The sequence below is a fragment of the Cetorhinus maximus genome, chromosome 12, assembly GCF_964194155.1.
Source record: "Cetorhinus maximus chromosome 12, sCetMax3.hap1.1, whole genome shotgun sequence".
Lineage (NCBI taxonomy): Eukaryota > Metazoa > Chordata > Chondrichthyes > Lamniformes > Cetorhinidae > Cetorhinus > Cetorhinus maximus.
The window spans coordinates 113,248,361-113,320,449 of record NC_135890.1 but is presented as its reverse complement, the minus strand read 5'-3'; the positions used below and the strand labels follow the sequence as shown (position 1 = coordinate 113,320,449).

The following is a 72,089-nucleotide window of genomic DNA, read 5'->3' as shown; positions in this document are numbered from 1 at the left end:
AGATTGCATTCATATTCTATTCTCTCTTTCTTCACCAGTTTCTTGGTCTTCCTTTGCTCTATTCTAAAAACCTCCCAATCCTCAGGTTTACTGCTACTTCTGGCAATTTTATAAGCCTTTTCTTTTAACCTTATACAATCCTCAACTTCCTTTGTCAGCCACGGTTGGCTGAATTTTTTGGGTTTTTGCACCTTGAATGAATGTATAGGTGCTGTAAACTATGTAATAGTCCTTTGAAGACCATCCATTGCCTATGTACAGTCATACCTTTTAATGTATTTTCCCAATCCACCTCAGCCAATTTGTACCTCAAGCCTTCATCATTTCCTTTATTCAATCTTAACACCCTTGCTTCAGAGTGAATTATCTCACTTTCAAACATAATGTAAAATTCTATCATCTTGTGGTCACTCATCCCAAAAGGTTCTTTTACAACAATATTAATTAATTAGCCCTTTTTCATTACATAATACTTCATCTAAAATAGCCTGTCCTCTAATCAGCTCCTCAACATACTGCTCTAGAAAACCATCCCTAATACACTCCAGAAACTCCTCTTACACAGCATTAGTACTTAATTGGTTTACCCAGTCTATACGCAGATTGGAGTGACCCATGAATAATGTATTGCCCATGCTACATGCTTCTCTCATCTCCTGATTAATCCCAGGCCCCACATTACCATTACTATTTGGTGGTCTATAAACAACTCCAGCCAATGTCTTCTGCCCTTTGCTGTTTCTTAGCTCCACCCAAACAGATTCCACACATTGTTCTTCAGATCTGAGATCCTCCCTCACTAATGCACTGATCCTATCCCTTATTATCAGCGCAAATCCACCTCCTTTCCCTTCTTGTCTGTCCTCCCTAAATGTTGAATATTCTTGACTATTGAGTTCCCAGTCTTGGTCACCATGCAGCCATGTTTCCATAATGGCAATTATATCATACGCATTTACCTCTATTTGTGCCTTTAGATCATTTACCTTATTGCGAATGCTGCGCACATTCAGGTAGAGTGCCCTTAACTTTGTCTTTTGACATCATTCCGCATTCGAAGCATACTCAATGCTCTGCACCAACTTTACAGTTACCAACTTTACTTTCTTCCCACTTGGGCCACCCCTCAGTATCCCACCTCCCCCACCCCCAGACAACTCACCCCAACAGCACTAGCAAATCTCCCTGCGAGTATATCAATCCCAGTCCTGTTAAGGTGGAACCCGTCCAGCTTGTATAGGCCCCACCTGCCCCTGAACTGGTTCCAATGCTTCAGAAATCTGATGCCCTCCCTCCTACACCAATTCTCCAGCCACGTATTTAATCGATCAATCCTCCTATCCCTATGCTCACTAGCACGTGGCAGTTATGTTCCAAGTTGAGGTTACCCATGGACAAGCCTAATCCCAGAATGGAATCCAGCTTGATAGATCCTAACTTACATTTTTGTTTGTTTAGATACTTGGAGAGTAGCTACTGAACAGAGGCACAGGAGTCAGCTGATGAACTTTTAACAAAAGAATAAAACACTTATTCAACAAGAAAAGATGAACTATATTACAATACGTCTTCACCCACAACTATACCTTTACAGGCATGTACGGATTAGTAAGGATAACACAAGTTACAAACGCTATCTCATACTCTAATGTTTACAGTCCATTACACCTATGGCACCCTGTGGTCAGACACACCACACTCTGAAACAAAGTGATAGATACTACCTCAAACAGATGCTATGGATCTCTCATCAACTCCCCCCAGATGCTTGTCACATTGTGAGCCGACCAGTCTCACTGAATTCCATCTTTCACACGGAGGTTTCCAATCTCCACTCTCCAGGACCTCACCTTGAAATCTTCTCCCAAACTGACGCTTTCTCTCATCTTCCACAAGGGTTCACCTCCAGGGTTTCGAACTCTCCCTCTGATGTTCCTCTTCGCTGGGTCACCACCTACACTCAAGCTGTCTTCCGTGCACTCTCTCTCACAAACTCAGCCTTAACAGTACACCACTGCTTCACATGCCCATAGCAAAGAGCTACAGACACTCAGTTGTCTCTTTGAACCTTCTTGCAAGCTTGTCTGAGTGAAAACATTGGTTTGGGAGAAGGTTTCAAGGTGAGGTCCCGGAGAGTGGAGATTGGAAACCTCCGTGTGAAAGACGGAATTCAGTGAGACCGGTCGGCTCACAATGTGACAAGCACCTGCGGGGAGTTGAGGGATCCATAGCATCTGTTTGAGGTAGCATCTGTCACTTGGTTTCAGAGTGTGGTGTGTCTGACCACAGGCTGCCATAGGTGTACATGGACTGTGTACTTACTGTGAACATTAAAGTATAAGAAAGCTTTTTTAACTTGTGTTATCCTTACTAATCCGTATACACCTTTAAAGGTATAATTGTGGGTGAAGACGTATTGTAATATAGTTCATCTTTCCTTGTTGAATAAATGTTTTATTCTTTTGTTAAAAGTTCATCAGCTGACTCCTGTGCCTCTGTTCAGTAGCTACTCTCCACGTACCTAAACAAACAAAAATAAAAGTTAGGATCTATTAAGCTTTAAATCTGAAGCTTGGAGTCTTTCTCTCTGCCCCTCACTCTGAACTTCGCTGAACAGCACCTTTTCCCAGGTTCCTGTCCTTCCTTTAACTAGAAGGTCTTCTTTGGACTCTCTCTTCTTCCACTCCCCTGGACTTTTGGGGTTTTTCTTTGCTTAGGACTTGCTATCTGTCCCCTTTTTAGCTTGCTTCTGCTTCACAGCTGCCTTCAAACCAACTGAACTCAAACAGCTTCCAAGACAAACTGATGTCTTTCTTCTTCTGTGTGTGTGTCTGTGGGAGGAACCTGCCTATCTGGCCCCCTGTTGCTAGGCAACAGCACTATTCTTCCTACTCTTGTGTTTACTTTCACATTATAGGGGTTGTAAATGTCTCATTAGAAATGCAAGCAGCCTTTTAAAGTGAAACTAAAACTCCATTTGACCTTAACACACATACGCATACAGAAATACAAATCAAATTTAAACTTTAAAGCTAAAACTCATTCCTAACACCCACAAATACAAGTATAACTTATTTAAGCTATTTCTATTTCCTAACAGTGGCACTGGGAGTAATCCTGAATTACTGCTTTTGAGGTCCTTCTTTTTAATTTCCTTCCTGACTCCCTGAAATCTGCTTTCAGGACCTCATCCCTCTTCCTATCTATGTCGTTGGTACCAATGTGGACCATGACTTCTGGCTGATCCCCTCCACCCGAGGGATGTCCTGGAGCTGCTTAGTGACATCATTGACCCTGGCACCAGGGAGGCAACACACCATCCTGGAGTCAAGTTTACTGCCGCAGAAACACCTGTTTGATCCCCTGACTATGGAATCCCCTATTACTATTGCCCTTCCATTCTACTTCCTCCCTTCCGCACAGCTGAGCCGCCTGTGGCGCCACAGGCTTGGATCTGGCTGCACTCCCCTGAGGAACCATCGCCCTCATCAGCATCCATTATGGAAAACCAATTAGCAAGCAGGATAGACTCAGGGGACTCCAGCACGACAGCCTGGTTCTCTTAGACTGCTCGGTGGTCACCCATTCCCTCTCCGGCTGTACGCTCCTGACCTGCGGTGTGACTACCTCCTTAAACGTGCTGTCCATGTAGTTCTCAGCCTTGTGGATTCACAACAGTGACTCCAGCCACCATTCAAGTTCTGAAATTCGGAGCTCAAGCTTGTGCAGCTGGTGACATTTCCTGCAGATGTGTTTGCCAGGGACACATGATGTGCCTATGACTTCACACATACTGCAGGATGTACACTTCATGTGGTCGAGCTGACCTGCCACTCCATAGCTTTAAGAACGATTTATTACACTTAGAGTAAGTAGAATGAGTAGAATAAATTACTAGTAACTTAACTTTACTACACTTACTCTAACTTTCTCTTACTTTGGTTTACTTTATTACTTTATTTCACTTTGACCTGATTTAACTTTACTTCCCTATTGCTAGTGTTCCTTACTGAAATCCCAGAAGCTACTTCTTTATAAATGACACGTTTTTCTAGTTTTAAGCTATTTAAACGCACTCCCTAATAGCAGCTTCTCACCAACTAATGAACTTACAGTTTTCCTGTGATGTCACCCCGGATGTTTTTTCAAACTTTTTCGAGCTGCCCGAGTAGAGGTGTCCCTCGTTGTCTCCACTCCCAAAAGGGGAGGGAAGGCCCCAAGCCTCACCCTCTATTTATCCGCTGCCCGAGTAGAGGTGTCCCTCGCAGGTCTGGCTGTTCCTGCTCCCAGAGGCACCAAGGGACTGCCATCCACGTAAAACACCTTAGCCTATATGCACCAGGAAAAGTTTGACATGAAATTTAAATATATATTTTAATTATGAACTATAATTTTAAGTGTAGTGAGGCACCTCAGGTACTGAATTGAAAGAAATTGAACTGTATTACACTTTATATCATGTCAAATATGAACTGTTGTAGATTGTACCTGAACAAATTTTATGAATGCAGTATATTTTTCAAAAGAGCATTGGTCATAAAGCAATTTGGGGTGTCCTAAGGTCATGAAAGCCTCTATATAAATAGAAGTGTTTTTCAAGCCTTGACTATGGACAAACCGCATGACGGAGTGGATTTTACCGATATCTATCCATGGTGAATCTCTGTATTTGATTTTACGGTACACAAGAAAATCAAAGCATGCCTGATAGTGACTTCAAACAGCTTACGACATAAACCTAAACCTCACTTAAAATTAAAACTTGGGCTGGGATTATCTGTGCCCGCTGGCGTCGGGCGTGATCGGTGGTGTGAGTGGACAATATGGCGTGATCGCTTTCACGACGGTGTGAAACCAGTCCGCGACCGCCTGCTCAGCCCGCTGACAGCAGGCCGCGTTTCCCGCCATTGGACATCGGGAACCTCATTACCATACATCAGCATATCATTATCAGGCCAGCCCGCCGGGATCGGCCCCTCCCCCGCTGGATCGTCCATCCACGTTGACGTGTTTCACAACAGCACATAAGCAACGTGCAGTTGGCAAGCTGCACTTTGATGGGACCTTGGAGGTCAGTGCACAGCAACGATGTGCAGCGCTCGCCAGGGTCACATGCTGGACATCAAGCTTGAGGAGCATTGGGGGTGGGGTGTAAAGGGTAGCCCTGCCTTTGAGGCAACTTGTTGGGGTGGGGGGGGGGGTGGTGGAGGAGGGGCAAGGGCAGCCCTGCCATTCAATATAGTGCACAAGCATTAGGGGGTGGGGGAGGGTAGGGTGGGCGAGGGAAATGGCCACACATTAGGGAAACCTCTGCAGTTCAGGCGCAGCCACATGGATATGATTGGAGCCGGGCTTCTAGCTTATCTGCCCATTCAAGTAATGTAGAGGCATCAAAGTGCCACCAAGTGCTCCAAAGCTTTTCACACCCCCCGCTCCCCCCACCCCAGCACAGACTGCAAATTCATCAGCATTTTAGTGGACTGCAGAACATCTGGATGACTGGGCACATTGTACAATCTCCTTGCCGGCTGTGGTGCAGTCACTGTTGGAGGCGCTCACAGCCCCTTGCAACGTCAATCATCCCGGTTTGGACCAGTCTCCCCCATGGTTCAGGCTAACAGTGCAGCCTTGCAGTGCGGGTTAGGAGAATGCCTGTGCCTGAGCTGAGAGCACAGCATGCGGTCCAGTGGGCAAAGCTGCTGCCAATCAGTTGGGTTGAATGGGGCGGAGGTGGGTGGGGTTTCAGGCAGCCATGCAGTGCACTAAACTCTGGCCATCCAAGTGGTGGCCAGCACTCTCAGGGAAGAATTAAGGGGCCTTCACACTTGACCAGGATAGGTTCTTAGTACACCCATGCTAACCACGTGTCTCTCTTTCACCCTGCAGGAGTACAACATCAGGCTCATGGAGCCTGGTGAACCAGCTGTCTGCCTGATGGCCTGCAGAGTGTAAAGATGAAGGAGGAGAGAGCGACTGAGGGCCCTGGCTGTGCAGAGGCAGGAGCAGCAACCTCAGGAAGAAGTGGCAGCTGGGGCTCCTGCACACGCTGCCCAAGAGCCACAGTGAGCCTAGTGATACCCAGAGTCTATAGACACTGCCTTTCAATCCTGAAGATGATTGAGAACCAGTGTCGCTGAAGACTGCGCATGTCTAGGGAACTGATCAGTCACATCTGCCAGCTACTGCAGGATTTGGCGCCATTGGGACATGAAGGGCATCCACTGCTGCGCTCAATTTCTATGCCTATGGCTCCTTTCAGGGCTCCACTAGTGGCCTCTGAGGGATATCACAAGCCTCCACCCATAAATGCATCCATGAGGTCACAGATGCCATCTTTGCGAGGGAACACAACTTTGTGCATTTCGCCTGGGACCGGGACAGTCAGGATGCAAAAGCGATTGGATTCACCCAGATCTCGGGTTTCCCAAAGGTGTAGGGTGCGATTGGCTGCACTCATGTGATGCTCAGTTCTCCATCACTACACTCAGTGACTTCATCAACCACAAGGGCTTCCACTCACTGAATGTGCAGCTGGTCTGCGACCACCAGGAACACATCCTGCAGGTGTGCGCACGGCTACATCCTGAGTCAATCGCAGATCCCTGGAGTCTTCCAGGGTCCACAGAGGCTGCAGGGATGGCTGTTTGGTGACAAGGACTACCCACAAAGGATGTGGCTGATGACACCCGTGCAGCAGCCTCAGACTGCAGCAGAGCGACACTATAATGAGGCTTATGCTGCAACCCGCAACTTGGTGGAGCAGACCATCGGGATGTTGAAGATGAGGTTCCGTTGCCTGGACCGGTCTGGTGGAGCCCTGCAATACTGTCCGCAGAGGGTGTCACGCATCGTCGTCGTCCGCTGCGCCCTTTACAACCTGGCACTGCAACGGCTGAGGAGGAGATGGAGGAGCTGGAGGTCTCCCCCGATGAGGGGGACTCCAACAGGGATGAGGGTGAGGAGGTCCTTGAAGGCGACAATGATGGGGATGAAGCCCTCGCACTGGCCAGATGAGGCAGGTACCCTTGGGAGGCCCTCATAGCTGCTAGATTTGTGGAGGATGATGATGACATGCAGCGAGGTGACCCCGTGGACCCTCACATCGCATCTGTGAACGTCTGGCTTATGGCAGCGCGAATACCCTCTTGTGAGAGTCCTCCTGTCATGGAGATGCAGTGGAGGCCCTAATAATTGCTCGATTGCAGGAGGATGATGATGACATACACTGAGGACACTCCATAAATCTTCACAAAGCCTCTGAGAATGTCTGACTCCTGTCTGTCTGAGGGCAGCTCACATGTCCTTGGTGATCAGGGTCATATAATAGAGATGCAACCGTGAAACTTTAGAAGCATCTGATCCTTTGTCCATCTTCAGCACTTGAGCCCTTCAGGAGCGCAGTGTCACTGTTCACAGATACTGGTGTGATGGGGGCCAGCCCCACTTTAAATGTCTTGAGAACACACAGAGAGAATGATGGAACTCTGTGGCACCTGCCCACTACATTCTGGCAGCAATGACCAGCACTGCCAAGGTGCAGGCATCAATAATGTGTCCAGGGAGTTTGAGGCCGGACCATCACTTTGGTCTGAAGGCTGCACAGAGCACAGGGAAGAGGCCCTGGACTGAGACACCTGCCTTTATCTTGTGCAGAAAGGTTTCACATCTGAGTGACAAGAACACTGCTCATCAGAACAAGGAGCCATAGACAGGGAGACATTCTTAGGAGTTTACTGACAATAGTGAACAGTGTGTACATGTTATTGACACCCGTACCCAGGCTGTGCAACTAATTCTCCTTAACTCTCCTAACACTGCCGCTACGTCTTGGTGTTCCCCGGACATCCACAGCCCTCAGCAGGAGGCAGCCTGCTGACTGCTACACCCTGTCTGTGATGACCTTGGCGGGCGTCCTCTGGAGGGCTGAAACTTGGAGGACCCGGGCCTGCTTTTGGGGTCCTGCTGTGTGGCAGTGACACCCTCCTCGGCCTGTGGAGATGGAGCTGCTGAGGTCACAGGAAGAGGGGAGTCGGATGGGCCGGACAGTCCTGAAGTTACCTGGATGGATGGGCCCAGAGTGTGCACCTGCTGATCCTCCTCCCTATGGGTGCCCGACAGCCCCTGGCTGACTCCTTGAGGAGAAGGTGTAGCTGAAGCGAGATCAAGCTGTCCTGCACCCCTCTCGCATACACAGTGTTGGAAGCCAAATATGGCATCAGCGATAGAGTTGAGTCCGCGCAGCAGTGCAGGACCACTGTCCTGGACCAAGTTCTCTTGACGGCTGCCATCCTGCCAGTGTTGACCTCGGTGCGTTGGCATGCCAGCGCTATCATCTTAGAGTGAAGGCAGACAGACATCTCCATTGTGCCTTGCAATCTGAGGAGTGCAGTGGACATCCCTCCCTGATGTTCCCGAGCTTTCCTTTGCAGCTCCAGCAACTGTGACATGACCGAGTCCAGAGGCTCATCATCTGACTCGGACTCAGCAACATTCTGGCCTCCAGCAGTCCTCCGAGTGCCGGGGACCTGGGAAGTCCCTGCTGTCACCTGCTGTGGATCAGACAGTGCAAAATGCTCACCAGATTGTGATCCTGAGACTATTCTAAAGCTAGGTCCCACCAAGTTGTGTGTCTCTGCGCTGGTGGAGGGTGTGGGTGAAGCTGTGATGGGACTTCAGGGAGGGTGCCTTCAGATTCCTCTTCAGAGGTTTCTTCGGGGTTTGATTGGAGGCCCTGGGTCATGGACTCCGTTGGCTGTTTCCCAGATGTGCCTGTGAAAACAAGGGGAGATAATCAGTGCATGGCAATGGCCTGTGAAACAGGACACATCACTCACTGTATGGTTATCTGATGGATGTTGCACTGCTGGATCCTCACTTGGTAGAGCAGCGCTGGCCTCACCGTCAGCACAGGACCGGTCCAGATCCTCGCCGGCCAGCTGGATGGCTCTGTTTTCAAAGTCCATGAGGACCTTGATTTCAGGTATTCTGCCACCCGTTTGTGGCCTCTCTCTCTTGTTGTGAGCCAGCTTGTCCTGCATGGATAGAGATGGAGAAAGTGTAATCAGGATGCCTGCCAGGCTAGATGATAAGTGTGCCTGGCCTGTGTGGGTGGTGAGTAGTCCCATGGACGGGATGAAGACAATGACGGTGAGTGTGAGAGAGTGAATGGTGATGTCCCTTGAACCGGCAGCGAGTGAGATCCCTGTGGATATGCGCTGGGGTTGAGAGTGTGTGAGTTGAGAGTGATGAGAAGAGTGACTTACCCTGGCAGAACGGAGGAGATCATTCATCCTCTTGTGGCACTGGGTAGCTGTCCTCTTTTGAAAGGCGTTGGCGCTGACCACCGCTGCCACCGACTCCCAAGCCTGGTTGGTAACACTGCTGCCCATCCTGCGGCCAGAGTGGAGGTAGAGGACATCCCGGCGGGTCTCCACGGCATCCAAAAGGTGCCCGAGGGTCGCGTCGCTGAACCTGGGGGGATGCAGTCTTTTTCCCTTTCTCGGACATCTTCCCTGCAGCAGTCGTGGGCTGGAAGCGCTGAGATGCGCGCGCGCGCAGCTGGACTTTAAATATGGTGCCCGGCAGGGTGATGGTGGGCGGCTGAATGAGATCCCGTCCGCCATCGAAACACCGTGTTTCCCGGGAGCGCATAAATAACATGGCGAGTTTGGGACGATACAGCGTGAAAACCCATCACCGCAGCCGGCGGGTAGAACGTCGCTTTACCCGCCCGCTACCGCACTTAGTGCAAAACTGGGACGATTCCACCCCTGTTCTTTCACCATAGCTCTGCCTCGGTACTCCATTTAAATCTCTGCCCTCATTAACTCAGCCCGTCCTTTTTTGGCGGACACTATTCTTAATAAATTGTAATGCGGTTCTGTCACCAGAATTCTGTATGAGCAATACTCCACAGGTAAGTGTTTTCAGCATTATGAGCCCCCTGTGGCACTTAAGCTTCAAAGGCAGAGTTATTGATGGGCGACTCAGCTGCACTTCTAAGGGGAAAACACAGCCACGTTTCAATAGTTTATCCCCAAGCAGACATCTTTGACCTGCCTTCTGAGCCATGTGGAAAAATCCAATTTATAACGTTACTGCTTCTCACCACAGGGGAGCTAACATTAAAGGTTTTTCTGCTGCTTGGTTTTTTTTTTTACGAGCACGTCTCATAGTGTAAATTGTCCCAGTTTGGGAACATCATTCAAAGTTTTCAACTGAAACGGTACAGCTGTTCTCCGCCCAATGTTTCTGTTCCCCTCCGACCACTTCGCACCCTGTAACCTAGTTATGGTCAAAAATTCGCGGCCAAGTGCGTCTGAGCGGCGTGCAGCACAAGAATTTGTGAACATTTGGGGAGGAATGTTACAGGCAGGGGCGGGGCCGTAGAATGCGGCGATCCGTTCGATAGTCCGTTCACTTCGGCGGGACCATAAAATCCCGCCAGCGTAAAATTCCGCCCTTGGTTTTGAAGACACCCAATCCCCCTCCTGGGTTATTTTCTTCTGGTTAAGTTTCATCTGTCATTGCCCAGGCAAGGGAGCAGCTAAATGGTCCAATATGAGACCTTAGCCAATCCTCAGCTGAATGTCATAGGTTGGTTTGTGCTACTTGGTGCTTCCCTCACTGGCCAGGATTTTCCCCTGGGTGATTTGGGGGCGGGGCCCGCTCGCCGAGGGGAAAATGATGTCGGGAGGAACCCCCGACGTCATCCCGGTCCCTTTAAGTCCCATTGAGGCCATTGACAGGCTAGCTAAGATAATTAAAGACCCTGTCCGTCCAACCTTAAGGCCGGTGGGCAGACCAGGAGCCCCAGCGGGCTCCAGATTATTGATAAAACTTCATCCACTGGCGGGATGAAGTTTCATGTCCATTTTTAAAAAAATGTAATAAATTTTAAGTGTTTACTATTAACGTGTCCCATCTCGTGTGACATTGTCACATGAGGGGGACATGTTAATAATTTTAATATTTTTCTATTTTTAGACTTTACTTACCTGTCACGAATCTCCCTGAGGCAGCACTTTGCCTCAGGGAGCAGTGCGGTCTTTCACGTGCATGCGCGAGAGAGCACACTTTGACAGATGGGGATTCCCTCCCTCCTCCCCCCCCCCCCTCCCCCACCAGAACAGGAAGTGCATAGCGCTTCCCGTCGGGCAGGCCTTAATTGGCCCGCCCACTCAAAATGGCGGCAGGCCCCGTTTCGGTGGCGGGGGTCGGCTGCCCGCCCGCCGCCGAGCCGGTGGGGCCCGCCCGCCATCCGAGGGCAAGATTCTGCCCACTGTGGGGAAGTGCCTACCCTCTACTTGTAGCTTTCATTTCAGAAAAGACAATGGAGAATAAGTACTTACCATGTGGGGAAGGTCAGGTACAAACAATTGAGAGTTTTCCAATGTCACTTTAACTTTACGCCTCAGCGATCATTGCTGCAAAACAGCTGCACAGTTTATTGAAAGAGTTGAGTTATGAAATGGCCTTTTCTAAGTCGATTGACTTTTCCCTGTTTCCCAGATTCTTCTGTTTCAATTTCAGAAAATCGATTATACATTCAAAAAGGGCTGAGTAATATGGTTAGTGGTTTCAGAGCCAGTAATTCCTAGCTCAATGAATGGCTGGCTTACTGTCTCTTATTACACCTGTATTAGCACAAGCAGAACTGGGAATCAATACACTGGGAGACAAGCCAACTGAAAGAGGCCTGATTGTTTTCAAGAATTCTTTGTTTTTAGTAAAATAAAATATTAATGGCATCAGATTACTAATGTATAATATATAGCATGTTACATACTAATAGTTCAACAAGGCCCAGCTAACCTTGCCTGAGGACAATTATCTAAAATACTCTGTGTCATGGAGTGATTAGATGAGGTCAGTGTGTACAATTCCTTCCACACTGTGTTCCCGGTACCAGTAATGCCACTGAGCAGTTGCCAAGGGCAGGCAAGGCACTTCAGTGCAGCTAAAGAAAGATAAGATAGCACTTGGGGACCAGGAGTTTCGTCTTCAAAGGCTCCATTCATTTGCTGCATGGAGGTTTCCTCCTAATAGCTTCCCTCTTGCCTTCTTTTGCTGGTGGCAAGAAAGAGGGAAAGGTGTTAAGTTCCACTTTAGTCAGCCCCCTGGAAGAAAAGGAAGGAGGCCCAGACACACGGATTGGAGAACAAAAGAGAAGGAAGAGTCACTGTGCCGGCTGTGTTACAGGTACAGGGAATTCCCTTTATGTTAGGCATGCTGGGAGATTAAAACCGGTATCACTCCAGTTTAAATCACATGGTAAATTAGCACTTCACCACAACTCTTGGCTAGTCCCTGAAGTATCAATTTGGCAGTGAGAGAAAAATTAACAACAGCCATGAAGGGTAGAAAATCCAACTGCAAAGTTTAATTTACTTTGTTAAAGGTGTCCTATAAATGGAAGTTATTATTGTTGCTATAGTAATGTATTGGGGATTAAAGGAGCTGAGAAGGTGGAGGGTATTTACTTTTGGAGATAACAGTAGTAGCCTCTGAGTTTACAATCAATAGACTCAGAGTCTCCCAAAGTTCCAGTAAGGTATTAAAGGTAGTGGGGTTTAAATAGGTATGTTGTAAACTGTCCATTTACTTCTAAGATGAAAGAAAGTTCAGATCAAAGATAGCTAATTAATAGTTCTACCTGAATGCAATGCTGATGTGTTTCACATCTGGGGAAAAGGGCAGAGGAAGGCATTATTGATATCAGGTTACAGGCTTCCCTACAAACCAATGATTATCACAGACTAACAGTAGAGGTTCTGTGTAGTCAGCAGAGAAAAGAGACTGTTTGGCTTTGTGAGCTACCACAGCCAGATGTGGAAGGGAGATGGTCTCTAGTTGAAGAAACGAGTCCTGCAGCTTTTTAAGGATTGCACGAGATATGTCCTGGCATAGCCCTGGGAGAGGAATCATTGGAACAGGCTTTACTCATGGTGGTGGATTTAAAGAACACTCCACGAATTGAGGAAAGTGCCTGGAGATGGTCCCTCAAAGTTACAACTTGGCGAGTCAGGGATCTGGAAACCCATTCGAAGCTGAGAGCAATAGTGGACTGTATGCTAAAAGAACTGTGATTCCATGGAGAGTGCGATGGGTGATAAGTATAAAAGTATAAGTTGCCTACTGAAAGAAAATAATGTTTAGTTCATGGTACTTTTTAGTAGTTTGTTACAGTAAAAGTTTTAAAACGTAAAATCTTATTTTTTTCTTTCAGCTGATAACTGGAAGTTCAAATCACTTTAAAAGTTCTCAATCTCTGTGGAGAACATAACATTCTATAATGTGTTTTTTATTTATTGATTCATTTAAAGGATGTGAGTGTCGCTGGCAAGGCCAACATTTATTGCCCATCCTTAATTGCCCTTGAGAAGCTGGTGGTGAGCCATCTTCTAGGGTAGGACTGGATGGCTTGCTGGGCCATATTAGAGTCAACCACATTGAGAGTCTGGAGTCACATATAGGCCAGACTGGGTAAGGGTGGCAGATTTCCAGAGGACATTCGTGAGCCAGGTGGGATGTTTTTTTTATGACAATCCGGTAGTTTCCTGGTCACCGTCACTGATAGTAGCTTTTTTTAATGACAAACTTATTTAATTAACTGAGGTTACATTCCCCAGCTGCCACATTTGGGTTGGAACTCATTTATTCATCTGGATTACTAGTCCAGTAACATAAACACTATGCTGGAAATACTGATTTGAATAGTCAGTATTAAAATTGGTGATTTATTTTTCCTTTTGATCTGTAATTTTATTTCTCTCCTTGGTGACCATGGAGATTTGGCTTTCCTCAGTCTCAGTTGGAAACCATCAAAAGGCATTAATCACCTTGAAGCGGTCGGCAAAATGGTTTCTGTCTTTCATGTTGTCGACATGTTTTTAATTCCAATGTATGGCAATAATTCCAAACGCCTGCAAGTGTACCTCTGTGGCCCTCTTCACACCCTGTGCATCTTTCTACCTCTCACTCCTTTATGCATGAGACAAGCTGAAAGCGAAATGACCTTGGACTGGAGGATAATACAAGCACAGCTCACATCCAACTTCACACAGTTTGTGACTCACCAACCTGGAGCTGTGACAGCGAGGCACATACCCATAGCAACCATCACCAGGAGCAGATTAGATTCAAATGAAAAAGTAGCACAACTGTAACGAGGCATCTGCCCCTGAGTCGAAGTGTTATTCGCAAATGATATTTATGGTGGTAATAGCAGTGTTTTTTTTTTAAAAGCGCGCAGAGTTCCAAAAGCAAACTCTCCCAGCAAGTTTTCAAACGGATCAGAACCGGTTCTGATAAAAGATCATCGACCCGAATTGTTGACTCTTGCTTGTCTCTCCGCAGACGCCGCCTGACCTACTGCGCGCTTTTCCAGTATTTTGCTTTCTGTATCGATTTTTTTTATAAAGAGAGCTCATCTGCCAGTTTGACTCCGTTATCTTGAAGTCCACTTCTATCTTTTTACGGCAAAATTGAATGTTTTTCTTTCCCCCCCCTCCCCCGACCGAAAATGCTGGTTCCTGCTGAAATGCAGTTCCATCGGCACCAGAGGCCCTTCCGCTACTTGCTCACGTGGTCGTTCTGCACATGCAGCCCTGACGACAGTTTGCACATACATGGTACCTTGAACGCGGCAAAGCATTTTATAGCTGAAGGGTGTAATCCAAAAAGATTTGCATTTACACCAGACATCCCAAAGTTCTTTACAGTCAATGAGGCAATCTTGACGGGCAGTCACTGTTGTAATGTAGGAAACTTGGCAGCCAACTCACACACAGCAATGAGATAATGACCAGTTAATCTGTGTTTTATTTATGGTAGCTGAGGGATAACTATTAGCCAGGACAAGAAGGGGAACTCTCCTTCTCGTCTTCAAAATAAGTGCCATGGAATCTTTTACATCTGCCTGAGACGCCAGACTGGGCCTCGCTTTAAGCTTTGAGAGCGCAGCGCTCCCTCAGTACCACACCGGGGTGCCCGTTTTAAGTTTATGCTGGAGTCTCTCGAGTGGGACTCCAGACGTTCAGACTCGGAGGCAGGAGCGCTACCCACTTGGCCACGGCTGACGCCCACGAGGATTAATAAGCAAACCAACATTGGCTAAAATGGTAAAGATTTGGGCAGTTCAATTCATCTAACAGTCCGTTAGACCAGAAGGGGCATCTTGGCGAGGTATCACCCTGTCCTCATCCAGCGTTCACTCACACGTGTCCAGAGATCACTGGGTGGCAATCAGAGTAAGAATTAGGATGGTTTTCCTATGTGCTAACCTTGAATGCTGAACTTTTCTTACTATTACCTAGCTGCAGACAGGCTGAGCCAGCGTGGGCTACGGAATGAAGGTGGTCCTGGTCTGTAGGCTACTTCAGCTGAGATGCAACTGGAGTGGGGGGGTGGGCATCCAAACTTAATGAGGTTTTTAAGCCTGGCGGAATGATGGATGAACGTTCCAAAGGGCCGGGAAAGGAGTTAATTATGCAATAGCTGTCTCCCAACTTAATGTTTTATAACAGTATCATCTGTTTAAACAGATTCTTTTATCTGTTACTCCAAGAGGAGAATACTCTGTGAAATAAACCTGCCGGAATGGGCTGGTTTTTTTTTTGCATTGCAACATCGCCTGGTCCCACGACATTTCAGTAACAATGGATTGAGGTCTGAGGAATGAGGGGGGGGAACATGTTTACTACGCATTTCAGTTTAACGTGGCATGAGTCGTGGCTTCTTCGCCACAGCCACACACCATTTTGTGGCGTGTGAGAGACATCTGGTGCCTGGCTGGTGAAGGCTGGACGAGACGCTGTAATTGCCTACACACCAAGAGAAAAATTAAAATGAATCAATGGCAGACAGAGAGAATAAAACTGTATTTGAACCCGGAGGATCAGACGGTAATCAGAAAGCACTCATGCTTTGCTGGGTTATATAATATTGGCCAAAGGCCGCAACTACATTATATCCATTTCTCTCCCTTCCGATGAGTCATAATTTCTAAATGTAAAGGAGATTGGGAGATGACAACGACTGGCTTTGTTTCAAAACGCTATCAGTTTTGATCCAATAAAACTGCTTCTCGTTTAGAATCACTGACAGGCCTGCAGGACCCGGGAGGTATAATGATCGCATCAGCTCATCCAGCATATGCTCACCGATTAATGAGCAACATGTACCTCTGTCTCAGGAGAGATGTTACCCTGAGCAACTGACCTATCCGCATCCAACTTTCCCAATGCTTAATTCATATTGAATTAACCCTCTGGCTGCAGAATTTTGTTCCCTTTCCATCAATTCTTGTGAATTCTTTCCCCACCACCCCCCCACTTTGTCTCTCTTTTATCAGGCGCCCCACCCCTTCTTCAGTTTTTAATCTCCGATGCTCTCCTGCGCATGATGAGTCACACTGAAGCAGATTTCCAGAACCATGGACTGTCCAGTGACACCTCTCCTAACAGGATTATTCCTCATCTGAGAGACTTGGCCGTGAGGGTTTATGGCTGTGGCAGGCTGTGTGGCTAGGGGATGGGAGGGTCAAGGGTGGGGAGGAGAGCACAAAACAGCTGAGCACAGTCCTGTCTTCAGAAGGAAAGAAAGTCTTGAATTCATATAGCACCTTTCACAACCTCAATGTCCAAAAGGATTTTGCAACCAAAGAAATACTTTGTTGAAGTGCAGTCACTGTCCTTGTATAAGAAGCATGGCATCTAAAGTTGCATACAGCAAAAGATCCCAAAAAAACAGCAATGCAATGCTGACCAGATAGTCTGATTTTAGTGGTGCAGGTTGAAGCATAAATACTGGCTGGAACACCAAGGAGAACTCCCTCCCCCACCCCTCCCTCACCCACCCGCCCTTCTTTGAACTCTGCAGTGGGACCTGTTACATCCATTTGAGACAGCAGGAGGGGCCTTGGTTAAACATTTCATCAGGAGGACTGCACCCGGTACAGTGTAGCAGTCCCACAGCATTGACAGTGCATGGTCAGCTTGAAACCACAACAATCTGACTCAAAAGCCCATTCCACATTGTACAGTGCACAGGTTTGAATGTCTCGGTAGAATTTAAACCGCAGGACAGGTACATTAATTTAACAAGTGCATCTTCAGTAACTTACATATACGATACATAAATAAAAATATGTGCTTTTGAATTCACTTCTTTTAAATTTTTCAAGAGCACACTGAATACATCATTACTCAGTAAAGAGATTTCTTTTCAGTAGGTCTGAAGGTTTTAATCCATGAGCTGCATTATTACTACTGAAATATTGATAATGAAGGAACAGCTGTCGAATGTGTTGTTGTGAGACTAGGAGATCAGTCAGCTCCTCATCCCTGCTACAAAGGTAAATAACAAAATGTTAAAAAACATCTGTAAGATTTTAGTTGACCTTGATGCCCCCACACTTCCCCTGAAGGAAAGGGATTTGCTTGACCAGGAACGAGCGGCAGTTACCCCTGTCACTACCTGGCCTGATGCCGACCTCACCACTTATTCCCAAGTCTGGACGTTCCAGCAGGGATCATTTTCCAGTGACCAGATGTGGGATCCCCTGCCAATCTTCCTCTCCCTTTTAAACCATTGCCCCTCTGGGCAAGAACAGCTACCCAGCACACAATGGAGAGCCCTCCAATAACCCAGGATCTTCCTCGTATAAATGCCTGGCGATGCGGGAAATATGAAATGCAAATAGAGGCTGCTGGAAACAGTCAGCCGGCCAGGCAGCATCTGTGGAGAGAGCAACAGAGTTAAGGGACAGTATTTTTGGGGTGAGCATGAAGGTGGGTGGGTACAAAAATTCACACCACTGACCAGTGCGCTGATTTGTCAGCATTGTCCCACCCCCCCAGGCCGTTTTCCCCAGAGGTGGGATTAGCAGCCAAAGGGCAGCCTTCCTGCAAGTGGTGTGTAGCCAATTAAGGACACCAACTATTCTATTAACGCCTATCATCAGAGACTCACTGGACTTTTCCAGTCTGCCTGTGGGATCCCCAAGATGTCAAGGACGAGGGCAGCTGCCTGGGGGCAGCCTCCCAGTAGCAGATCGAGGGACGCCATGCCCCGGGCAGGCTTTGAGGCCTTCCTCACCTGCCTGGCCATTACTCCCCCTCCACAGTGGTGGCCCGGCCACTGAAGCCATTCTTTTGATTTAGAAGTTTTAAAATGTGCAGAAAGGATGCCTCAAAATGGAGGCCCTTTCTCTCTCTCTCTCTCTCTCTCTCATACCTGCAACTGCAGCTTCTTCCTGATAATTCGATCCCAAGCCAGATGGTAAAGTACGAAGCTCAATTCAAATCCTTGCCTTGATCGTTCCCTTATTTACAGAACACAACATTACATTTTTTTGCCTCACATCTACAAAGTCACTCAGTATCTCAGCCGTCCCATTTTTATACTCTTTCGACTAGACAAACATGAAACAGACTATAATTAACCAATTACCAAGTTAAATGAAAGTGGTAGCCTCTTAAAGGGGCACTGCAACAAAAGATAAAATCTTAAAGGAAACTTCTCCAATTAAGATAAAATGTGATTCTGGGAGTTAATGATGCACCCCAGCCCCTGCAGTGCCCACCCGTCGTGGAAGGCCTCAGGCGTGCCAGTGGACACCGTGTGCCCCCAGGGACATCCAGCTGTGAACATAGCCACAGGAATTCCCCTTTATACTCTTTCAAAGAATAAATTAATGGGAGTGACAGTCCCTTAAAAGGGGCACTGTAACAAAAATAAATCTTACAAAAGGAAACTTATCTAATTAAACTAAAATGCCATTCCCAGGGCTGATGATGCAATCCATCCTTCATGGTGCCCACCAGTCATGGATGGCTTCAAGCATACCAGTGGACACTGCGTGCTCCCTCTCTGGGGACACCAGGCCACAAACGTAGCCATGGAAGTCCCCATTTATACTCTTTTGGGGATAAACTTAAAACGAATGCGCAAATTAACAAATCAAAATTAAAGTAATAGCCTTTTAAAAGGGCAGTGTAACAGAAACCAACTCCTAAGGAAATTTACCTAACTAAATCAAAGTGTCATTTGCGAGGATGATGGTGCATCCCAGCCCCTGCGGTACCCACTGATCGTGGAAAGCCTCTTGCGTACCAGTAGACACTGCGTCCTCCTTCTCCAGGACACCACGGCCTGAACATAGTCGCGGAAGTCCCCCTTTATATGCGCTCAAGATACTTAATCAATACCCGCCACCTGTTTATCCGTAATCTTGACAATACAATTAACATGATATGAACACTTCCACCCTGTAAGGCCTCCTATTGGCCCTCCAATGTTGAGAGCCTTCCCGCAGTCCTTAATTGATGGCCTGTCCACCCACCAGCCGCTAATTGGCCAATTCAGGGATAATCACTGCCAGGTGACTCTTTCCCACACAATGCAATGTTGTGACCTCATTCAACCTCGATGACGGGGTCCTGACACAAAAGGCAAAATCCTGCCCAATGTTTCAGGTCAGTGAACCTAGTTTATATGGCTCAGTGTCAAAATAAGCAGTGTGCACACCAACTGAGGCATCAGAGGGTGTCCCTCCCACACCCGCCCTATGAGAATTGGAACCATCCAGGTCCAACTGTTGAATTAAATAGCTTTGTGCTAATTAGGTCCTTTCACGCATGAAAGCTGAAGGAAGGTCACCTCCAAATAGAATTATCTCAGCTTTACTTTTACTGGTGGTGATCAAGGCAAGGGCAAAGATTAGGAATGAATGCCAGCTCAGTCAATCTGTCACAGACATGAGGCAATGATGGTTGGAACATCAAGTACTTAAGATTGTAGTTGAAAGAGGACCAGGCTTTACTTAGCCCTCGGGCCTGTCTAACTACATAACGGCTAAAAATCCTCTCCCTTCACATTTGCTTCACTCTTTCAATAAGAGACCGTTTAATCCGATAAACTCCAAGGACTCCCAGGAGCCAAATTAGCAGAAAGGACAGTTTTAACTCTTTCCATTCCGGGCTGTAAGCGCATTCTTGTTCGATTATTTTAAAAGCGAATCCTATTCTGGTTGGTTTTTTTGGGCCACAGAAATGTATTACAGTGATGCCACCATTAAGAGAAACCGTGGCTGGGATTTTACGTGCCCGCCCGTGTTGGGCATGTTCAGTGGCGTAAGCTGACAATATAGCGAGAAGGCCAAAAATCGGTGAAGTAACGCCATGAAACCAGTTTGCAATCATCTGCCCCCCCCCACCAATGGGGGGGACCACATTCTCCACCATCAGACGTCCGGAACCTCATTGTGATACATCAGCATATCATTATAAGGCCAGCCCGCCAGACTCATCCCTTCCCAGGGTCATCCATCCACATCGGTGGGAAAACACGCTGACGTGTTTCGCAGCAGTATATATAAGGCATGCACTCGGTGAGCTGCAAGGTTTGTTTGCCTACCTTGCTTCGGGCTTTTAGGGGAGCTCACGGGCAGGTCTCTACCTACCAGATCAGCCATATGTGGGTGGCTTTTCAATGGCTGCGGGGCTAGGTCTTGCTTGGGGAAGGGGGAGAAGTGGCCTCAGGCAAGGGAAGAGGCTGCAGGACGAGGGCTGTACTGGGGAAGGAGGGTATCCCAGGGTACCCAGGGCTGAGGAGGCAGTCTCCAAAGGAAATGAGGCCAGATGGTCATGTGAGGGTATGTGTGTGAGAATGGGTGGTGATATGCCTTGAGCTGGCAATGAGTGAGATGCCAGTGAATGTGTGATGGGCTTGAGTGTGTGAGTTTAGAGTGACGAGTTGGTTGCCTTACCCTGGCTGCACGGATGAGATCATTCATCCTCTATCTGCATTGGATCCTCTTCTGTGCAGCATTGGCATTGACCACGCTGTCATCGCCTACCAAGCCGGAGTGGTGATGTAGTTGCCCCTCCTGCGGCTGGGGTAGGGGACATCACAACGTCCTCCGTGGCATCCGAAAAGCGCTTGAGGGCTGCAGTCTTCTTGCCTTTCGGGGTCATGTCTTCTTTGCTGCAGTCCTGGGCTGGAAGCACTGAGTGCAGCTGTACTTTAAATGTGGTGCCCAGCGTGATGAAGCGGCGAGGTGACAGCGGGGCAGGCGAATTGGAGCCTGCCCACCATCGAAACGGTGTGTATCCCAGCGGGTTTGGGATGATACGGTGTGAAAAGCCGCCATTGTGGCCGGCGGGTAACCCCACCCACTACCGCACTTAGTGCAAATCTGGGACAATTCTGCCCGGTGATATCTCCGTGATACAATTGCACACTTAGGGCAAAATGTTTAGCTCAGCGAATGGGCGCGCGCCCAACCCACTCAAGCGTAAAATGACACATGTTGACGTCGGGCAAGCGTCCTGACGTCAACGCGCAGTCGCGCGATATTTTGTTCGGCAGGCGTGCACCAGAGCCTTACGGTTGGTGGGCGGGTGGGCGAAAAGGCCAAGTGGCCTTTGCACTTTGTGGGATGAGGTTTGCTAAAGCAAATAAAAATAAAATTTAAATTTAAAAATGTAATTAATAACATGCCCCTGCTCATGTGACAGAGAATCCAGATGCTGTAAATGACAGAATCACATGAGGGGACATGTTTCATTACATTTTTATTTCTTTATTCATTTTTTTTTAAAACTCTTCATTTCCCCGAGGTAGCTCTGTGCCTCAGGGAGGTTATCAAGCGCGCACTCGCACGAGTGCGTGAAGCTCGCACCCGTCCCGCTCGCACTCCTCCCCCCCCGTCCGCACAGGCAGCACTGAGCGCTGACACTCGCGTTTCACGCCTTAATTGAACCACCAGCGCGAAATCACCTTCCAGCCTCGATCGCGGGCGACGGTCGGCTTCCTGACCGCCCTCACCAGCCCCCACCGAGCCTGCCCGACAAAGGTGAAATTCTGCCCTTAGTTTACGCTGTCACACTGTGCACTGGGGCCCAACAAGCAATCCTGTCAATGTTTCAAGCAAACAGAGTGAATTACATTTCCCACTGAGTAGCTGAATCACACAGACCCAAAAGATTCCGAAATCAGTAGAATTTCTGCTAGACCAGCACATAAAACGATATGGAGCCAAGGCAGGTGGGTAGAGTTAAGATGCAGATCCCATCATCATCTCACAGAATATGGGGACAGGCTCAAGGGGCTGAATGGCCTCCTTTTGTTTCTATGTTCGATCCCCAGCCTGTACTAAGTCACTTTCCTTAAATTTAGGCTACCGATAAGAGATTGCAATTTGGCTTCAGTATCCTGTGCTTAAAGGGAAAGGTAAATCAGGGTTGCCCCTCCTGATTGCTATCCAATGATCCCCCCTTGTTCATATGTGTGGATGTCAGGAGGCAACAGGATCACACTCAGGTGCAATGCAGTTGAATCATTTGAATAACTTGCCAGCGCTGAGGCTCATGCATGAAGAATCATTAAAGGGATGAGGTGCCAAAGGCTAGCACCCACAGAACCACGTCCTGGAAGAGTCAACGCGGAAGGTTCCAGGCTGAATCAGGCAATCCAGCACAGCCTTGCAGTTCCGGCGGGAGAGAGGTGTTTATTCATTCGTGGGATGTGAGCAGCAGTCGTGAGGCCAGCAATTGCTGCCCATCCCTATACAACTGAGTGGCTCGCTGTGCCATTTCAGAGGACAGTTAAGAATCAACTGCATTGCAGTGGGTGTGCACGCCAGATGAGGACGGCAGATTTCCTTCCTTAAAGGATATTAATGAACCAGATGAGTTTTTCAACAATCTAGTTTCATGCTCACCATTGCTGTTTTTATCCTTTTATTCCAGATTTATTTAATTTACCTGAATTTAAGTTCCCCAGCTGGAGGAGTGGGATTTCAGTTCATGTCTTCAGAACGTGTCTCTGGATTACTGGTGCAATAATATAACCACTACGCTACCATACCCTCACAAACAAAGGCCAGACATCAGGGAGAACTCCCTGGCTCTTCTTTGAAAGTGTCATGGGATCTTTTACATCCGCCAGAGAGCTGAACTTGGTTTAAAATCTCATCTAAAAGACAACACAACCAACAATGTAGCACTGTTGTGGAATATCAGCCTAGATTTTGTGCTCAAGTCTCTGGAATGGGACTTCAACCCACAATCTCCTGACTCAGAGGTGAGAGTGCTACCTGTTGTATATTTTATATTTCCGGTCACTGCAGAGATAACACACCAGCTTATATGTGTGCAGGAACTTTATTCACAGTGCTTTAAAATGTCTGCTCCACCCTTCAGCTCTAGCTTCCAGCTCTTTCTACAGTTTGTTTACTTTTCCCTGAATCCACACCCAGGCTTAACCAATCAAGCACAGTGAGCATAGATCAGTTACCAGACTCACATAATCAAACCCAGAACAATTGAACACTATCAACTGAGTCACAGCTAGTATTAGTGGGACAGGAATCAGAGTCAGGCCCCATTGTGCTGGTCAGTATTGACTGGCTCACACATGGACAATAGCGCAGGGGCAAATTGCCTATAAAGGTGCATCAGTGACTTTAGGGGAAAAAAGGGAAGACAACTGGAAAATTAATAAACAGCCAATAAACACCGACACACAAAAAACATACCAGTCTGCTGCTTCAGAACATTTATTCACCAAATTAGAAATTTGTCCCCAAAATAAATACAACATTGACAAGAATTACGACAGAAATACAAATTACAATCCAAAGAGTAGCATCATTTTGACAATACTGCGGGACAAATAATTTCTTTTAAAAAAATCCTATTCTACAAAAATATAAATAGAAGATTGCCAGCACTTATAATTTAAGGAGGTACAGAAGCAAGGAGATAATTAGAAAGGATTCACCCATTTTTGGGGAGAGTTAAGGTATCAGGAGGTTTGGGAGTTAGGAAAAATTCCGTTCTAAAATTCAACTCAGATAGAATTAGGTACTCAGGATCTTTATGATAGTCTAGTCAGGCTCATAGGAAATGCTTTGGAAGTTAGATGGGCATGTTACAGAATATCTTGCTGAACTTTTTGCCTTCACCATTCCAAACTCCTTGTCCTCTCTCCAGTCTGAGATCCTGAGTAGCTTTTTTATCTTACATTCCACTTTGCCCTCATTTTTCTCTTTGTCTTTGTAACCTTTAATTCCTATCTAGTTTATTATTTTTTTTCAATTTAGCTCCCCCCTTCCCCCTGACGATTTGCACTGTACTCTGCTTGCCCATTATCTATACCGTGCCTCACCTCTAGTCCCTCGCCACCCCCACAACCACTTGCCCCACTCAGCATCTCCTCTTATAATTTTAAATTTCCCTACAGTTTGGGGCAGCCTATGCAAAAGTAAGGTGGCTCTGCGTCTCAACCTGGCATTTGAAACACGTATCTTCAGGCACTCTTAGAAGCCTGAAGCTCGGGGTGTTTTAGTTTAATGGGAGAAATCGCTGCTCTGTGCCTGGTTGAATTTGGGTTATGGCCAGTTTTAAGTCACTAAGACCAAGCTGGATCCTACAATTGACAGATGGATTGCCAGGCTGTTAGAATATGAGAAAGCGTTTATTTCCCTCCCCACTCTAGACAGTTTACACACTCACAGTTAATCTTTACACTTATAAGCTGCTGACAACTTATAGGCTGGAATTTTATGCCCCAACCCCCCTCCCTTCCTCCAGGGGCAGAATGGCAGGTGGTGGTGGGGGGGGGCATAAAATTGGATGCCAGGGTATTGGCGCCATGCCTGCCATCTAGCCACCCTCACCCAACCATGCTGCGATTTTACCAGCAGCGGGGGCAGGGGTTGGTGTCGGGTGGTCTGCTTGCCCATGAGCCAATTGAGGCACTTCAGTGGCCAAGTAATAGCCCCTGAAGGGCCTCATCCAACCACTGCCAGGTGAAACCTGGTGTGCTGGTGGCCAGACAAGGGAGGGGCTGGTGGCCTCCTTTTCAGGCCCCTTGTGTCTATCACAGGAACACCCCAAGGTAAATCTCCCCACCTCCTGGGTTTTCCCACCCCCCCCCCTCCCACCCTACCCCACACCACACCCCGACAATTTCAGCCCCCCCCAACCCCCTGACTGGGGCCTGCCAGCCTGGGACCCCAGACTCAGCTCACAATCTCGCTGAACCCTTTCCTTGGGGACTGTTGCAGTTCTAGCACGGGTCACCGCTCCCAATGGCGTTGCTGGAACAGGAGCGGACTGTCATCAGGTGAAATGAAGGAGCTCTTGATTCAACCATTCACAAAAAGGAAACAATTAAAGAGAATCCAGGTGTATATTGATCAACCTAGGAGAAGGGGGGGGTGGTGGCTAAAGGCCACAGTCCTCACAAGCACCAAGGTTTAGAAGACTAGAGACAATTCAGAAAAGGAATGTGTGGATTATACCAAGGTACAGTTCGTGCGGAAGGGAAGCTGCGGGAGATGATCTGCTGTTTTGAGGCACTGGGTAAGAATAGTTTAGAGTAGTAATTGTAAGAAGAAACAATACGAAGACTGGCTTCAACAGGGGAGAGGTGAGGAGCATACTGGAGAGAAATGGGTTCGCCAATTGATCTTAGGGCAAGAACCACGGAAACGTACAGCATAAAAGGAAACCATCTGACCCACATTTTATATGAGCATCCCCCTCAGTGCCAGAAAGCTAGCATGTGGTCACTTCAATGCTCAGTGCAGGCTGTGGAAAGTAACAGTGTCAATGTAGTGAGCTGAGCTCTAACTGCCCATCTCTAATCACCCTCGAGAAGGTAGCTGCGAGACATCTTCTAGAATAAAACTGAGTGACTTGCTAAACCATTTTGAAGGCAGTAGTTGAGAGTCGACAACATTGCTCTGGGTCTGGGGTCACACGTTGGCCAGACTGAGTGCAGACGTCAAATTTCCTCCCTACAGGACACGAGTAACCCCAGATGGGTTTTCACAACAATTCACTATTCCTAGTCCAGAGGTATATGTAATTAAATTTAAATTCCCCAGCTGATATGGTGAGATCTGAACTCATGAGAACTGATTAGCAGCCCAGGCTTCTAGGTTACTAGTCCAGTAACTTAACCACTATACTACCATCCCAAAATGTTTGTGGAATGGTTTATGAATAAAGAAATGAAAAAACAAATACCATTGCCATACTACTTACATTATAAAAGGCCAACAACTCAATGGTTCAATGGAGTTAAACCACAAACTTGGCAGAACTCAGCAAACTTTTAGATACAACTATTCACTTAAGTGGCCACTTCAACTCAGGCATTCATATAATAATCAGCAACTAAATTCCCTTTTCCAAGCATAAGGGTGAATTTGAACTTTGTACTGAACTGAGTGAATCTGATGGCAAACTGACAGCCTGCTTTACATCTATTGACTTTTTAAAAAAAAATTTCCATATAAGTCATCCAATTGGATCAGGAAGAGGCTTTTCGATTTTCAGTTAGAGGGTGAAGGTGGTGAAGAAATTAGCCAGCTGTTGCGCGATGGCGGAGTAAATCGAGGCAGGTGCTCGAGGTGTGAGAGCTCTAGGGACACCTTCAGCCAAAGTAGGCAACTCTAACACAAGACCTTCCGGCTCACTTGCAAGAAAAACCCAGACGTCTGACACTTACTCAGCAATCTGTGATCCCAGTCAGTCAGTCAGTCACAAGGGTTGCAGATTGGAGAGGGACTCAACTTCGGACTGGATTTTGTGCCCCCACAGAGCCAGAAACAGAGGCAGGAGGACAGTATAACAAGCCCTGCAGGCCCGTATGCTGGTTCCCTGGTTCTTTCCCTGCCTCCCGGCCATTTACCCTGAAGCCACGTTGGTGAGTGATTGCGAGGGAGGGCTATTTTCCTGTAAGTGGCGGGTAGATGATTAAAATTAAAGGCCACTTAAGGCCCGTTGAAGGGGAGCAACTGGGATTTTCCAGCCAGCCTCCAGGTCCCCAGAGGCAGCGGGGGCCACTTTAGCTGCCTGGATGTGGCCCCCCCCCCAACCAATGGCTGACCAGCGTTGGGGAAGGGATGGCAGCAGCGATCCAGGCAGGCCTTGAGGCCCTCCATGCCTGCCTGGGTGCAGCAGCAACCACAGGCCACCCTGTAGAGGGGTCTTCCCCCACCACTGCCCCATCACACCCCACAGCGATAGCTTGCTGCAAAGGCCATTATTTATTTTAAATTTTAAAAAGTTGGAGAGAGGGTGCCTCCATTTTGAAGCGCTATCTCGCTCACTTATGCACCATAGCATTCTGATGCTGCTCTCAAGCCTGGAGGGCACCTGATTGGCCTTCCAGCATTGAGAGCCTTCCTGCTGCCCCTAATTGGACAGTAAGTCCACCCTTTGGCCACTGATTGGCTGCTCCAAAGAGTGACTGTTCCCCACACAACGTCGGCTTCTGATCCACATTGTGCCTTACGGTGGGATTTGGAAGCCCGCAGGGAAAATCCAGCCCTTCCCGTCCCTGCGATTAGGTTATCCATTTATGCATCATCCATGGAGCGTCAAAGTTGGGAGTGGGGCGGGCAATTAACTTATAAACTGGAGAGGGAATTACAACTGTTTTGACGACAGTTTGAGCTGAAGTTTCCTGACTTAAGATTGAGCAGGGTTTTACTAGAATGAAGTCTTGCCTATTTTGCCCTTATTCTGTCTGCAAACAGTGAGAAGCTAGCAGCAGTGAGTTAATATTAGGTGCTCTCTAGAAGATGCTGTATTGGGATCCTGTGCCAAAAAATAAAGAAGGGAAGATCTTGCATTTATGTGGTGCCTTGTCACAATGCCCCAAAAGTGCCCACAACCAGTGAATTATATTTGAAGTGTAGTCACTGTTGGTATGGAGGCAAACACCTCAGATGGGTAGCAAATAGCAACAGTAATATGTACAGCCAACAAAGGGTGGTAGTCGAGGGAGGATTATCTGCCAGCAGAGTGAGACCGGAAATTTCTACAAGGGTTCTTCTCATTTTCTGCCCTAACTTCAGTGTAAGTCAGTGGAAATGCTGAGGAGAAAAGGTTTATCCAACTAAAAACAGTGGTTTCACTTTCAACTTAGCTACCTGGGCAGCAACCTAGTGGAATGTTCACACACTCCATGCAGAATCCGCCCAGCTTTTATCTCACCTTGCGCAATGGGATGAAAGCCGGACATGTTCCACAAAGGGTGCATGGTCCTCTTGACCTCCAGGCAACCAACTTGAAAATGATCCCCCCACTTCCCACCATTTCTGCAGGGCTTTTGGTGGGAGATTGGGTGAACCCTGCAGAAATCCAAACACTTCCTCCAACCCCCCACCAGCTCTTTATATTCAGATGAATAGATGGTTGAGGCATTGGTTTAACACCTCATCAAAAAGGCAGCAACTCCAACATTGTGACACTGATTGTACAAGCAAGCCTATGAATATGAACATACGAGCTCGGAGCAAGAGTAGGCCACTTGGCCCTTCAAGCCTGCTCCACCATTCAATAAAATCATGCCTGATCTGATTGTAAACTCCCGCCTACCACCCCCCCTCTCCCCCACCCCGATAACCTTTCATCCTCTTGTTAATCAAGAATCTATCCAGCTCTGCCTTAAAAATATTCAAAGACGCTGTGTCCACTGCCTTTTGAGGAAGAGAGTTCCAAAGACTCATGATCCTCTGAGAGAAAAATTTCTCTTCATCTCTGTCTTAAATGAGTGACCCCTTATTTTTAATCCCTGACCCCGAGTTCTAGATTCTCCCACAAGAGGAAACATCCTCTCCATATCCACTCCGTCAAGATCCCTCAGGATCTTAAAGGTTTCAATCAAGTCACCTCTTATTCTTCTAAACTCCAGTGGATACAAGCTCAACCTATTCAACCTTTCCTCATAAGTCAACCTGCCCATTCCTGGTGTTAGTCTAGTAAACCTTCTCTGAACTGCTTCCAATGGATTTACATCTTTCCTGAAATAAGGAGACGAATATTGTACAGATGTGATCTCACTAATGCCCCGTATAACTGAAGCTTAACCTCCCGATTTTTGTATTCAATTCCCCTCACAATAAATGATAACATTCTATTAGCTTTCCTAATTTCTTGCTGTGCCTGCATACTAGCCTTTTGTGATTCATGCACTAGGACACCCAGATCCCTCTGAATCTTAGAGCTCTGCAATCTCGCACCATCTAGATAATATGCTTCTTTTTTATTCTTCCTGTCAAAATAGACAATTTCAGATTTGCCCACATTATACTTCATTTGCCAGGTCTTTCCCCACTCACTTAACCTATCTAAGTCACTTTCTAGCCTCCTTAGGTCCTCCTTGCTTCTTACTTTCCTACCTATCTTTGTGTCGTCAGCAACTTTAGCAGCCATTCCTTCGGTCCCTTCATCTAAGTCATTTATATGAATTGTAAAAAGTTGAGGCCCCAGCACTGATCCTTGTGGCACTTCACTTGTCACATCCCACCAACCAGAAAAAGACCCATTTATGGCTATCCTCTGTTTCCTGTTAGCCAGCCAATCTTCTTTCCATACCAATATATTACTCCCTACACCATGAGCTTTTATTTTCTGCAATAGCCTTTGATGTAGACCTCAAAAAACTTACCATCCTGACTCGGAGGAGCAGTCCTATTAGCTGAGTTGGCCAATTCAGAAGTACATCCGAAATGCCTCGTGTGACTCCATCCTGATCTCTTTGAGGGGGAACAGCAAAGCTCCTCTGGTTTTGCCTCTTAAAGCACATAGGTTTAGTTGGCACAACAGGCAAGCAGGCGACAGTGCACCCCCTCGGTCAAGGATTAGCACAGAATGCATGGAACCTTTGCAAAGGAACGAGCAAAGTGTTCAGAGGGGAAAAATGTGTTTTTTGAAGAAGAAGAACGGTTTGCACAGCTTGAAGGAGATTTGAGTGAAACAGTATTTTTGACTCATGTGTACGGGAGACATGGATAGCAAGGAGTTAATGTGAGGCAGCTCGGTGTGGAGCGTATCCACTTCTGGGTGTGAAGGGCAATTTAAAGGAGAACTCAAGCCCGTCACGAGATGTAGCTCATTCCTCAGGCATTGCTATAATCTGCTCATTGAAAAGAGGGTTAGTTGCACTGAATTGCATGTAGGGCAGTATCTATCCATCTGTTACGCTAAATATGTTAGATAGCTAAAGGTTTCAGAGTGTATGCTAGGTTAAGTCTGACTCACAGACTGTACTGAGCGACTCCTGATCTTGCCGGCAGCCAGCTGGATAAAGAGTGCAGCTGATGTGAAATGTGGTGTGCGTTTCGGATGTGCTTCTGAGTTGGCCACTCAGCTCATAGGACTGTTCCTCCAAATCAGGATGGTATGTGTTTTGAGTTCCACATCAAAGGCTATTGCAGAAAATAAAGCAGCATGTGAGGGCAGGGAAAGTTAGCGATGGAAATTGATTTAGTTGTTTTCCATGTCTGATAATTGTGGCAGTGGTGGCTATGGGGTAGATATTTCCACACCAGTGTGGAAATCATAAGACCAGCTGAGAGCGAATAAAGCATTCCCTATTTTGCTTACACGCAGGCCTTGCGCCGCATTGCGAGCTTTGCTACCGAACATATTACTGGCATAGATTAGGCCCGGCATAAGTCACAGGTTTGCTCTGGACTGGGTTGGGATTTTCAGCAGAACGCTATAAAGCTGCTGCTACTTAAAGGGGAGTCTTTTAAAGGCGTGTCCTTTGGGAGCAGAGATCACTTCAATCTCCAAATTGTGAAAGGCGGCGGAAAATTAAAGGATTAATTAATTGTAAGGACTGGTCCGAAGCCAGAGGTCAGAGGTTTCAGATAATTGGTCCAAAAAACAGCCAGGGAGGTGGAGAGAAGATGAGAAAACATTTATTTATGCAGTGAGATGTTGTGATCTGGAATACACTGCCTGAAAGAATGGTGGAAACAGATCAAATAGTAACTTTCAAAAGAGGATTGGATAACTACTTGAAAAGGGGAAAAAAATCCAAAGGCGACGGGGATAGAACAGGATCAGGGTGGGGCTGATTGTAAGGCTCTTTCAAAGAGCTGGCATAGGCACAATGGGCCAAATGGCCTCCTTCTGTGCTGTATCATTCTATGTAATAAAACAGCACAGTCTAGAAGAGGTACCTTCATGCACAGCTGGACCAGGTGTGCCAAAGAAAGGTTGTCCTCTTTTGGGGCTGAAAGGTTTATATACAAATGCAACTTAAGGGAATTTCCTTGTCTCCCTCGGCACAGAAATCTTATTAACTAATCACATTTCCACTGAGCTGCTCATTCAGATCTAAAGGGAAGTGGGGTGAAGTCTAACCCATTTCCCTGATCCCCTGCCCCAATCCCTCCCCAAGCCCCCCCTTTCTGTAAACAAAATATTTAGCACAGTTCAGGGGCTGGAATAAGTTACTGGGGAGGATGGTCTGAGGCCAGTACTTTAGGCTCATTAAACAAACTAAACATTGTAATGGAAAGATGCTAGATTTAGACGGTAGATTTTGCACTCGCCAACTAGTTGCAGATTATGTAAGCATACAAAATGAATGAAAAAATCAACTGATCCATCAGCCACCCATCTTATTGATATCAATGGCATGCGTTTCCTTTTATACTGGGCAGCCGATCCACGGTGCCAGTTTTATGCCAAGAAGGCAGATTGACATTCTATCACTTTACATTCTTGAAGGATCAGTTCAAAACAGCCTTTGTTACCTGACACTGCCTGTTGATTCTTTTTTAGTTACCATTTTTTGGTTACAATGAAGGAACAGCGATATAGTTCCTTGCCTCACACCATCCTGACGTTGAAATATATTGCCATTCCTTCACTGTCGCTGGGTCAAAATCCTGGAAATACCTTCCTAACAGCACTGTGGGTGTACCTACACCACATGGACCGCAGTGGTTCAAGAAGGCAGCTCACCACCACCCTCTCAAGGGCAATTAGGGATGGGCAATAATGCTGGCCTAACCAGCGATGCCCACATCCTGTGAATAAATAAATGAAAAAAATTTAATGTTATGAATCTACTACTCATGGATCTCCCATGTTATTGCTCAGGTTGAGTTGTAGCACTGTTGGGGCTTGTGGGAGAGTCAATGAAAACCATTGAAGTCATTGGTTAATGGTGGAGCATTCTTTGATTGATTCCAAATTGGAGCCAATCAGTGTAAGGATTTTTTCATTGGTTCCTGAGAAATTTGAGCCATTCACAAAAGCTGGTCAAATGTTTCTACTGAGTTACCAAGACATTTAAAATGGAACACACATTATGCACAAAGCTTTGGAAAGATTAGCAAATCTAGAGCAGTCCCGTTCTTGGTAAGTCAGAGAATATGCTGTTCTATAAGAAGAGGAACACTATATAATGCAAAGCACAATGTACTACTCTTGTGTTAAAATGGAATTATGTGTTCCCTTAAGACTACAAAATTCAAATGCTGTTAAGTAAACACTAGGTTAGTTCATAAAGAGGTCAACTAAGAAGATACTGGTAATGTATGGCTCTGCTGCTCTTTGAATTAGGACACAAACATTATAGTGCCATAGTTAAAGTGTGACAGAGAGGTATGAAAGCGAACAATATTGTTGATTCCCATGGCTTTGACTATGAAGAAGCAACGTAGGGCAGGGGTAGAGGTTGGAAGGATAATGTGCTGCAAGCTGCCGAAGGATGTGGAGGAGGAGCAAATGGATGGAGGTGCGGGGAGGAGGATGAGAAGAGGAGAGGGTAAGCAAAGAGGGGTGAGGGGGGGAAAGTTGGAAAACTATAATGAGGGATGCTGGGCAGCAAAATAATCTGAAGAAACTACAAATAATATCAACATTGTAAACGTGGATGGATCATTTATGGAGGTGAGTTTGCCAATTGGGCCATAGTGAAGATCAGTCAGGCCAGAAATGGTTCCTAGGCCATAATCATGAGTGAAGGATTTAGAATCCCTGAACCTACATAGGCTCGCGTGATAAGTATTCAATAATTTTCATACAATGTATGCTGCCCCATCAAATCTTTGCCATACTGAATATTTCTCACAGGACGTAATGATATTGCAAGCATATGTCGCCCTTTAATATATAGCTATAGGGAAAGGCTGGTTTTTTTTTTGCTTTCTCGATCTTTCCTTTACTCCACTGGATAAAAAGATGAAGGAAAGAAGGAGAAGTTGTCTCAATTGAATCAAATGGCAAAAAATAATAATTCATTGATGTACAGAAGATTTGGGCCCTGAAGTGATACTTTTGGGATGCTTCTGCATGTGTTTAATGATTTCATCTGACATTCTTCACTTAATACCTTGCTACCTTAGTAGAGATGATATCCCATTTACTTTACACACCTCCTTTCCCATTAATTTGGAAAAGAAACCAGCAGGTGTTGTAAAACATCATGGGTGAAACGAGAAAGATACGACACATGTTCACCAACAACATGGTGAAAATACTCTGGTGCAGCTCTATCCGACTGCTCCTGGAATAACATTGGTGCTTGGAAGGTGGGGGTAGGGTGGGGGTAGGGTGGGGGAGTCCTCCATCGAAGTGTGACTGGTCAAACTCGCTAATGTCTACTCACTTCTTCTCCGGTCACTTCTGCCACGCCCATGTTGTCCTGTGGGTCAGGCTGAACGGTTTGGACCGTTTCCACCAAGCTGCCACTAGGAAGGACAACATAACGGGCGATGACATTCTGTGGTTTTGGCTCCTTCAGGCTCTCCTTGCTGTGCCAGATACCATAGCCAAAATAGATGAGAAGACCTGTCAATGGATGAGAGTGTTAGGAGCTTCCAAAGTCGCCACATTTACCAACACTGGTGGTTCTCAACAACAACATTTTGCATTAATAGAACACATTTAATGTGGTAAAATATTCCATTCTGCTTCTCAGGAGAGTTATGAGGCAAAATTTGATCCTGAGTCACATGAGGAGATACTAGGGCCGCACCTAAGGTTTGTCCAATGTTGCCAGATCTTCTCCCCTTATACTAATTCGTATGTGGAATCGATTGTATGATAGCCATATTGATTGTAATTTATTGTCATATGCCTACATTTCCATAGGCTTTGAATTGATAGCCTTGGCTGAATATTTGTGATAACTTCTCCATAATATATAGCACCTTTTTTTCCACCCCGCCCCTTACCTTGCTTGCCCCCCCCTTCCCTCAAATTCTCCCATCCTCTTCAGGAGATGGCAATTCTGGGTATGGTACACAATCCCACAAATATACGTAGGCCACATGGCTATTCCTCTTTGTGAGCCTAGCTGGTTGCCCATGGTTAGGAGATTTGACAGGGTGTGGGTACATCCAGGCCATGCATGATCCTTCCCTTGCCCACCTTTTCCGCTCTGCTTTTTCTAGGGGTTAATGATCAGAAGTGAAAGTTCAGGCGATTCCCACCCCTCCCCCTCAACCTCACACCAATGGCACTGAGGCGAATTGTGTCTCTTTGGGTGAGTTGAGTTCATTTGGAACAAGAGGAGCTGAGCATTCACTAACAGTTTTTTGGCAGGCAGCCGTTCTCAGACTTTTAGGGCGGCCCCCTTAACGGTGGGGGTGGGGCTGTAAAATGCGGCGAGCCATTCAAAAGTCCATTGACTTTGGCGGGACCGGAAAATCCCACCAGCGGTAGGGGCCATAAAATTCCACTCTTAGTTACTGTGGTTCCACACTTCACTTTAAAAGAAAAAAACCTCTCCTTCTTATTTCTTTGACAAATCAGGCATGGTGACTACAGAGAAAGGCGAGACTGATTGGTGTTGTCACAGGGCTAAGCAATGAATAAAATTGGGCAAAAATAGACTTTTTTATATGAAGAACATGAGAAATTCCACAGCAAGAAAAGTCCATTAGGCCCATCATAATGCCTGAAAACTGACTCCATTTATAATCCTTCCATCATCTTTCTAGCGGCTGAAGGGTCACTAACGAAAGGAGACAGATTTAAGGTGACTGGCAAAAGAAGCAGAACCAGAAGCAACATGAGGAAAACATTTCTTTTAGACAGCGAGTTGTTGTGATCTGGAATGCACTGCCTGAAAGGATGGCGGAAGCAGATTCAACATTAACTTTCAAAAGGGAATTGGATAAATACTTGAAAGGAAAAATATTATAGGACTAATTGGAAAGAGCAGGGGTTAGTGGGATGAATTGGATAGCTCTTTCAAAGAGCCAGCACAGGCAGATGGACTGAATGGTCTCCCTCTATTCTATATCAATCATGATGCTTTGACTTTCCACCCACACCATTGGAAGAGTATATTCTATGATTTTCCATCTGTTCATTTTAATTTAATTCTGTCCTTACTTTCCTTGAAAGAAGGAAATTGAGATAGGTTGTCATAAGACTGTGTAAGATAGTCAATAGTTTAAAACAACAACTGGCATCTATATAGCACCTTTAATATAGTAAAATGCCTTGAGACACATCATAGGAATGATTACCAAACAAAATTTGACACTGAGCTACATAGAAAGATATAAGGACAGGTGACCAAAAGCTTGGTCAAAGATATAGCTTTTAAGGAGGGACTTGGTGGTGGACTGGGTTTGACAAAGGCCTTTCAGATTCTTGATTCAAATACAGCCCAGCCTGACAGATTGTTAGTATGTTAGTGTACAGGTACAGCAAGTAATTAAGAAGGTTAATGGAATGCTATCCTTTATTACGAGATGAATTGAACATAAGAGTAAAGATGCTATGCTTCAGTTATACAGGACATTGGTGAGGCCACATCTCGAATACTGTGTGCGGTTTTGGTCTTATTTAAGGAAGGATGTAAATGCTTAGGAGGCAGTTCAGAGGAGGTTTACTAGTTTGATACCTGGAATGAGGGGGTTGTCTTATGAGGAAAGGTTAGACAGACTAGGCTTGTTTCCACTGGAGTTTATAAGAGTGAAGGGTGACTTGATTGAAGTATATAAAATCCTGAACGATATTGACAAGGTGGATGTGGAAAAGATGTTTCCTCTTGTGGGTGAGTCAAGAACTAGGGGACATTGTTTTAAAATTAGGGGTCGCCCTTTTAGGACAGGATGAGAAACTTTTTCTCTCAGAGGGTTGTGCGACTTTGGAACTCTCTGCAACAGAAGGTGGTGGAGGAGAGGGATCTTTACTCTGCATCTGGCTGTGCGAGAGCTCCTCACACTGACAGTGGGGGACCTGTAATGAAAGTCTTTTCCCCAGCTTGATGAAATAGTTAAATCCGGAACAGGGCTTCAAACTAACATGTGGCAGGAGGACAAAAGTTCAAACTAGTAAAGGAAAACGTTAGCATTGATGCCAAGAAAGTCTTCACACAACTTATGATCAACGCAAAAGTTAGAATTCTGGGTTTAATAGAGCAAGTCTAATCCCTGGAACCATTTAAGAAACAGTTGGATTAGAACTGTAGGGTCTTACAGCATGGATGAGCTAAGTTGAGACAAATGCCCTTTTGCACTTATCGCGTGAGTAATAAAGTTTAAAAAAAAACAGTTGACAGGAGGACACCTGGAGCTACAGAGGGCACCACACTTTGGGAAGGATGTGAAGGCCTTAAAGGAGGCAGAAATGATTTATGAGAATAATGCCAAGGATGAGGGGCTCTAGTTACGTGGGTAGATTGGAGAAGGTGGGATTGTTCTCCTTAGAGCATATCTAAAAGGGAGTGAAAGGTTATGCAAGAGGAATAGAATATAAAAGTAAGGATGTTTTGTTGCAGTTGGACAGGACGTTGGTGAGATCACATCTGGACTATTGTGTACAATTTTAGTCTCCTTATTTAAGAAAGGATATAAGTGCATTAGACGCATCTCAGAGAAGGTCACTTAACTGATACTTTGGATGGGGGTGGGGGTGGGGGTGGGGAACGGAAAGGTTGGACAGGCTGGGAAGTGTCCATTGGAGTTTGGAAGACTGAGAGGTGATCCAATTGAAATATATAAGATCCTGAGGGGACTTGTCAAGGTGGATACTGAAAGGATGTTTCCCCATGAGAGACAGGCTAGAACTAGGGGACACAATTTAAAAATAAAGGGTCTCCCATTTAAGACTGAGATGAGGAGAATTTTTTTCTCTCAGAGGGTAGTGAATCATTGAACTCTCTTTCCCAGAGAGCAGGGGACGCAGGGTCATTGGATATTTTTAAGGCAGAGGTAGATAACTTTTGACTCCCTTGGTGAGGAATTTATCGGGGGTAGGCAGAATGTGGAGTTGAGGCCACAGTCAGATCAGCCATGATCTTAGTGAATGGCGAAGCAGGTTTGAGAGGCCAACGACCTACTCCTGCTCTTATTTCTTATGTTCTCATGTTCAGAGAAGTTTGCGAGGAGATTTGATAAAGATGTTCAAAATCATTAGGGGTGAGACGGAGTAGATAGGGAGAAACTGTTTCCCTTGGCGGAAGGATTGAGGACCAGGGTACATTGATTTAAGGTGAATGGCAAAAGAACTGAGGCGACATGAGGAAAACAAAATTATGCAGCAAGTGGTTAGGATCTGGAATGCTCTGCCTGAGAGTGCGGTGGAGGCAGATTGAATCAAGGCTTTCAAAAAGGACTTGGATATCTCTCCGAAGAGATAAAATTTGCAGGGCTACGGGAAAAATGTGAGGGAGTGGGACTAACTGAGTTGCTTTTGCAGAGATCCGGCATGGACATAACAGGCTGAATGGCCTCCTTCATGATTTAACCAATCCATGATTCATTGGTACTATAAAGGAGGCCATTTGGTCCATCATGTCTATGCTGGCTCTCTGAAAGAGCTATTAATTAGTCCCATTTGTCTGCTCAAATCTTCTTACACCACCCTTTCTGGTAATGTATTCCAGATCACAACTGACAGAATAAAGACATTTTAGGCAATTTTACATGGCAAAAGACGACAACTCATATTTTACCACTAGTTGTTTATTCATTAGTCATGATGGATTACCAATAACTTTATGATCCTTTGATGGCATGGAGAGCTGTATAGGAGGTAGAGCTATGGAAACTATAGATCAGTTTCCCCAGCCAATAACCTGCCATACCATGGCAACACACCATCAGTGGGACCTGGCAAAGCAAATGCTCAGTGTGTAGAAATAAGTTTTTTAAAATAAAGTTGTCATACCTATAGCTAGCCAAACGGAAAACCTCACCCAGGTCATTAAACTCAGCTTTAATATCAGGTACACATTCATTAAAATACTGATACCGGGAACCAAGGGCACCAGTGGAACCTGCAAAATGAAAATCGTAAAGGTCTGATCAGTGATACAACTCATCTTAATTTTTATTAAAAATTACCGTATCATCCCCTCATGAACTGATAACTGAAACTGCAAGCCATAGAAACCAGATGGCTGGATGCCTCAAAACCAGTCTACACTTTAGTTGATTTCAGTTTTGGAGGTGATAACATCATTACGATTGGCCCCAGTACCCTGAGGGTGTCGGCTGTGGCTCAGTGCATGATGTTCTCGCCCGTGGCTGTGGAAGTCAAGTCCTACTCTGATGACTGGAGAACAAAATCTAGACTCACAATTGCCCTGTCAAGTGTACTGTTTCTCAGATGAGAGTTTAAAACCAAGGTTCCATCTGCCCTTTCAGGTGGATGTATGAGACCCCATGGCACTATTTTTCAAAGTAGATCAGGGGAGTTCTCTCTGCTGTCCTGGCCATTATTCGTCCATGAACCAATATCATTAAAACAGGTGATCTGATCTTTGTCACATTACTATCTGTGGGACGTTGCTGTGCTTTAAATATTCATTCATGTGATGTGAGCTTTGCTAGTTCAACATTTATTGTCCATCGCTAATTGTCCTTGAGAAGGCTTGAACCGCTGCAGTCCTTGTGGTATAAGTACACCCGCATTAGGCAGGGAGTTCCAGGATTTTGACCAAGCGACACTGAAAGAACAGCATTTTGGCTGCTGCATTTCCTACATTATAGGAGTGACTACACCACATAGCCTTGCAGAATGTCCAGAGGTTGTGCGAGGTCCTATGTAAAGGTAAGTCTTTCTTTTCTTCCTGGATTAGGAAGGGAGAGAAATGGTCAAGGCTACCCTGGGTGCTATCCAATGAGTCCATTTGGAAAGTGCTGGTGTGTGTACATCAGGTTTGTGCCCGACTGTGTCGAGCTCTTGTTTAGTCAACCTGTCATTGTCATTCTGTTGGCTGCAGCAGGAAGAGTGGTCACTCGGATCAGGTGGGAGAGTGCGACTGCCGCATGTGCAATCTTGCCTCAGTATTCAGAGTAGGAAAAGAGATAGCTGGTAAGAGGGAGTGGGCAAAATAAGTTAAGTCTAATCTTAAACAACTGTCTGAGTTGATCAAAAGGTGATGACGCACCTCTTGTTAAGGATTTAAAAGGTTTTAACACTTGTGAAACAGTTGAATTCAACATGACTGTGAGTGTAGTAGCTGAGGAAAACAAAGATTAATGCAGACCGCATTAACTCAAAGTGACGTGGCATCATGGGGAAGTCTCTGGCCTCTCTATTAGAATTTCTTTTAGTTCAAAAAGACAATCTTAACAAACATTGCAAATTGAAATCGAATACTGTGCGCAGTTTTGGTCTCCTTATTTAAGGAAGGAGGTAAATGCATTGGAGGCACTTCAAAGGAGGTTTACTCGATTGATGCCTGGAATGAGCGGGTTGTCTTGTGAGGAAAGGTTGGACAGGCTGGGCTTGTTTCCACTGGAGTTTAGAAGAGTGAGGGGTGATTTGATTGAAGTATACAAGATCCTGAATGGCCTTGACAAGGTGGATGTTGAAAGGATGTTTCCTCATGTGAGTGAGTCCAGAACTAGGGAGCACTTTTTTAAAATTAGGAGTCGTCCTTTTAGGACAGAGATGAGGAGAAATGTTTTCTCTCAGAGGGTTGTGCGACTTTGGAACGTTCTGCCTCAGAAGGTGGTGGAATATTTTTAAGGCAGAGGTAGGTTATTGTTAGGCAAGGAAATCAAAGGTTATTGGGATTAGATGAGAATGTGGAAATCGAAACACAAGAAGATCAGCCATGATCTTATTGGATGGCAGGGCAGGCTCGATGGGCTGAATGGTCTACTCCTGTTCCTATTTCTTATGTTCTTATGAAACAAGGAAAAAGGAAAATATTCAACTGCTAAGGTATCAATTTAAAAAAACATTTGTTCTAACAGAAGAAAAAATTACACTTGTCACAATGATAATAGTATTGGTAAATACTCTCAACACAAATCTTTGTATTAACACATATTAATGGGACAAATAAGCATTCTTGAACCATGGTTTAACAAGTTTCAGGAGTAAGGAATGGCGCAGCTGCAGCTATCCCATATTTCCTCTGGCTGTTTTAGATTGGGTCACAACTCTGTACAGTTGGGAGCCCAATGATGTTGTACTTTCATTGTTGGTCTGGCATCAATTAATTCTTTCCTCTTTGGAGGTGCATTGTGGTGAGACTTGGCGTGCATGGGCCTTCAGAAAGGGACTGAGACAGCATGGTACTTTCCAGTTCTAAGAAGAGAGTATATCATGCAATGTGATGGATACCTGACTCACAAGTGCTTAATCCACATCTTTGCAGGGAGTTATCATAGTGGGAATGGACCTTCCTGCTGCTATCTGTGAGATCTGTAATGGGCTTTGCATCTCAAACAAGACCTCACATACTTGGGGGTAGGTTTCTCAACAAGATTATTAACGTAGCAACATTATTGTGCAGCTTATCTGCGTAAATATTTCATATTTGTGTATGCTTCTTGTCTGCAAAACCTTATCATTTTCACATTTGTGCTAACTTCCCACTAAATTCATCTCTCCAGATGCGTACTGTAAATTGCCTATGTAAACGTATCCCCCACTGGTCATTGGTCACATTGTAGTACATCGCCTTTGCATCTCCCAGCTTGCACTGCAGAGAAACTCCTCTGCTGCACCAACTCCTCTGATTCAAAAATTGTCTTAGATTTTACAATTTAACCACAAATAACATTTTTTTAAAATAAGTGCCTTGTAAAAGCATGCACAGAACACATGACATTAACACGGGGACCAAATTAAATCTGTCTACTTCTGCCTCCCCTCTACCACCTCTTTAGCTAAAGATGTCCTAGTGTAGCACCACAGGCCAGGCTGCAGTAATATAACACATCACTGGACTATACGTACTATTCAAAGGATACTCTAGACTAGGAAAAGATTCAAGGCTCCTAGTGCAGTGCCTCATTCTGCTGATTTGGTGCAACATTGGCAAGAAAGAAAAATCAAACGCAATTGTTGAGAAAGTGGTGTACGGGCCGGCGAAAATGTTTTGCAGGCCTGTAAATATTGGCTGGGATCTCATGCCTGAATAAAGGTGGCAGCCTTAACACTGGCATCTTGCCAGATCCCTTATGCCTTGGGAGTTCCTCAGCTGGCGCTCTGACATTGGAGGAAATTAGATGGCAAGTAGATGATCAGCTTCCTGTGTTATGGCTTCTGTAATATTCTCATAATTAGTTATGAGCTCTAAACAGCTCTTTACAAATAATATAGCAACATAACACTGCCCTCTTGCAACTGCTAAGCCAGGCTTCGAATGTTGGGAAGACAGTACAGAGCTGCTGCAAGTAAAGAAATTCCCAGCATCATAGCATGATACAGCATTGAAGTAGGCCATTCGGCCCAGTGTGACTGTGCTGGCTCTGTGAAAGAACTATCCAATTAGTCCGACTCCCCTGCTCTATTCACATACTCCTGCAATTTGTTTTCCCTTTCAAGTCTATCTCCAATTCCCTTTGGAAAGTTACTGTTAAATCTGTTTCCACCGCCCATTCAGACAGTGCTTTCCAACTGGTAACTGCATTAAAAAGAATTCTCCTCATCTCCCCATTTATTTTACTAATTATCTTAAATCTGTGCACTTTGGTTACTGACTCTCCTGCCATTGGAAACAGTTTCTCCCTCTCTGCTCTCTCAAAACCCCCTCAAAATATTAAATCTCCCCTCAACCTTCCCTGCTCTAAGGAGAATATCATACTTTCATGTTGTTGTCTCATCGACAAGCTTCTCAAATCACTTTGCACAATGCTTTATTTTCAGAGTGCAGTGATTAATGTTATCTAAATGCACAGAAACAGTTCTCTAGTAACTTTAGCACTTGATGTTCTGGATCTTCTCCATTCATATGTTTTTAGCATTAATAGATAGACAACTATACAAGTACAATTTTGAAATTCATAATTTGAGTCTTTACTTTATGCCACAGTGTGCTTTACCTGTGCTCAGTGATGACCCAGGATGCCTGAACTGAAAAAGCATTTCATTCCTGAGTTTTAACATGCAAGGACCCACCTGAAAGGTATTCAATTTCTGATGCTGTTCATGAATCCAGATGAGAAACAAGCTGAGGAGAAACCCGATTGCAAAGAACACGATGAACAGAATATAAGCCCATTGAGGAAGGTGGAGATGACTGATACCAAATACCAATATGCAGCACAGGCAGACTGAACAGAGCACCAGTGAGACAACTGCCACCATCACTATCTCTCCGGCCACAAAATCACCAAGGAAATGTAAATAAGGCTCGAAGGAGGACCTCAGTTGGCCAGGCTCCCTTCGTTCTTTGGCCACTTTTTGCCTCTCCACCAACTGGAGTTTATCCGAAAATGACTCGTATTCTTTCAGCCCACCACCGTCCTGGGCTTGAGGGCTTTGATTGGGCTGGGGTGGCTTTGAGGGGTTTGCTTTATCTGTCTGGTAGCGTAGCGTGATGATGCTGACAGCAACGAATGTGTAGGCCAGGAGCGTCCCGATGGATAGGAACTGCACCAGGGATTCCAGATCAAACGCCATTGCCAAGGTGGCCATCAGGACTCCAAATATAATGATACCGATCACAGGGACCTTGGTGACTGGGTTTATTCGTGCAAATATCTTGAAAAGCAGACCGTCTTCGGACATGGCATATGCAATCCGAGGGACAGAAAACAGGTTGCTGAGGATAACTGTGTTCATTGCTTGAATATAGGTGGAAACAAAAATAATAATCAAAAAGGCATATCAGCTCTGGTAACATTGAATCATTTTGTTCCTCGTCTCATCCCATTTCATTCTTACGCTACTTTCAGAATGGTGACTTAGATTGTGCCACAGACACCATTTAATCCTATGCTATCTCAATCAATACGAACATTTGAGTTAGGAGCAGGAGTAGGCCACTCGGCCCTTCAAGTGTGCTCCGTCATTCAATAAGATCATGGCTGATTTGCCTGTAACCTCCCACCTACCACCGAGAACCCTTCATCCCCTTGTTTATCAAGAATCTATCTATCCCTACCTTGAAAACATTCAAAGACTCCACTTCCACTTTTGAGGAACAGAGTTCCAAAGACTCATAACCCTCTGAGAGAAAAAAATTCTTCGCACCCTGTCCTAAATGGCCGACCCCTTATTTTTAAACAGTAACCCCTAGTTCTAGATTCTCCCACAAGAGGAAACATCCTCTCCACACCAACACTATTAAGACCCCTCGGTATTTTACATATTTCAATTAAGATCTTCATGTGAATAAATACTGTACCAGGCATTACAACATGCTATCTTCACCCTACACCCAATCAAAAGCATCTTCAAGTAGATACTCACTGGGTAATAATCAGAAATGGGAGTCCCAGCTGATTTTTCCCTCCCCCTAATTTTGCAGAGCTATCTGATCTTAGTCAATATCACAGTTAGTAGTTAACACTTCAGCCGTGATGTTGGCTCTGAACAACTAGGTCAGCCAAGATCAGCGATCAAAGCTGAGGCCCTCTGGAGAGGAGGGCTTTACCACCGGGCACTACATCTATCAACTGAGCCATTGAGGGAGCTAAGATAGTTCATTCGCCAAGAAGTCAGCCCAAATATTACTAAAATGCCTCACTATACAATTTAGTTACTTCACTTTGTAATTACAGTATTACCCAGTGTACAGGCCACACGTGCACATGAGCAACTGAGAGCTGAACATTGAGATGCTTTTCCCACCAGATAAATGTAACAATGGCAACTAATTCTCAACTTTTACTGTTCTTTTCACCTGCTGAATTTTTAAAACACTAGAAGAAATTCAAAATTGTAAAGTTTCCAGTAATGGGCTGCAAACTGAGTAAATTACAGAAACTTGGCCACACAGTTAAGGAGAGCTCAACCAGCATTAAGATTATAAGTGAAACAGGAGTGTGGAATAGCTTTACCAGAGTGACCTTTGGACTCCAAGTGATAAATTAGGAGGACAGATTGTACGAACAAGGGCTGTATTCCCTAGAATTTGGAAGGTTAAGGGGTCATTTGATTATTCAAATATCTGGAAAATTTCAGATAGGGCAGTCAGAGAGAATCTGCTGGTCGGGAGTCTAGGACAGCAGCTTAAGGTCTAAAAATGGAACCAGTCCTTTCAGGAGTGGAAATAGGAAACACTTCTATGCACAAAGTGTGCGATGGAAGCTTGGAACTCTCTTATGCAGGCAGCGATTGAGACCAGATCTATCATTAATTTTAGGTCTGAGGTTGATAGATTTTTGTTTATCAAAAGTATTGAGAGGTATGAGGCAAAGGTAGGTCCATGGAGTTGGGTTGCAGATCAGCCATGTTCTCTGGTGGATCAGGCTTAAGGGTTTAAATGGCCCACCCCTGTTCCTATGAATGAATTTGGTGGTGCAAATAAAAACAGGCTCTGTGGGCGGGATTTTCCGCACCCACCCAACTGCCGGGATCTTCTGGTCCCGCCGCAAGTCAATGGACTCCTGGCTGGGGCGTCGCCTGGCCCGTGGCAGGTCCCACCCGCAACAGGGCTGGAAAATCCCGGCCTGTATCTCCAACTTCCATTCACTTAGAATCATGGAATGGCTGCAGCGCAGAAGGAGACCAATCAGCCCGTGGTGCCATTCCAGCTACTCAGCTAGTCCCACACACACCCCTCTTTCCAAGTAACACTGTAAATTTTTTCTCTTCAGATAATTATCCAATTTCTTTTTGAAAGCCATGATTGAATCTGCCTCCACCACATTCTTGGGCAGTGCCTTCTGCATCCTAACCACTCGCCGCTTAGAAACGTTTTTCCCCATGTCACTTCTGGTTCTTTAGCCAATCACAAACCAGTGCCTTCTGGCTCTCATGAGCATGAGTGTTGACAAGCTACTTAAGCTTAAGGGAGGAGTTACAATAGAGTCCGCTGGCTTTCTCTATCCCTCGCCCTCATACACTGAGGCCTTGGAGTGGGTGCAAAAGCAACTTACTAGAATGGTACCTGGGATGAGGGACTCCAGTCATGTGGAGAGCATAGAGAGGCTGGGGATTGTTCTCCTTGCAGCAGAGGAGGTTAAGGGGGGGATTTAATAAAGATGTTCATAATTATGAAGGATTTTGGTGGTGTAGATAGAACCTGTTTCCAGTGGCAGGTTGATCAATAGCCAGAGAACACACATTTCAGATCATTGGCAAAAGAATTGGGGGTGCGGGGTGGGGATGAGGAGAACTTTTCCTCGTGCATCACGTTTTGTGATCTGGAATGCACCACCTGAAAGTGTGGTGGAAACAGATGCAATAGTAACTTTCAAAGGACATTGGACCTGTTAAGGAAAAACTTGCAGGGCTATGGGAATAGAGCAAGAGAGTGAAACTATTTGGATACTTCTTTGAAAGAACCAGCATAGGCACTCTGACTCAAATGGCCTCCTTCCATGCTGTAGGATTCTATAAATTGCCCTGCTCTATCTCCGCCATGGCTGCAATCAGGTAACTCAGTACAGAGGGAGCTTTCTTGGTTTGTATGGCTAATGGCTACACCACTGAACTATTGAGATATAGACATTTAATTGTTTTCATAACAAGTTTCTGAAATGCTTCCCAATTTCAATGACATAACAACGGCCGCCTTATCCTCTATCATTGTTCCAGCAGATCATAATTCCAGGAATGATAGCATACTAGTAATATTGCTGGACTAGTAATCCAGAGGCCTGGAATGCTCTGGAGGCATGCATTCAAATCCCACCGAGGGCAGCTGGGAGGATTTGCATACAATGACTTAATAAATCTGGAATAAAATACTAGTCTCTTTAATAACGATCATGAAATTACCAAATTGTTGTTTAAAAACCCATCTGGTTCACTCATGCCCTTCAGGGAAGAAACAAGCTGCCATTCTTACCCGGCCTGGCCTACATGTGACTCTGAAATAGCCTAGCAAGCCACTAACTGCAACAGAAAAAAGCACTGTGGGTCTACCTACACCACATAGGTACAGCATTTCATGAAGGTGCAAAGGCACAATGGGGGAAGGTCGCTGTCTAAGACCCTTCTGCCATAGTGCACCGAGGGGCTGGGAATTGTATAGACCCCTCGGGCTGTACGGCTCACAGTGAAGGTATGCATTGAATGCTAATTGTATTATAATTGTATTGAAGCACCTCAGAGTGCAACATGATGTATGTTGATAACTCCAATACCATTGCACTGTCTGATTGTCTGTAATGACCATATTGGAATGATTGTAATATTCATTGATTGTATTGAAGCTCTTCGTGATCCATGTGTAAAAGTTGAATCTGACTGTATTTTTTGTGATGGCGATTTAGAAATGTTTTGTAATGTTCTTCCAGATATTTTATGAATAAAGTATATTTTTCAATTAAAAAAAAATTTCATGATGGTGGCTCACCACCACCTTCTTGGGGACAATTAGGGATGGGTTATAAATGCTGGCATTGCCTGTGAGAATGGGTTTAAAAAAAATACTATCGGACAACAAAATTGTCAATAACAAGGTAACACACAGCGACTTCATATCTGTTGGGCCATGCTGTATTTTAAACCTTACCAGCAATAACAATAACTTGCATTTGTTTAGCAGCTTTAGTGTAGTGAAATGGCCCAAAGTGCTTCACAGGAGCATAATCAGATAAAAATTTAACATTGAGCCAAAAAGGGAGATATCAGGATAAAAGAAAGGAGATAATTGTATTAGAAACTGTTCAGAGAAGGTTCACTCGACTCATTCCTGGGTTGAAGGGCTTATCTTATGAGGAAAGGTTGAGCAGATTGGGCCTATACCCATTTGAGTTTAGAAGAATGAGAGGTGATCTTATTGAAACATAAAGATCCTGTGGGGGCTCAGTGTGGATGCTGAGAGGATGTTCCCCCTTGTGGTGAAGTCTAGAACTAGGGGACATAGTTTAAAAAATAGGGGTCTCCCTTTTAAGACAGAGATGAGAATTTTTTTCTCACAGAGGATCATTAGTCTGTGGAATTACCTTCCCCAGAGAGCAATGAAGCTAGATCACTGAATACATTCAAGGCTGAGTTGGACAGATCTTTGGTCAACAAGTGAGTCAAGGGTTATGGGGGGCAGACAGGAAAGTGGAGTTGAGGCCACAATCATAGAAGCCATGATCTTATCAAATGGCAAACCAGGGTTAAGGGCCTGAATGGCCTACTCTTGCTCCTAATTCTTGTGTTCTTGTGACCAAAAGATCTTAAGGAAGGTCTTAAAGGAGGCGAGAGTGATGGAGAGGCCAAGAGGTTTAAAGAAGCCAACAGTCAACCATTATTTTGTGAATGTTAAACTTTATTTTACTGAGGGCGGGGGGATAAAGTTATTTAGGAACAGGGATTGATAATCCCAATAGCTCGAGTCGATCAAGAGTAGACTGCTCATTATGAAACACTGCAAGGTCAGTTGCCGGTTTGTTAGCATCTGAAGTTCCTCACTGTGTCTATGAACATCCACAAGATTGCCCAGAGTAAATTATATTCTTACAATCAGATTAATCAAAGTAGGAGTTTGCTAGCACAATACTTCTTTAGGTAGAATTCTTCTGTAGTTGATCACAGTTTTACCGCATGATAATCCATTATGACAATGCTCTGGCCTCTCTCACTATTTCATTAATTGTTCAGGGATTATTGTTCCTCTGAATGTTGCTCCTCCAATTCTCTTAATTTCTAAGCACCTCTATTTATTAATGCTCTCCCTTCTTCCCACAACCTCACTGTGACCCTGTGAAATTCTTAGGCTTTGGGAAAACGGACCTAAATCTTTACTAGGAAAGGTATTTGCTCCAGAAGGAATCTCCTTTCCTCAAGTGGCAAAATATCTGACAATTAAAATTTCCATCAGGCCACTGCAAGGCCTCCTCTTTGCCTCAGGGCATCATGGTGCCATTCTAACATATAGAGGCTACAGAGGCACTGGAGAAGGGGCGCAAAAGATTTACTAGATTGGTTATAGAACAGAGAGGTTATAACTATCAGGAAAGGTTGAACAGATTGGGCTCTTTTCTCTCATAAAGAGATAACTGAGGGGGTGACCTTATAGAACTCTTCGAGGTTATCGAGAGAGGGCATACATAAAGAAGATGTTTCCACTTGCGGACGAGGCCAGAATTAGGGACCATAAATATCAGACAGTCACTAATAAATCCAATAAGGAATTTGGGTGAAACTTCTTGACCCAGGGAGTGGTTAAAGTGAGAAACTCACCTCCAGAGGGAGTAGTTGAGGTCACTAGCATAGATCGATTTAAGGGGGAGCCAGATAAACACACGAGTGAGAAAAGAATTGAGGGGCATGTTGGTGGAGTGAGATGAAGAGGGGGTGGGGGGGTGGTGTGGAGGCATGTTTGGGGCTTGAACCTGTTAGGCTGAGTACAAATACTTGGTAGTACTTTGTAACTTGCTGACTGGCAGTTTGGGGCAGGCACCAGTGGCCAATGTTCCCTGTAAAATTCTGTCATGCATGAACAGCTTTTTCAATGTGTAGTACCTTGAAATCTTCTGCGCATGGTTGTGCGTGTATGGTATTTAATACGGAACAAAACCTGGGCAGTACATTCCAGGCAACAGTGCACCCATGCATGCACACAGTTTAGTAGGAACATTGCCCACTCACTCCTCTGATTTATATTTTACTGTGTTGAAAATGCAGTTCAACATTTTATGGGTTTTGTTCATTGCTGCTCTTCATTCGTATAGCATCGAGTCTCCTTGTCTCTTTCAGTGTTGCCATCAGTTACCTCAGCACCATCCATGAAGTACATAGCATTTATTTTTCACTTCTTACATGTACGCTTCTTTGCATTAAATATTATCTACCAATGTTGTGGCCTCTTGATCTCTTGTCCAACTCATTTTCAATCTTAAAAGCAAAATACTGTGGATGCTGGAAATCTGAAATAAAAATAGAAAATTCTGGGAAAACTCTGAAGAAGAGTCATACAGACCCCGAAACATTAATTGTTTCTCTCTCCACAGATGCTGCCAGACCTGCTTAGTTTTTCCAGCATTTTCTGTTTTTATTTCATTTTCAATCTTGCTGGTATAAGTACAGGCACAATGGGCCGAATGGCCCCCTTCTGTGCTGTATCATTGTATGATAACTCTTGGCTAGACAGAAGCACAGATTTTTCACCTTCCTGTGAATAAGCTAAGGTACATGACACAATACTTTCCTCAGGCAGAGATCCATGTGGACATTCGCACTGAGACTCACCATTACTATAGACGGTCGGGGACGGGATGAAAAATCCGGTTTATTATTGTGTCTAACATGAGAAACATATTTGGCAGAAAAAAATTGAGAAGGACAAGTGACCATTGACCATGTTTCTCTAGCAGCAGCTGTGAATCAAACATTTGGACATTGCTTCACTCGGCACATAGCTTAGAAAAATACACAAAAAAAAATACTCCATTCAGGTTTCCGAATACCTACCACAAATAGATCCAATGGCCACGAGGAATCCAGCCCAGGCATAGCCTCTCCTGTAAAAGGCATCTGAGAGGGCCGAATCTGGGTTCAAGCTGTGCCAAGGAACCATCAAAGTGAGTGCTGCAGAAACCAAGGTGTACGCTAAGGTAGCCAGGACCAAAGAAACTGCTGTCGCGATAGGGATAGCCTTTTGAGGGTTCCGAGTCTCTTCACCAGATGCTGCGATGACATCAAATCCTACAAACGCATAAAAACAGGTTGCTGAGCCAGCCATGATTCCCGAAAATCCAAAAGGGGCAAAGCCGCCCTCCTCGGCGCTGAAGTTCTTTGGATCAGCTAGGATGAATCCAAATATCAGAATGAAGAGGATCACTCCCATACTGAAGACTGCAAACACGTGATTCAGCCAAGAGGCCACTTTGGCCCCGCAAGTGACAAACGCTGTGGCAATGAGTAATAGACCAGCAGCCAGCATGTCGGGGTTGGAGGCAAAGAAGGGCACGTTCCATTTGCCAATGTGCGTCTCGGTGAAGTTTTGAATCTTGTGGTTGAAAATAGAATCCAGGTAGCCACTCCAAGCTCTGGCCACAGCAGCTCCACCAATCACGTATTCCAGGATGACGTTCCACCCAATCATAAAGGCCCAGATTTCGCCCACTGAGATATAGGTGAACATGTAGGCGGAACCAGTCTTTGGCACACGGGAGCCAAACTCGGCGTAGCACAAGGCGGCAAGCAGAGAGGCAAAACCTGCAAAGATGAAAGAAACGATGATCGCAGGACCGGCAACATTCTTGGCGACCGTGCCAGTGAGGACGTAAAGGCCGGAGCCAACCATGCCGCCAAAGCCAAGCAAGGTCAGGTCCAGCGTAGACAGGCACCTATTCAGGGTGGTTTCCATCATATCTGCCTCCAGGGTCTTCACCCTGGTCAGCTTCTGGCAGAATCGAGCCAGGGAGTTGCAGCCAGGCAACCTGCTCACCATTATTGCTCCCTTATTGTGTCCAAGATATTCTGTGTTAAAAGTTAGGGCTCGAGGCTCGGTTTATCTGTATCTTATTCTATTCTCCGATGCAGCGGAGAACGTCTCATTTCTGAAAGATGGCAGATCTGTAAAAAAAAGAAAGAAAAGAAAAATGTTAATGGTTGATAATTAACTTTTTGCAGCCGGTTAAAAGCTTTGAAATAATTTTACTCGCTGTGATTTTCTGAAGGGCACGGCCTAGCTTAAGGGCTACTCTCAAGATTGCTACAGCATACTTTGGTGACAGCATGTGGCAATCTGAGTATGTGCCATATGATGCTTTACGCAGTGACTTCCTAATTTTGAAATGGACCACCCTCAGAGGTTGCCAAGTGGAGGAAAGGTCTCTGTGCACGGACACAACTTGTTAATCTCATAGGTGCCCCTTTTTTAAAAAAAAACTTAATGCAAATAATGAATTTGAGTGAACACTGTTAGATGTGATTCTGTGATTGGACAGCACTTGCTAAAAATAATCTTGATTGTGCTAAGAATTACACTGACAACCAATTTAAGATTAACAGTTGGGCTTGCAGTGTGGCTATCTAACACGTGCTAGAAGCTACATATATTCACACACAGGGCCCCTGTGGCTAGTCCAGTTCAGTTTCTGGTCAATGGTAACCCCCCAGGATGTTGATAGTGGGGGATTCAGTGAGGGTAATGTCATTGAACATCAAGGGGCGATGGTTGGACCCTCTCTTGTTGGAGATAGTCATTGCCTGACACTTGTGTGGCACAAATGTTACTTGCCACTTGTCAGCCCAATTCTGGATATTGTTCAGGTGTTGCTGCATTTGGACATGGACTGCTTCCATATATGAGGAGTAATGAATGGCGCTGAACATTGTGCAATCATCAGTGAACATCCCCACTTCTGACCTTATGATGAAAGGAAGGTCATTGATGAAGCAGCTGAAGGTGGCTGGGTCAAGGACACTACCCTGAGGAACTCCTGCATTCATGACCTGGAGCTGAGAAGACTGACCTCCAAAAACCACAACCATCTTCCTTTGTGCTATGTGTGAATCCAACCAGTGGAGAGTTTCCCCCCTAATTCCCATTGACTCCAGTTTTGCTAGGGCTCCTTGATGCCACACTCGGTCAAATGCAGCCTTGATGTCAAGGGCAGTCACTCTCACCTCACCTTGGGAGTTCAACTATTTTGTCCATGTTTGAACCAAGGCTGTAATGAGATCAGGAGCTGAGTGGCCCTAGCAGAACCCAAACTGGGTGTCAGTGAGCGGGTTATTGCTAAGCAAGTGCTACCTGATAGCACCGTTGACGACCCCTTCCATTACTTCACTGATGATTGAGAGTAGACTGATGGGGCGGTAATTGGCTGGGTTGGATTTGTCCTGCATTTTGTGTAGAGGACCTGGGCAATTTTCCACATAGCTGGGCAGATGGCAGAGTTGTAGCTTTACTGGAACAGCTAGGGGTGCAGCAAATTCTGGAGCACAAGTCTTCAGTACGATTGCTGGAATATTGTCAGGGCCCATAGCCTTTGCAGTATCCAGTGCCTTCAGCCGTTTCTTGATATCACATGGGGTGAATCGAATTGGCTCAAGACTGGTATCTGTGTTGCTGGGGAGGTCCAGAGGAGGCCGAGATGGATCATCTACTTGGCACTTTTGGTGAAAATTGTAGCGAATGCTTCAGCCTTAGCTTTTGCACTGATGTGCTAGGCTCCTCCATCATTGAGGATGGGGATATTTGTGGAGCCTCCTCCTCCAGTGAGTTGTTTAATTGTCCACCACCATTCACAACTGGATGTAGCAGGACTGCAGAGCTTAGATCTGATCCGTTGATTGTGGGATCGCTCAGCTCTGTCTATCACTTGCTGCTATGCCACTTGGCATGCAAGTAGTCCTGTGTTATAGCTTCACCAGGTTGACACCTCATTTTTAGCTATGCCTGGTGCTGCTTCTGGCATGTCCTCCTGCACTCTTCTTTGAACCAAGGTGGGTCCCCTGGCTTGATGGTAATGTTAGAGTGGGAGATATGCCGGGCCATGAGGTTACAGAATGTGTTCGAGTACAATTCTGCTGCTGCTGATAGCCCACAGCACCTCATGGATGCCCAGTCTTGAGTTGCTAGATCTGTTCGAAATCTATCCCATTTAGCATGGCGGTAGTTCCACCCAATGTGAAGGCGGGACTTTGTCTCCACAATGATTGTGTCCGGTGGTCACTCCTACCGATACTGTCATGGATGATGCATTTGCAACAGGCATGTTGGTGAGGATGAGGTCAAATATTTTTTCCCTCTTGTTGGTTCCCTCATCACTAAGCACAGACTCAGTCTAGCAGCTATGTAATTTAGGACTTGGCCAGCTCAGTCAGCAGTGGTGCACTGAGCCACTCTCGGTGATGGACATTGAAGTCCCCCACCCAGAGTACATTCTGCACCCTCGCCACCCTCAGTGCTTCCTTCAAGTGGTTTTCAACATGGAGAAGCACTGATTCATCAGCTGAGGGAGGGCGACACATGGTAATCAGCAGGAGGTTTACTTGCCCATGTTTGACCTGATTCCATGAGACTTCATGGGGTCTGGAGTCAATGTTGAGGACTCCTAGGGCATCTTCCTCCCGACTGTATATCACTGTGCAGCCACCTCTGCTGGGTCTGTCCTGATGGTGGTGTCGGGTATGATTCTGTGAGGATGTGAGACAGCTCTCCCAGTTTTGGCACTCACCCCTAGATGTTAGTAAGGGGAACTTTGCAGGGCCAACGGGGCTAAGATTGCTGTTGTCGTTTCTGGTGACTAGGTCAATGCCTACAGGTCTGTCTGGTTTCATTCCTTTTTTGTGACTTTGTCGCAGTTTCTGAGTGGCTTGCCAGGCCATTTAAGAGTCAATCACATTACTGCAGATCTGGAGTCATGTGTAGGTCACCGCCAGATAAAGAGCATCAGTGATGCAGTTGGGCTTTTACAACAATCAACAATGGTTTCATGGTCATCAGTAGACTTTTGTTTCCAGATATTTATTGAATGCAAATCCCATCATCTGCTGTGGCAGGATTCGAACCCAGGTGCCCAGAGCATTACCCTGGGTCTCTGGATTACTAGTCAAGTGACAATACTACTCCCCCCACTTTGTGCCTGTTTGAACAGTATACATCGGGTAGATCTTAGGACTAATTTGGATAATGTATAAGCTAATTTAATTTTTGAAATCATCAACTAACTTAATTTTGCTTCAGCTGTGCTGGAGATGACTCAGTCCTTTCATGCACCAGGGCTCAATAACTCTTCCGAGCTGTAATGATTTCCCGACACCAAAATAAAACATCATACAGAAACCATTCAAACTAAGCTGCTTCAAGTTGTCCTATTGGCTCTGAGGCATTGGCCTGGATTTAGCCGGGAGGCAAGTTCTATGTGGAGGGAGGTGGTGTTCGTGTCATTAAGAGACAACCTGAAAGAACAGGTTTCCCAAACATCCTCCAGAATTTAACCGTCAACTGAGGGATGTCAGTAAGAGCTCCGCTATTACCCAACAGAGAGAAGTAAATTCAGTATTGATGACTGAGGCAGCATATTTATATTACAGACATAAAATTCGGCTATGTAGGAGTCAGGTCAGAAAAATGAGGCTGTAATGTTTGAACTTTTGTTCCAGCTTATGCTCCCTTCAAGGTCACTTCCACTAAGAGTGAGGGATCAGAAATTAGCCCTTTAGTGTTGACTGGTACAAAGTCAACATTCTTATTTAGCATGTTATGACCATCATTCACACAATAGGTTGGCTTAACTCTTTTTCACAAGGCTTGTTCTCTCCCTTCCTACAGGTGTTGGCACTTGCTGGACTATGATTTCACATCTGTCAACACATCTGTCCAGTATCTTGCCCCAGCAACAGCTTTTCATCGGTGAACTTTGACACTTGGGGTGAGGTTTTAACTCCTTCAAAACCCATCCACTTACACCTCGTTAAAAATCAGTCTGTTTAATACCGGCAGGCTATTCCACTGTGAGGTTATCACATCAGAAGCTGTTCCTGTCCTCCCCTCATGTGCACTTTGCAGCAAAGATTATTAGATAGCAATCCTTGGCTAATATACCTGCTCCACACCCTCCATCTAAACTTGCTGCAATACATTAAATGTTGCCTGCTGAGATCTGCTATCAAATTTCTTTCTGGTCTCTTATGGATCAGCTACTCCCTTGAATAGACTCACCGTGACACTGAAGGAGCACCCGCACTGCCTAACACATCATTAATAGGCTTACTGCCACGGCACACCACATGATGCTGAGAGGCTTTTAGATGTCGAGAGGCTGTTTCTCCTGCCGGGAGAGCCCAGACCTTTCATGAGAAGCTGTTGACTATTTAGGTCTGAGATGAGGAGAAATTTCTTCACCCAGGAGCTTGTGAATCTTTGGATTTCTCTGCTCCAGAGGGCTGTGGGCGCTCTGTCATTGAGTGTACTTAAGACAGAGATCAGTAGATTTTTTTGGACACTAAAAGAATGATGACATTATGGGGATATTGTTGGAAAGTGGTGATGAGGTGGAAGATCAGCCATGATCTGACTGAATGGTGGAACGGGCTTGAAGGCCTTATGGCCTACTCCTGCTCCTATTTCTCATGTTCTCATGATAATAATTGTGGAAGATCAGTAGCTGGTTCACTTTCTGCTTGCAGGATTCTCCGCTGATTTGTTATTTAGTCTGTCAGCTGGCAAGTGCCCTATCCCTCGCAAATGAAACATTCCAACATTACATATGGACATACGAAATAGCAGCAGAAGTAGGCCATTCGGCCCCTCGAGCCTGCTCCGCCATTCAATAAGACCATGGCCGATCTGCTTGTGTTTCGACTTCCACATTCCAATCTATCCTCAATAATCTTTGATTCCCTTGCCTAACAAGAATCTATCTACCTCCGCCTTAAAAACATTCAGTGACCCCCATCTCCATCGCCCCCTGAGGCAGAGAGTTAGACAACAGCAATGCATTGGAGTCCTGACACTTGCTGGTTCTTTGAAAACCACATGCACCACGCCCCCCCCCCCCAATTCCTGATCCTCACCCTGTCTTATTCAGTCCACCGCTGGCTTAGAGATTCAATCTAGCCTAATACAGAGCTCCTCCACATCACAGAGGTCAAGGCACCAAAGCAAAAAACATCAATGTGGTGCATCAAGAAGGACTTCTCTGCAAGGGCACAACAGACTGATAATAATTTCCTAATGCTCTTGGGTTGTGTCAAATTGGACACATGCAGAAGATTAGATAACTTGTTATGTGCCTGTGTTTTTCTTTCAAGGAAAAGCAATGAACTTCAGAGTGCTCATTGAAAAGATATGCAAAAACCTTAATAAGGAGCCAAGAATATGCAAACCTGTTTTATTTGGAAAGAACACACAATTCGCCAGGCTTCTCATCATAAATGTTGGGCTCAATTTTAAGTGTGCAAGTGAATGGTTTTTGGACTGAGTGAAAATCAGGCCCATTCTGTCAGCTTGCTGCACCAATATCAAAACGAAATGGGACTAGATAGGGCCAAGCTCGCTGCTGGCTTACCCCTACTGCTGAGCACTGGCTCAGTATAACCAGTGAATGAGAGTAGACCACTGAAGTCTGTGAAGCCTTGCCTCAAGTTTCTCTCACTCCCAACGTGTAGAATCCAGACAAGAGGGACTCCTACTCATTGAAGCTGAAGATCTCAATAACCCATTGTTCCAAATATAATTGGCAGGCAGGAAAAGTCCATTTTGTCTGTCCCATATCATCATGGCTGGAGCTTCGTGACTAGGCTCTTCCGAATAACAATCTTGCTTTTCTTGCATAGCCATATATTATGTGTCGTAATGCTGTTGTGTAGTGAATGTACCTGTGGGAGTTAAGTGGGATAATGGTTGCTCTTTTGGGAAACAGCTACCAGGTTTGCCTGGAGCAAGAATAGGCAATGTATGAAAGAATGGCATAAATTAAATCTGCAGCAAGCTGAAAGTAAATTCCCTGGCACACATACAATGGCCACAGGCTGCCAATACAAATGTTGATACTGATCATCATAGCCATTTTCCTCAGGTTGATGGATACTTTGGACTTGAAGGAGAGAAGTAGTTTTTCAGCCAGCTCCTCTCATCTTGCCCCTCTGCCCCAAAAGAGGTCAGCCTTCCATTTCAGCACCTGCTCCGGAATCTTTCCGAAGGCAATCTCGATCTTTGGAATGGGCTGCTCAATTCCATCCCCTCCCAATGCCGATTTCAACAGTTTCACAAGGAAAAAAAGAATTCTCACTTACCCAATGACTGGCTACTTCCCTTATTGATTCAGGTCACAGGCTGGAGGGGCTGAATGGCCTATCCCTATTCCTAGAAACCCATGCCCTGTCTCCCTGTCAGTTGAGCCAGGGATCAAAACCTGGAGTCACTCTAGGTCTGAATAGTTCATATATTTTCCTTATTCATTCATGGCATGTGGGCATCGCTGGCTAGGCCAGCATTTATTGCCCATCACTGTGATGGTGAGCTGCCTTCTTGAACCGCTGCAGTCCATGCGGTGTAGGTACACCCACAGTGCTGTTAGAAAGGGAGTTCCAGGATTTTGACCCAGCGACAATGAAGGAATGATGATGTATTTCCAAGTCAGGATGGTGAGTGACTTGGAGGTGGTGGTGTCCCCATGAATCTGCTGCCCTTGTCCTTTTAGATGGTAGCAATTGAAGGTTTGGAAGGTGCTGCCTAAGGAGATTTGATGAGTTCCTGCAGTTCATCTTGTGGATAGTACACACTGCTGCCACTGTGCATCGGTGGTGGAGGGAGTGAATGTTAATGGGTGGAGGTGCCAATCAAGCAGGCTGCTCTGTCCTGGATGGTGTCAAACTTCTTGAGTGTTGTGGGAGCTGCGCTCATCCAGGCAAGTGGAGAGTATTCCATCACACTCTGGACTTGTGCCTTGTAGATGGTGGACAGGCTTTGGGGAGTCAGGAGCTGAGTTACTTGCTGCAGGATTCCTAACCTCTGACCTGTTCTTGTAGCCACAGTATTTAATATGGCTAGTCCAGTTCAGTTTCTGGTCAATGGTAACCCCCAGAATGTTGATAGTGGAGGACTCAGCAACGGTAATGTCAAGGGGAGATGGTTAGATTGTCTCATGTTGGAGATGATCATTTCCTGGCACTTGTGTAGCACGAATGTTACTTGCCACTTGTCAGCCCAAGCCTGGATATTGTCCAGGTCTTGCTGCATTTGGATGCTGACTGCTTCACACATTCACTGGGTAGAAAGAAATACTCATGATTTTTTTTCAAAATTAAAAACTTAAGAAAAAAAACTTTCCAAATATTTTGGGAGGATACCAACTGCAACAGAAACACTTAATTAAAAAAAAAAATCTTAAGTCTGCCCTCTCTCCCCAAAGCTGACTCCGGTAGTTCACATCTGGTGGAGTCATCACAAACAAGCCATGTGTACATATGGATGAAGAGTCGGAACTAGGGCAACTGATGCAGCCTTCCCATAATTGCACAAGTAGATGAATTTCGTGCATGTAAAATAAGTATATTATTTATACAAAGACTGTCACGCCCAGTAACATTCATCTCCACACAGATACATTTGCTGTGATCCGGCTCGATGCTTTAGGACCGAACACCAAATATTGTCACCGCACACTATCAATTTCATGTCATATTGACATAACTATTTGCAATTTCATCTCCGATGACTGGCTGGTTTTCTCTAGGCTCGAAGCAAGGCTGTTTAAAAAAAAATAAATAACAGATGGCCTTAATATTCCCATCTCGGCTAAATAAATAATTTAAAGGTAGCGGAGTGCAGGGGGGTGGACAAAACTGCCCAGCATAAGCCTCTCCCCTCTCCCCCACCCCCCAGGCAAAAATATATAGGTTTAAAATTGCACCTTCTACTTCCAGGCGGCCAGTCAAATGTGTCAATTTCCAAGACTCGGGTGAATTTGCAAAATCTCCGCGGATCAGCTCCGCCTTGATCAAAAGATGATGAAAGGTTCACCGGTGGGTGGGTGGAGGTGGAGGGGGGAGGAGGAGGTGTGGTGGTTAATATCAACCACCCGGCTGCTCAGTCACAGGCGGGTTGGCAAAAACCCCTGTCAGGGAAAGGGCATAGGGGTGGGGCACAGGAAAGCGGGGGGGTTCCGACTGACAAGACACAGTCGCACGGCCGGGTGCAGGGTACGGCGGAGACTGGGAGTGGTTTGGGGAGATAAAGCAAAGGTTTGCACCTGTTTTCCTGGTTCCTGAGGTCTTTCTCCGTCCGCTTCTTATAACCTTTCTCTCTCTCTCTCCTCCTCCTCCTCTCAGTCTCTGGTCACACTGACGTCAGGCAGCACTGAGTGGCAGCTGGAGAGAGAGAGAAGGAAACACAAAGAGTGTGGGTGGGAAGGACAGAAGGTGTTAGAGAAGAGATACAGGACAGAGAGTGTGGACCAGGAGCGGAAAGAAAGAGGAGGAGGGGGGGAAAAAGGCATTGGGGCTGGGCTGGGCTGGGATGGGATGGGACAAAAGTTTTGGAGGAGTCTTGGAGAATTCAACAGACTGTTGAGAGTCTCAGAGGTAAGGATGCCCAAGAAAAGCGCCGGACTGTCAAAAGTGAGGGATCTCAGGTCGGCCAGGCTCTCTGCACTTGAACCACTGGAGGAGGTGGGCGCCCGAAGGTCGTAAAATACACAAGGCGGACGAGGGAAAGCGTATCAAATGTTCAATAGTTCCCTACATCAGGGGAGCTCAATTCAAAGGGACGAGCTGAGAGGCAAGAGTAGCTTCATAAACCACCTGGCTTGTTGGTGAGAAAACATTTCCAGCAGCGATTTTTTGGGGGCTCCGAGGAATTAACATTTCGTTAAACTACAGCCTAGGATGATATGTGAAAGACAGCCCTCTGTCATCCGGTTCTTTTACAAATTTAGACTATATTACTCTTGCCACCGTTGCAGAGAGAGAGAGAGAGAGAAACAAAGCTTAACTTTCCATTTGAATCTTTTGCAAAGGACATTTTCATTCAACATTTGACACTGGAAATGGCACAGAAATGACTGCCGCAACGTTAAAGGCAAAAGCCTGAATGGGATCTTTCTTAACCTTATCACTCAGGTCATTTTTTTTTGTTGCGGTGTAAATTACTGGAAGTGCGAATGGAGGTCAACAGGACATCAAGAATCTCCTGAACATCCAGTCCAATTACCTCCTTAACCAAAGACACGTAAGGATTGAGATAAAAAGGGCAAATGAATAGGCAAATGGCGAGAAGTGCAAAAACAATGGGGCAGCAATCCGTAGGGATTTCAACTGCCCTTTATATTAACAGGGATAACACCAGAGTAAAAGGATTTGAGGGTGCGGAATTCTTAAAATGCATTTAGGAGAACTTTATCTTTGCAAGCCTAAGAGAAGGGGCAGTTCTGGATTTAGTTTTAGGAAACGAAGCTGGGCAGGTGGGATGAGTATCAGTGAGAGAGCATTTTGGTGGTCCTCGTCATTTGGTTAGGTTGAACACAGTTATAGAAAAAGACAAAGATAAAACAAAAGTTTTAAGCGAAAACAGAAAATGCTCAGTCGGTCAGGCAACATCTGTGAGGAGAGAATCAGATAAGGTTTCAGAATTCTAATGAAAGGTTACAGGTAACTGGAACATTACCTCTTTTCTTCTTTCCACAGAAGCTGGGTATTTCCAGCATTTTCAGGCTTTCAGCATCTTCAGGATTTAATTTTAGTAAAAATTTTAAATTGGGAAAAGGCCAATTTTACTAAGCTAATTCTCAACTACATGCTGCCTCTTGGTGACAGCATCCAAACACACAACATTGGGTTCCACATGTATGCTGATGGCACTTAGCTCTATCTCAGCTCCACCTCTCTTGATCACCACTGCCTGTCCAACATCCAATACTGGATGAGCAAGAACTTCCTTCAGTGAAATAGTGGGAAGGCTGAAGCCATTGCCTTTGGTCCCCTACCACAAACCCCACTCTGATCACCATTTCCATCCCTACCCCTGGCATTAGTTAAGCCAGACTTTTTACAGCCTTGGTGTTGTGTTTGACTTCTCACCTAAACTGGGTCTGTGCCAACCATCTTCAGCTGCTTTAGCAACAGCCTTCCTTCCATCATAAGGTCAGAAGTGAGGATGTTCGCTGATGATTGCACAATGTTCAGCACCATTCGCAACTCCTCAGATACTGAAGCAGTCTATGTCCAAATGCAGCAAGACCTGGACAATATCCAGGCTTGGGCTGACAAGTGACAAATAACATTCACGTCACACAAGTCCCAGGCAATGACCATCTCCAGCAGGGGAGAATCTCACCATTGCCCAATGACATTCAATGGCATTACCATCATTGAATCCCCAACTATCAACATCCTGGGGGGGTTACCATTGATCAGAAACTGAACTGGACTAGCCAAATAGATACTGTGGCTACAAGAGCAGGTCAGAGGCTAGGAATATTGCGGTGAGTAACTCACCTCCTGACTCCCCAAAGCATGTCCACAAGGCACAAGTCAGGAGTGTGATGGAATACTCTCCACTTGACTGGATGAGTACAGCTCCAATAACTCTCAAAAAGCTCAACACCATCCAGGACAAAGCAGCCCACTTGATTGGCACTCCTTCCACAAACATTCACTCCCTCCACCACCGATGCACAGTGGCAGCAGTGTGTATCATCTACAAGATGCACTGCAGGAACTCACCAAGCCTCCTTAGACAGCATCTTCTAAACCCATGACCACTACCATCTGGAAGGACAAGGGCAGCAGATGCCTGGGAACACCACCACCCGGAAGTTCTCCTCCAAGCCACTCACCATCCTGACTTGGAAATATATCGCCGTTCCTTCACCGTTGCTGGGTCAAAATCCTGGAACTCCCTCCCTAACAGTAAGGTGGGTGTACCTACACCACATGGACCACAGCAGCTCAAGAAGGCAGCTCACCACCACCTTCTCAAGGCAATTAGGGATGGGCAATAGATGCTGGCCTAACCAGCAATATCCATACCTCACGAATGAAAAAAACAAAATAGGGGTGGGCAATAAATGCTGGTCTAGCCAGCGACACCTGTGTCCCATGACGAACAAATAAAGATTTTTTAAATCCTGAATTTTAAAAAGAACGTCTAGGGCTCCAGATACCATCAAAGCGAAAGCGTCATGTGTGCTTCATAGATATGGGGATTTTGAAAAGGCCTTGACAAGCTCCGGCACGGAAGTTTCGTGACTGAGGTTAGAGCAGTTGGAATCAGAGGAGTAGCTGCAGCATTGATAAAAAAAATTGGCTACCAAACAGAAAATACATAAGAGGGAAAGAAATACAAGGGTCAGGTGAAGCAAGATGGCAGGAGACTTGTGTGGAGCAAAAACACCAGCACTGACCCATTGGACTAAATGCCCTGATTCTGTGCTGTAAATGCGATGTAAATTCACAGCATCCATCCACCCCTTTCAAATACACTTAATTTTAATGAGCATATCACACTTTCTTCATGAAGTTGTATATTTTGATTCCGTGGAGGTTATGGGGGCAGTGTGTTAACATGTTAATTAAGGTTTTAAGATTTACTGACAATATCTGGGATACACCCAATGAATTACACTCAAGAACAATCATTTTGAAGTTATTCCTTCTTGGAAATTTACTTAAGTTTCTTGAGGTTAAGGACAAGTTGACAAATTCTTGTGAGTGGAGGACATCACTTGGAAGGTAAGGCGAATTTGATAGTGTATCAGTATTAGTGGCATGATCACTGGGACCTTGCTCAATTGCCTGTAGCAGCTGTTATAAAAAACATTGATAAATTATTTAAATCAGCTGAGGATTTTTTTAAGCTTTTAGATTGTATGAACGTGGAGGTGGAGAGGCCAAGTTTGGTGGGCGGTGTGGAAAAAGAATGTGACTGGCAGAGGGATAGTTTTGATGGCAGACTCATTGGACTAGCTGATCTTTTCTTTATGTATAAAGCATCAGAAAATATATTTTTCTTCTTCTATATTCTCTCGGACCTGTGGCTCACTGGTAGCCCTCTTTCCTGAGGTCAAAGTTGAGCTGAAGCCCCACTCCAGGTTGAGTGGAAAATACGGGCCAGCACTTCAGTGTTAAAACTAGGGGAATGCTGCACTGTCAGAGGTGTCATCTTTCAGATGAGACGTTGAACCAAGGCGTTTCTCAGGTGGATGTTTAAGATCCTGTGACAATAAACACAGATGAGCAGAAGATATCTCTTAAGTATGATGGCCAACATTTAACTCTTAACCATGTAGTACTGAAAACACTGGTGTTTTTGCCTCACAAAAGCCTCCTGTTCTGCTGACCTTTTTAACATATCCTTGCATTTCCTCCTTTCTCATGTACTTTCCGTTATCTGTTTGGTAGCCAATTTGCTTTCAATTCTGCAGCTAGCCCTCTGATGCCTACTGCCCTCCTCTTAGTCACAAATCTTCCATGCAGTGCCTTGTCAAAGGTCTTTTCAAAATCCCCATATCCATGAAGTACACATAACTCTTACCTGAGGCCATTAAGCTCATTGCTGTTTGTGGAACTTTGTGAGCAAATTCAAAGGCATTGACTTGAAATGTTTCTGTTCCTCTCTCCACAGGTGTTGCCAGATTTGCTGACCATTTTCTGTTTTTACTTCAAAAGTACATAATGGGCTGAGGTTGCGAAAGGAACAATATAAATGCAAGTACTTTTTCTAAGCCAGCCAGTTTCTAGAAATACACGAATTAAAATACTAAACTGGTGTGTTAGCCTTTAACTTTAAATAAAGGCACTTCAAAATAAGTGCACTACAATATGGTGAAGCTCAAAATGTGTCAAGGTGCTAAGTCCCTTAGTTAAGTCAGTCAGTGTCAACCACAGGTCAGATGTCCCTCTATTCTATTCTCACATACCTCCACTCTTGGCTGACTCAAAATGGCGTTGCAAAGACATGAGCTGGGATTTTCTGTACCCGTCGGCGTTGGGCATATTTGGTGGCATGAACGGACAATATGGCGTGACTGGTTTCACAACAGTGTGAAGGCTATGGATAAGGTGGATTCAAAATTGGCTTAGTTGTAGGAGGCAGAGGGTGATGACAGAAGGATGCTTTAGTGACTAGAAGCCAGTGTCCAGTGGCGTACCACAGGGATCTGTGCTGGGTCCCCTATTATTTGTCATTTATATTAACAACATAGATGACTATGTGGGGGTTAGGTTTAGTAAGTTTGCGGATGACACAAAGATTGGCCGGGTGGTCAACAGTGAGGTTGAGTGTCTTGGACTACAGGAAGATATAGACGGGATGGTCAAATGGGCAGATAAGTGGCAGATGAAATTTAACCCTGAAAAATGTGAGGTGATACACTTTGGAAGGAGTAATTTGACAAGGAAGCATTCAATGAATGGCATGGCACTAGGAAGTTCTGAGGAACAAAGGGACCTTGGCGTGTGTGTCCATAGATCTCTGAAGGCGGAGGGGCATGTTAATGGAGTGGTGAAAAAGGCATATGGGACACTTGCCTTTATCAATCGAGGCATAGATTACACAAGTAGGGAGGTCATGTTGGAGTTGTATAGAACCTTGGTGAGGCCACAGCTGGAGTACTGTGTGCAGTTCTGGTCGCCACATTATAGGAAGGATGTGATTGCACTGGAGTGGGTGCAGAGGAGATTCACCAGGATGTTGCCTGGGATGAAACATTTAAGTTATGAAGAGAGGTTGGATAGACTTGGGTTGTTTTCGTTGGAGCAGAGAAGACTGAGGGGCGACCTGATCGAGGTGTACAAGGTTATGAGGGGCATGGACAGGGTGGATAGGGAGCAGCTGTTCCCCTTAGTTGAAGATTCAGTCACAAGGGGGCATAAGTTCAAGGTGAGGGGCAGGAGGTTTAGCGGGGATGTGAGGAAAAACATTTTTACCCAGAGGGTGATGACGGTCTGGAATGCACTACCTGGGAGGGTGGTGGAGGCGGGTTGCCTCACATCCTTTAAAAAGTACCTGGATGAGCACTTGGCACGTCATAACATTCAAGGCTTTGGGCCAAGTGCTGGTAAATGGGATTAGGTAGGTAGGTCAGGTGTTTCTCACATGCTGGTGCAGACCCGATGGGCTGAAGGGCCTCTTCTGCACTGTGATTCTGATTTTGTGAACTGGTCAGTCACATTTGCCACCTACTGCAGGACTTGGCGTCAAGAGGACATGGAGGGCCAGTGGCCGTGAAAGTGACCATGGCGCTCAATTTCTACACCAGTGGCTCCTTTCAGGGCTCCACAAGTGACCTCTGTGGCAACTCACAAGCCTCCACCCATAAATGCATCCATGAGGTCACGGATGCCGGCCTTGCAAGGGCACACACTTTGTGCATTTCGCCCAGGACCAAGACAGCCAGGATGCAAGAGCCTTTGGATTCGCCCAGATCCGTGCTTCCCACAGGTGCAGGGTGCCATTGACTGCACTCACATGGCACTCAGATCTCCTTCACAACTCGCAGTGAACTACTTCAACTGCAAGGGGTTCCACTTGCTGAATGTGCAAGCTGATGTGCAACCACCAGGAACACATCCTGAAGGTGTGCGCATGGTTTCCAGGGAGTGTGCACAACTCCTAAATCCTCAGTGGGTCACAGATCCCTGAAGTCTTCTAGGGTCCACAGAAGCTGCAGCATTGGCTCCTCAGGGACAAGGGCTACCAGCAGAGGCTCATGACATCCGTACTGTGGCCTCAGACTGCAGCAGAGCAACGGTATAATGAGGCTCATGCAGCAACCCACAACTTGGTGGAGCAAACTATCAGGATGTTGAAGATGAGGTTCCGGTGCCTGGAGCAGTTTGGTGAAGCCCTGCAATACAGCCCACAGAGGGTGTAAAGCATTTTCATTGTCTGCTATGCCCTTTACAACCTGGCGCTGCAACGGGGAGAGGAGCTGGCTGAGGAGGATCTGGAGGTCTCCTCCGATGAGGAGGACATCCTTGAAGGTGGCGATGATGAGGATGAGGCCCTCGCACTGGCTAGATGAGACAGGCACTCTCGAAGGCCTTCATAGCTGCTAGATTTGCGGAGGATGATGATGACAACAACGTGCAGTGAGGTGACACCATAGATCCTCACATCACATCTGTGAATGTTTGACTCCAGTCTGGCTTATGGCAGCGCGAATACCCTCTGAGAGAATGCTCCTGTCATGGAGACACAGTGGGGGCCCTAATAGTAGCTCGATTGCAGGAGAATGATGACAACATGCAGTGACAACATTCCACAGATCTTTACAATAGCCTCTGAGAATGTCTGACTCCTGTCTGGCCAAGGGCAGCTCGCTTACGTGCGGTGATCAAGGTCATATCATAGAGATGCAGCCATAAAAATTTAGAAGCAGCTGATCCTTTGTCTGCCTTCAGCACCTGAGCCCTTCAGGAGCACAGCGTCGCTGTTCACAGATGCTGAAGAGATGGGGGCCAGCCCCACTTTAAATGTCCTGAGAACACACAGAGAGAATGAGAGAACTCTGTGGCACCTGCCCACTACATTCTGGCAACAATGACAAGTACTGTCGAGGTGCAGGCATCAGTAATATATAAAGTGAGTTTGAGGCCAGGCCATCACTTTGGTCTGAAGGCTGCACGAAGCACAGGGAAGAGGCCCTGGACTGAGACACCTGCCTTTATCTTGTGCAGAAAGGTTTCACATCTGAGTGACAAGAACACTGCTCATCAGAACAAGGAGCCATAGGCAGGGAGATATTCTTGTGAGTTTATTGACAATAGTGAATAGTGTGTACATGTTATTGACACCTGTGCGCAGGCTGTGCAACTAATTCTTCTCAGCCTTCCTAACCCTGCCGCTACGTCTTGGTGCCCCCCCGGACATCCACAGAGGAGGTGGAGGCAGCCTGCTGAGTGCGACACCCTGTCTGTGATGACCTTGGTGGGCGTCCTCTGGAGGGCCAAGACTTGTAGGGCCCCGGTTTGCTTTCGGGGTCCTGCTGTGTGGTAGTGGCACCCTCCTCGCCCTGTGGAGCTGGAGCTGCTGAGGTCGCAGGAAGAGGGGATTTGGATAGGCTGGACACTCCCGGAGTCACCTGGATGGATGGCCCCAGGGTATGCATCTGCTGATCCTCCTCCCTATCGGTGGCTGGGTGCCCCAGGTTGACTTCTTGAGGAGAAGGGGTAGCTTGAGTGAGATCAATCAGCTCAGCACCCCTCTTGCGTAGTGTTGGAGGCCAACTATGGCATCAGTGATGGGAGTTGAGCCTGCACAGCAGTGCAGGACCACTGTCCTAGACCAAGGTCTCCATGGCAGCCACCATCCTACCAGTGTTGACCTTAGTGCATTGGCATGCTGGCGCTATCACCTCAGAGTGAAGGCAGATGGACTCCTCCATCGTGCTTTGCAATCTCAGGAGTGCAGCAGACATCCCTTCCTGTTGTTCCCTAGCTTGCCTTTGCAGCTCCAGCAACTGTGACATGACCAAGTCCAGAGGCTCATCATCTGAACTCAGCAACATTCCAGCCTCCAGCAGTCTTCAGAGTGCTGGACACCAGGAAGTCACATCCGCCACCTGCTATGGATCAGACAACGTGATGTGCTCACCAGTTTGTGATCCTGAGGCTATTCTAAACCGAGGTGTGTGTCTCTGTACTGTTGGAGGGTGTGGGTGAGCGCTGTGACAGGACTTCTTGGAGGGTGCCTCCAGATTCTTCTTCAGAGGTTTCTTCATGGCTTGATTGGGTCATGGACTCCGTCAACTGTTTCCCAGATGTGCCTGTGGAAGCAAGGGGAGATGATTAGTGCATGGCAGCAGCTTGTGAAACAAGACAGATCACTCACAGCATGGTTGTCTAATGGATGTTGCGCTGTTGGACCCTCACTTGGTAGAGCACCACCAACCTCACCCTCAGCACAGGACCGGTCCAAATCATCGTTGGCCAACTGGATGGCTGTGATTCCGAAGTTCGTAAGGACCTTGATTTCTGGCATTCCTCCACCAGTCTGCGACCTCTCCCTGTTGTTGTGTGGCAGCTTGTGCTATATGAATAGAGATGGAGAAAGTGTAAACAGGATGCCTGCCTGGCCAGATGAAAAGTATGCCTGGCATATGTGGGTGGTAAGTGGTCCCATGGACAGGATGAGGACAATGAAGGTGTGTGAGAGAGTGAAGGCTGATGTCTCTTGAACCGGCAGTGAGTGAGGGCCCTGTAGGAGTGATGGGTTTGTGAGTTAAGAGTGGTGAGAAGAGTGACTTACCCTGGTGGAATGGAGATCATTCATCCTCTTGCGGCACTGATTGGCTGTCCTCCTTTGAAGGGCATTGGCACTGACCACCGCTGCTACTGCCTCCCGAGCCTGGTAGGTCACACCGCTGCCCATCCTGTTGCCAGAGTGGGGATATAGGACATCCCGGCAGGCCTCCGTGGTATCCAAAAGGCATTCCAGTGACGTGTCACTGAACCTGGGGGCTGCAGTCTTTTTGCCTTTTGTGGACATCTTCCCTGCAGCAGTCGTGGGCTGGAAGCACTGAGGTGTGTGCACGTGGCTAGACACGGTGTGATGAAGTGGCGAGGTGATTTTTTACTTTGAGTTTTCACATCTTATTTTGCAACTACTGTACATGAAGGCACAGTACTACAACAGACCAATGTACAAGGTCTTCTGAACAAGATCTGAAGTGCCTCTAAATTGTTGGTCTTAGAAAAAGGTGTACAAACAGAAACATCAGAGTCCATTTGCCATGTAAGATTCAACAAAGCCTGATCAGTACTGCACCTGGACCTCTGCCTCATCTTTCGTCTTTTACGCTTCAGCCTGCGTATACACTTCTTCCACCACTTAGCTCTCATGGTGACAAGGATTTCAAAATGGGCAAATGAGAGCCCGCCCGCCATAGAAACGGCCTTTTTCCCAGGAACGCATAAATAATATGGTGGGTTTGGGACTATACTGCATGAAAATCTACCATCCCGGCCGGCGGCTTAAACATAGTTTTACTTGCCCCCTACCACACTTAGTGCAAATCTGGGAGGATTCCACCCATGATAACTAGTCAGTCATCTTGAATGTAACAGGTTACACCACTAGGAATTAGAATGGAAAAACAGAGGATTAATACATGCATGAAATTAAAATGTCTACCCAAAAAGTCTGAACAAAGGACCAGTAGTAAATAGTAAAGTAGCAATTGGCTATAGACTACTTTTGCCAGTAGAAATTTCTGCCAATCAGCACCAGTAGTTGGAATTGTCCCTTGTCGTTTTTCTTCTTCAGCAGTCCCTCAGGACCAAGGATGATTTTCTTCCACTCTGGAGTTGTGGGTCCTGAGGTGACTAAAAAGTACAATGCCGGGTCCATACACTCTGCCACAGGTGGGGCAGGTAGGTGTGATGAGGTGGGTGGGTGGGATGCTTGGATTTTGGTATGCTCCTTCCGCTGTTTGTAAAGACACTCAAATGGTTGGCACTTCTGCGGATGCTTCTTCTCCAAATTTGGGCGGTGTCGAGCAAGAGATTCCCACAGATCAGTGGGGGTGTTGCATCCTTTCAGGAGGGTTTTCAGGGTGTCTCTGAAACGTTTCCTCTACCCTCCTGGTGACCTTGTACGGTCAAGTTCAAATCCAGAATCAATGAGGATCTAATTTATCGGACCTTTTTGGCCTTTTCCCATGGCAGAGAGGCACAAGTTCTTTGGGGAACTACAAGGGTAGGTCTGATGACACCTGATCCTGGTTATCTGGTGATAATACATTTAAAAATAATCCTGCAAATTAAGCATCACCCAGCAATACATGACTGTTAAAACATGAATGGCAACTCCTGAAAGCTGAGGAGATACAGATCTCCTTCTCCATCCCGAGAAGTGTATGTGGATATTACAGTTCAAATATCACAGGAAGAATATCTGTGATTTGAATAGTCTTGGTTCTCAAAATAAGGCACAGTAAATTACTGCTTTAAAACCTCACATGTACCAAGTCATATACTATACAAATCTGGGTGCTTTGACTTACATGTTTTGGCTATTTTTCAAAAAACCATCCAAAATCAGCAAAAGCAAATTGGACACAATCATTTCCAAACGTCACACAATTTGACTTAACCGCTTTGCTGCACATTCTAAATACCCAGTCATAAAAAGAAGTACACGTACTGAACAAAGGATTAAAAACAGCAAAGTACAAGCGGAGTATGATTTTAAATAGAATTAAAAAAATAGAAGTTTTATTCAATGGTGTGAAAAACAAAAGTGGAATGTTCAACTATTGAAAATTAATTACCAGAATCATATACAGACCTAAAGCAAACCAAATTAAAGATACACAACAATGGCATGCCAAGGTGATTTCTGAATTTAAATTGTGACGGTTAAGGAGTGTGGTAGCTCACTGAGTGGACTTGGCGAAATAATCACAAGTCTGGCTTGCCTGCTCCTGATTTTACCTCATCTCCCCTTTACATTACAAATCGTTTCCTAGATTTATAATTAACAGATAGTCATTTTACGTTAGTATTGTGACACTTTTACCCCATGTTCCAGGGATATCACAAAAGTTACTTCCAACAAAATGCTAGATTCCCATTCACAAAGACCACAGAAAGTGTAACATTAAGTTATACATTTTTAACAATGATTACACAATTTCTCAGTGAACCTACAACAATAACAAAAATAATCTGCTGGAAATGGTAATTACAATTTTCCCTTGTCAGTATATCATTCTCTTGCACTTGTTTCCTAACCTTCAGTACAAAGATTCCCTGGTTATACAAATTGATGTGGTTTTGTACATTCATTTACACGATTCCTTCTTAGTCAATATGCATAAAACAAAAAAAGAGACTGCACAAAGGATGTACTTCAGTGAGTACGACTCTCGATATCAATGTCACAGTTTTACCAATCACATTCAAAGATAAGCAATGTAACATTTCAATAAGTCCTGAAAATGTACTGTGTAAGTTGAACTTCTCCCTTTTTAAAAATCCATTTAAATCGAAAGGGGCGCAAATCAAATATCCGATCTAATTTGCAGCATTCGAACCAAACTGTAGAACAGGAACAACTGCGTTCTGTTTTATGATCCATTTTTCACATTGTATGTAATGTACAATGATTTGACATCTAACATAATCCAAGTTGAAGGATTCAGGAACCTCACTGTTTAACCAATCACAAAGTGTGTATCATTTCCTGTACAAATAGCACTTGACAAGTCAGGATGGTGGATACTAAAGGTTTGTAGTTTTGTTATTTCTAATCCAGTGGCTTCTGGAAATTTCCTAAATGAGCCTAAATGTCCTTCCACACATTCTTTGAATTAGACCCAATGACATTGCTACATCAGCAACTCCCTGATTCAGACATTTTTTGCTGCATTTTTAAGATCAGTTCCAGCAAATTCATCTGTAAAGTCAGCTCCTGTAAGATAAAGGGAAATGAAACCATTTAAAACTTGGACCACTGGAAGTGAACACCCATCAAGGGCACAATTTCCTGTCAATGATAAAGCACCACACTCAGCAGAAATTTGCCCTGCTCATTAATTTGATCTTGAGGTGTGGTAAAGTTTGTGGGCAGAGCCAGCTTCCAGCACAATGGTTTTCAGCGTAAAAGATTGCAGAAGCTCGACTTGCACTGCATGTTAATTGCATTTGAAATCCCTCAATCTTTTGCACTGGTTTGCCTGATTTCAGGTGACCTGCGCTTAAAGCAAAGCAACCTACCCCACCGGTATCTAATTTGGGATTTCTTGACACTGGTGTGGACTGGGAAATGTTCTTCCTATCATTAGGAAGTAAAATATCCAAAAGTAGTTGGTGAACCAGATCAAACTCAACATAAGTGTGATGTGATACAATTTGGGGTGAAGAATAAAGAGGCCACATGCTCTTTGAAAAGTAAGTAGGTAAATGGAGTAGAGGAACAGAGGGATCCGGGAGCTACAGACACATAAAGCACTAAAAATAGTGACACAGGTTAATAAGGCCATTAAGAAAAGCAAACAAAGCACTGTGGTTAATTTCTACAGGGGCTGGGTTGAAAAGCAGAGAAGTTAAATTTGTATAGAACCTTGTTAGACCATGGGGTACTCTAAACACTTCTGGCCTCTATAAAAAGGATGTACTGGCATTGGAGGAGATGCAAAAAAGATTTACTAGAATGATACCAGTGCTGTGAAGTTACACCCATCAGAAAACATTGAACAGGCTGTGGCTCTTTTTTAGAAAAGAAGAGTGAGGAGGGGTGACCTGATAGAGATTTTAAAGATTATAAAAGAGTTTGATAGGGTAGACGTAGAAAAGATGCTTCCACTTGTCGTCGAGACCAGAACTTTGGGCCATAAATACAAAATAGTCACTAATAAATTCAATAGGGAATTTAGGAGACCCTACTTCAAAAAGGTTACAGTGCAGATCTTGCTACAATAGGACAAGTCAAGGAGAATAGCATAGATGCATTTATGAGGAAACTGGATAAACAAATGAGGGAGAAAGGAACAGAAAGAAAATTAGATGGGACTAAATGAAAGGGGTGGGAGGGGGCAGCTCATGTGA

At 45.5% G+C, this 72,089-nt stretch overlaps 2 protein-coding genes across 4 annotated transcripts in view; both read right to left on the bottom strand.

Moving 5' to 3' along the window:
• Positions 1 to 23,549: 23,549 nt before the first annotated feature.
• slc7a4 (solute carrier family 7 member 4) lies at positions 23,550 to 50,658 on the bottom strand. The gene is made up of 4 exons (XM_078554456.1): positions 49,554 to 50,658; positions 42,153 to 42,820; positions 37,959 to 38,067; positions 23,550 to 33,620 (listed from the first exon to the last, which is right to left on the bottom strand). The coding sequence occupies exons 1-4, from the start codon at positions 50,533 to 50,535 to the stop codon at positions 33,424 to 33,426; spliced, it is 1,956 nt and encodes a 651-aa protein (XP_078410582.1). The 5' UTR covers positions 50,536 to 50,658; the 3' UTR covers positions 23,550 to 33,423.
• Positions 50,659 to 69,723: 19,065 nt separating this feature from the next.
• The window catches only part of dgcr6 (DiGeorge syndrome critical region gene 6), an 11,132-nt gene continuing 8,766 nt past the window's right edge, over positions 69,724 to 72,089 (bottom strand). For all 3 annotated transcript variants that reach the window (XM_078554453.1, XM_078554455.1, XM_078554454.1), the window contains exon 6: positions 69,724 to 70,953. In XM_078554453.1, the coding sequence (XP_078410579.1) occupies positions 70,876 to 70,953 (78 nt within the window). In that variant the 3' untranslated portion in view covers positions 69,724 to 70,875. The remainder of the gene's footprint in view (positions 70,954 to 72,089) is intronic.

Excerpts from the sequence above, each read along its gene's own strand:
- slc7a4 (XM_078554456.1), bottom strand. The coding sequence starts at position 50,535 with ATGGTGAGCAGGTTGCCTGGCTGCAACTCCCTGGCTCGATTCTGCCAG. Across the intron at positions 38,068-42,152 it reads AGAAATTGAATACCTTTCAG|GTTCCACTGGTGCCCTTGGT; the intron begins GTGGGTCCTTGC and ends TTCATTTTGCAG. Across the intron at positions 33,621-37,958 it reads TTCCGTTTGGCTAGCTATAG|GTCTTCTCATCTATTTTGGC; the intron begins GTATGACAACTT and ends ATCCATTGACAG.